Source organism: Scyliorhinus canicula, unplaced genomic scaffold (assembly GCF_902713615.1).
Source record: "Scyliorhinus canicula unplaced genomic scaffold, sScyCan1.1, whole genome shotgun sequence".
NCBI classification, from domain to species: Eukaryota; Metazoa; Chordata; class Chondrichthyes; order Carcharhiniformes; family Scyliorhinidae; genus Scyliorhinus; species Scyliorhinus canicula.
Window position 1 is genome coordinate 196391 of NW_024055820.1, and position 71680 is coordinate 268070.

General features: G+C 44.2%; 1 protein-coding gene and 17 non-coding genes across 18 annotated transcripts; 17 read left to right on the plus strand and 1 right to left on the minus strand.

The window, feature by feature from the left end:
• Positions 1-13725: 13725 nt before the first annotated feature.
• On the plus strand, positions 13726-27571 carry LOC119961131 (immunoglobulin gamma-1 heavy chain-like). Its single transcript, XM_038788626.1, has 7 exons — positions 13726-13771; positions 13900-14262; positions 20918-21217; positions 21430-21741; positions 24005-24290; positions 24758-24960; positions 27480-27571. Exons 1-7 carry the CDS (start codon positions 13726-13728, stop codon positions 27569-27571), a joined length of 1602 nt encoding a protein of 533 aa, XP_038644554.1.
• Positions 27572-31384: 3813 nt separating this feature from the next.
• Positions 31385-31457, plus strand: trnav-uac. The gene has a single exon. It is a non-coding gene; the product is annotated as a tRNA-Val (tRNA).
• A 466-nt stretch (positions 31458-31923) lies between these two features.
• Positions 31924-31996, plus strand: trnav-aac. The gene has a single exon. It is a non-coding gene; the product is annotated as a tRNA-Val (tRNA).
• A 1617-nt stretch (positions 31997-33613) lies between these two features.
• On the plus strand, positions 33614-33686 carry trnai-uau. Its single transcript has one exon. It is a non-coding gene; the product is annotated as a tRNA-Ile (tRNA).
• Positions 33687-33780: 94 nt separating this feature from the next.
• Positions 33781-33853, plus strand: trnar-acg. Its single transcript has one exon. It is a non-coding gene; the product is annotated as a tRNA-Arg (tRNA).
• Positions 33854-34182: 329 nt separating this feature from the next.
• On the plus strand, positions 34183-34255 carry trnav-aac. Its single transcript has one exon. It is a non-coding gene; the product is annotated as a tRNA-Val (tRNA).
• A 1626-nt stretch (positions 34256-35881) lies between these two features.
• On the plus strand, positions 35882-35954 carry trnav-uac. The gene has a single exon. It is a non-coding gene; the product is annotated as a tRNA-Val (tRNA).
• A 94-nt stretch (positions 35955-36048) lies between these two features.
• On the plus strand, positions 36049-36121 carry trnar-acg. Its single transcript has one exon. It is a non-coding gene; the product is annotated as a tRNA-Arg (tRNA).
• Positions 36122-36450: 329 nt separating this feature from the next.
• trnav-aac lies at positions 36451-36523 on the plus strand. Its single transcript has one exon. It is a non-coding gene; the product is annotated as a tRNA-Val (tRNA).
• A 2192-nt stretch (positions 36524-38715) lies between these two features.
• trnav-aac lies at positions 38716-38788 on the plus strand. The gene has a single exon. It is a non-coding gene; the product is annotated as a tRNA-Val (tRNA).
• Positions 38789-40405: 1617 nt separating this feature from the next.
• Positions 40406-40478, plus strand: trnai-uau. The gene has a single exon. It is a non-coding gene; the product is annotated as a tRNA-Ile (tRNA).
• Positions 40479-40572: 94 nt separating this feature from the next.
• trnar-acg lies at positions 40573-40645 on the plus strand. The gene has a single exon. It is a non-coding gene; the product is annotated as a tRNA-Arg (tRNA).
• Positions 40646-40974: 329 nt separating this feature from the next.
• trnav-aac lies at positions 40975-41047 on the plus strand. Its single transcript has one exon. It is a non-coding gene; the product is annotated as a tRNA-Val (tRNA).
• A 1617-nt stretch (positions 41048-42664) lies between these two features.
• On the plus strand, positions 42665-42737 carry trnai-uau. The gene has a single exon. It is a non-coding gene; the product is annotated as a tRNA-Ile (tRNA).
• Positions 42738-42831: 94 nt separating this feature from the next.
• Positions 42832-42904, plus strand: trnar-acg. The gene has a single exon. It is a non-coding gene; the product is annotated as a tRNA-Arg (tRNA).
• Positions 42905-43233: 329 nt separating this feature from the next.
• trnav-aac lies at positions 43234-43306 on the plus strand. The gene has a single exon. It is a non-coding gene; the product is annotated as a tRNA-Val (tRNA).
• A 1180-nt stretch (positions 43307-44486) lies between these two features.
• Positions 44487-44559, plus strand: trnav-gac. The gene has a single exon. It is a non-coding gene; the product is annotated as a tRNA-Val (tRNA).
• A 10094-nt stretch (positions 44560-54653) lies between these two features.
• Positions 54654-54726, minus strand: trnav-cac. Its single transcript has one exon. It is a non-coding gene; the product is annotated as a tRNA-Val (tRNA).
• Between the last annotated feature and the right edge of the window lie 16954 nt (positions 54727-71680).

Consider the following 71680-nt stretch of genomic DNA (forward strand, 5'->3'; position numbering starts at 1 on the left):
TCCGACCCGGGTGACACCACCCCCCCCCCCCCCCGACTCCACTCCTTTTCACATCCGTTTAACACTGCTTCGTTCCTTCATACACTGAGTGATTATTTGTTTGTTTCTTTATTGTATTTTTATTTGGTATTGCTCATTTTAAAAACAATTATATTTTATCAAGTTAGGATACAAATCTCAGGAAAGAAGTTGGAGATTTATTTATCTAATTAATTATAATTTTTAAGGGTCCTTCAGAGATTCACAGACCCCTTCTTGGCTCTCCGGGCCCTGGACCGATGAACCAAGACTACTGCTTGATATCCTTTGAAGTTGCCGACCATCTCAAATCACGAATTGTAACTTTATCTTTAAATTCACACACTCTTGCTGAAATCATGGAATTTCCTTAATTATGCCCGACCCGGTCCCCCTGTTCCATATCCTTCCACTACCTTCCCTGCTTTGTTCCTTTTCATGCACTGCTTATGTGTGTCCTGTTCTCTTTTTTTTTCTTATTCCTTTTTATTACTAAAACAGTTGTCTGTGTTTGTTTCTTTATTGCATTTTTATTTGATATAGGGGGCCCACTTCATCAGGGGCCCACTTGCCATCGACAAGTTGACACCCTGGCCAGTCCGCCACTGCTCATGCCCTCTACTATCTTGAAGGACAAGGGCAGCAGATATCTGGAGTTTCCCCTCCAAGCCACTCACCATCTGACTTGGAAATATATACCTGTCTTTCACTGTCATTGGGTCAAAATCTGGGAATTTCCTCCCTAAAACACTATGGATGTTCCTGCACCACATTGACTGCAGAGGTTCAAGACTGTAGCTGAGTACTATCACCTCGGCGGCAATTAGGGGTGGGCAACAAATGCTGGCCGGACGAGAGTCACCCACACGCTCGTAACTGATTGTTTTTTTAAATAGCAGATTCTGTGCACCAGTCCAAGAATCGTACTTCAGCTCAATCCCTTCATAGGCTCCTTTTTTCCGAGCGAACATCATCAGACTGGATTGAAAGCAGATCACTTTCCTTTTTAAAATAAATTGTCTCATTAACCGGCTCAGCCACTCTTCACCATCCTTTCATTATCCACCTCCGAAATAATAGGGTTTTTGGTTGATTATTTTGAGCAAAGGAAAGCGATAACCGCAGGATGTCAGTTGCACTTATCAGAAACAAATTCCACCAGGTGACATGTGATTTCAAACGAGTTTTACTGGCCGTTTGAAAATTGTTTCTACCAATTGCGTATTAAGAAATGGTGAAAGTGGCAGCATTAACACGATATTTTAGTTATTATTATTTTTCATAACCACGTGTGTGAGAGTTTCAAAAGAGATTTTGTAAAGTGGTGTGAACAATTAAAGAGAGGGTGAACAATGCTGTTAATTGGATTACATCCTAACGTCATTAATATGTAACCTTGGACAATCAAATTCGGAAAGTGACTAACACCGACAGGTTAACGTGGTCCAAACTGATTGATGTGACCAAGAGTACTTCCGGTTCGTTAATTGACTTACACATTTATTCAATGATCATCTGGCTGGATTTTCCGATACAATTTATGTTCAAGATGAGGCAAATAAAATAATTGCAAATTGATTTTATGAAATTTAGCCCTTCCGCGTCTAATTTGATTTATTGGTATCATTTCAATGGTCGTCGAGATACACCACTGACAGAACACATCGTTTGTCCACATGTTTCATCAATTAGCTTCAGATGGTAGTTTATTGGAAAGGAAATGTAACAGCAAGGAGCACATTGTCTTTTCTACTCACCTTTTCCCACCTCTTTAGTAATTGGGCCCATAGCTCCAGGTTGCCGTTTTCTCGTTGTTCTGCCTTCTTTCCTCTATGTTACCGGGGAGATTTGTGCTGTGGTTGGATCAGGTGTGCTTGGTTGTGTGGAATGTACTTCTGCTCTGACAGAGGAGTTCAGGAGCGGCAGGGTCAAGGATCATCATGCAGATCTGTCTCCCAACACTCCTTATCATTATATCACCTGTCGGTAATTATTTCCTTCGTGCTTAAAATATATCCACCTCCACAACTCTCCCCACCCAGCCCAAAATTCATAGTACAACCGCCTCCCCACCCAAACACTGCCCTGATCCGGGTGTCAGTACAGGCAATATAATAGTGGCAATGATGCCGGTGAATTCTTTGCGAACATTTAATTCAGATATGAGACATGGCGGTTCGGTCCCGTAAAAAGCTCATTTATTTGCCTTTTTATCCAGAGTATTATCCCTCACAATTAGACTGTGGCTTACAGACATTTGCAGAAACTGACCTCAAAGAGCATTCTGTTAAACACTTTATTTTAAATGTTACAAGCAAATGTTGTGAAGGGTTGGTTCTCAGTAAATAAAGATAAAGAAAGCTAGAAAGGGAGGAACGAAGGAAGGGAAGGGGAAAGGAACGACGGAAGGAACGAAGGAAAGAAGGACGGAAGGAGAAAAAGAAGGAAGGAAGAAAAAAACATAATAATAAAGAGCATTCTTATAGACAGCGTCTGTGACGTCCTCAGACTGGTAGCCAATTAGGAATTTTCATGTTGCAATGTAGTTTTCCATACAGTAAATTAGCGTCTCATCCAGGAAGGCAGCAACTCTGATAGTTGGTATTAATTCAGGCCGACAAGAGATATTCGGGACAGTAGTGTAGGCCTGACATATCTCAAATCCGGGAGCTATCACCAGGACAATCTGATTCTGGCGAGAGAGGGGGATTTGTGACTCCTGCCGAAGCCAATGGACTTTTGAATGGCTCTCCGCATCTTCTAGACTCATCGCACGGAGATGGAGCCATGAGATTGAGCATACTGTGTGCCGCACTGAACTATGCTGGTCGAAGTGAATTAACCAGAGGAGGTTACAAAGTGTATCTTTACCGTTTGAAGCAACCAGTGAAGGGCCATATCAGCACGTTTTTCAGCTCCTCTCGGAACTTGGTCTGGGCCACTGCATAGATGAAGACGTTGTTGCAGGAACTGACTAGCTGGAGCATGTTGCCTGTCTCCTGAAGGATGTACTGCGGGTCACTGAAATCCGAGCTGTTAAAATAGCCCTTGCCTTTAATCCGCACATAGAGGAAATGTACGACATACGTGGTCCAGAGAAGAAGGAAGCTGAGCGCAATGGCGAAGAGAAGGACAATGGACTTCTTTCTGTTGGCCATCTCTGAGTCTCCGTGACTGTCAGCGCCCCGAAGCCTCTTACGGGCTATGTTGGCTGCTAAGATGTGTCTTACAGTCAGGGCGTTGAGTAGCAGAATAAAGAAGAATGGGAAAAAGGGGGTTAAGATGCGGTCCAGCCAGTCGTAAGCCTTCCAGGCGGGCATAGTGAAATAGGTGGACCTGCGGTCACAGAACCAGGGGACCCCATCCAGGATGTACAATGGCCGGCAGACAAAGTACAAAGGGGCGTTCTTGACGCAGCTAATGGCACAGATCAATCCTATCACCAGCAATGCAGTTTTCTCAGTACAGTATCTGGTCTTCAGGCTCTGACAACAGATGGCTATAAAACGGTCGATGGTGAAGGCCACGGTCACCCAGACTGAGCAATCCCGTGTGGCAAAGCCCAGCATGATGCTTACTGCACACGCAGGGGTCGTGGACAAGACACTGTTAGGAAAGTAGATGCGGCCAATCCGGTTGAGGATGACGTTAGTGATGATGACCAGGAAATCGCTCACGGCTATCGCCACCAGGTAGTAGGTGATGCACCAGGAGAGCCCGCACCGTCCTCGGCATAAGGTTATCATTGCCAACAAGTTGGCTGTGAGAGATAAAACGAGCAAGATGTCAACGAGCGAACGCCAAACAACAACTACTATCCCTCCAATGAGTTGAAATATCCTTCCTGCTGAGTCACTTTGCCACCACGAGATTCCAAATCTTCCAAAGCTATTGGTCTTTGTTCAATATCCAAAGCTGACAAATGTGTCACTATAGACAACATTGCGAAAAGACCCAGCCACACATCCAATTCTCTGGTAACTGAATCAATTCCCATGGCTCACCTTTCTGCTGAAGCTCAACGGAAACATTTGGTGTCAGTGCCTTTATTCAGACCAAATTACGTCCATTCATTAGCCCTGTACCCACTGATCTACACTGACCCCCAATCCGGCAACGTTTTGGTTTTAATAATCCCATCTTCTAATTTTCAAACCTCTCCAGACTCCTAGCCCTGCCCGTGAGGGGGCGGCATGGTAGCACAGTGGTTAGCACTGTTGTTTCATAGCGCCAAGGTTCCAGGTTCGATTCCTGGCTTGGGTCACTGTCTGTGTGGAGTCTGCACGTTCTCCCCGTGTTTGCGTGGGTTTGCTCCGGGTGTTCCGGTTTCCTTCCACAAGTCCCGAAAGACGTGCTTGTTCGATGAATTGACATTTAGAATTCTCCCTCGGTCGAATGTGGCGACTAGGGGCTTTTTGCAGTACTTGCATTGCAGCGTTCATGTAAGCCTAGTTGTGACACTAATAAAGATTATTATTATTGATGTAACATCGTAGAACTATCCGAGGACTCAGCATATCTGCCATACGGACCTCGAGGACCATTGGCATTAGTCGGTCATTAGTAACTGTTCTGCCTTTCGCTCTGAGGAATTCAACTCTGGAATTCCCTCCCTCAACACCTCCATCTTACCATCCTTCTTTAGGAGGCTCGTTATAACCTAACGTTTGGCTGAGATTCAGGCTCAACTGTCTACTTCTGCCATTCAGTATCAAATGTGCATGTCAGAGTTCTCGTGAAGCATCCTCACCATACGCGCCTGAGTATCTGAAGGAACAAGTAAAACCCATCTTCTCAAGTAAAAATAGAACTGAACAATACCTGTTGACCTTGCAATGACACAAACATCCCGTTATGTATTGACAAATAATTATCCAAAATTTACAAAAACTGCTACCAGAACAAAAAATACATACTAAATTAAATATCTAGAATAATAACTGATCTCTTCCCAACGTTGCTTTAATTCGTTCCTGAAGCCACATTAATATATCGATGTTCCTTCACTATCACTGTGTCAAAATCCTGGAACACCCTTCCTCCCTCCATCAAGGCTTGCAGTTGTTCAAGCAGGCAGCTCATCACCAACTTCTTAAGGGCAACGTGGGTCGCACAATAAATTTTGGCCGAGCCCAGGCGGCCATATCCCCGAGAAGAATACAAAATTAATAAATGTAACTGTTGGGACACCCCACTGTACAGTAACTGTTACAATTTTCCAGAGATTGCACTGTAAATTCGTGCAAACACACTTTTATATTTCAATTAATCTCATATAACGAGTAGATTGTAATAAATCATCTTCTGAAGTTCCAATAATATCAAAATACATTATGTTACACCATGGTGCTCTGTTGTTCCACACAACGCTAAAACACTAGTTAGCATTTAACCACATCAGCATAAAAGCTGATGTTTAATCATATAAATAATACATAAGCCAGATCGGCCTTCTTGAAAGTGAACCCTGGGAAAGCAACGGGTCATGACGGAATGCCTGGTCGTGCACTCAGATCCTGCGTGGACAAACTGGCCCGGGTGATTTCCCCGGAATCTTCAACCCCCTCCTACACTATTCCAAGGTTCTCACCTGCTTCAAGAAGACCACCACCGTACCGGTACAAAGAAGAACCAGGCAATGTGCCTCAACGATTGCTGTCCGATGGCCTTGACAGATATCATTATTGAGTGCTTGTTCTTAAGTCACATCAACGCCATACTCACAGAATGCCTTGATCCACAGCAATTCGCACACTACATCACCCGGTCCACAGAAGACACCATCTTCCTGGCCCTACACTCACTCCTGAAACATCTCGAAAACATCGACTCCCACGTCAGACTCTTTACATTGACTACAGCTCCGCAATGAAGACCCAAAGCCTGTAGGGACCGGTTTAGCACAGTGGGCTAAACAGCTGGCTGGTAATGCAGAAAAAGACCAGCAGCTCGGGTTCAATTCCCGTTCCAGCCTCGCCGAACAGGCGCCGGTATGTGATGACTAGGGGCTTTTCACATTAACTTCATTGAAGCCTACTCGTGATAATAAGTGATTATTATTACAATCCCAGCCATGCTGATATCAAAACCTAGTACATGGCTCCTCACTCTGCAACTGGATCCTCGACTTCCTGACCTGTAGAGAACAATCAATAAGGATAAACAAACACATCTCCTCCACGATAGTGCTCAATACCAGCCCCGCAAGGCTGTGTACCTAACCCCAACTATATTCCCCATACACGCTCAACCGTGTAACCAAATTTGACGCCAACTCCATCTACAAGCTTGCTGATCGCACAGCCAGGGTGGGTCGCATCTCGAACAATGATGAGTCAGAGTACAGGAGGGAGATAGAGAACCTAGTGTAGTGGTGTAAGGACAACAATCTCTCCTTCAACGTCAGCAAACTTAAGGAGCTTTTCATTGACTTCAGGAAGTGAAGTATCGTACACACCTCTGTCTGCATCAGCGGGCTGAGGTAGAGATGGCTGACATCTTCAAATTCCTAGGTATGCACATCACCAACAATCTGTCCTGTTCCACCCACGTCGATGCTACGCCCATGAAAGCACCACAGCGCCTAAACATCCTCAGGAAACAATGGAAATTCGGCATGTCCACTTTGACTCTCACCAATTTTTACAGATGCACCATGGAAAGCATCCTATCTGGCTTCCTCATAGCCTGGTATGGCAATTGCTTGGCTCAAAACCGGAAGAACCGACAGACAGTCGTGAGCACAGTACAGTCCATCACGTGAACCTGCCTCCCATCGATCGACTCTGTCTATATCTCCCACTACCTTGGGAAAGCGGATAGCATGATCAAATATCCATTCCACCGGGTTATTCTCTGTCCCAACCTCTTCCATCGGGCAGGAGATACAGACCGCTGAGAATACTAACAGATTCAAATAAAGCTTCTTCCCCGCTTTCAACTGACTCCTGAGTGGCCCTCGTATAGTCTGAACTGATCTCTTCAAACATCTTCCCTACTGAGTAGTACTGCAATCTGGATGCTTGACCCGGTGTCTGTGTCGATGTATTTACATTGTGTATTTATCGTACGTCCCATGTTTTTTCATCTATGGAACTGTCTGACTGGACTGTACACAGAACAGTACTTTTCAGTGTGCCTCGGTACATGTGACAATAAATTAATTCCAAATTTAAATAACATTGTTTAGACAATGCCATACACAACAATTCATATCTCAGCGATAACAAATTATTTATATAACCCTGCAGCAAAATTATTTATTATAACCGTGCAGCAAAATAATGGCAATGATATCTTGTAGTGCCCCACAATAGAAGTGCAAGTAATACACTTTATTTTACCATTACCCGGTGTTATAAATACGTTACCTATAAATATAATTGCCTGTTTGAATTTCCTTTCACACAGAAAAATACTCTGCCCGATCTTAAAAGGGAAGATACATAACTTCTGAACATTTATAAAAAAATAACTTTTTGTATATCCAGTAGTTACCTGGGGCGCCAATAAGAGCAAGAATGGGATAGCAAACGGCAAAGACAAGGCCATTTGCTGGGCCATGCATCTTCTTTCGGAAACTAAACGAAACGCAAGAGCTATACACTGCAGCACTGCTTCTCATTCAAAACGTCCCTCATTTATTCCAAGTGAGAATCTCCAGAGGGACAATTAACTTACATGTTTGTTACGATTCTATGAACAAACAGATTATCTCATCGATTCTTCCATTTGTAACAATGGCAATGTGGATGATTCCAATCTGCTTACGGGCGAACAACAAGATGCAGAGTGTATGGTTTTTCCCACTCCACAAATCATGCCTTTTCCTTTCCAAATAATGTAGCCTCTTGTGGTGGATTCTGAACTGAGATCCACCCACTCGCTACAAAAAATCCTCAGCTTTTCCCATCTCTGACATGTCCCCAATTATAATGTGGAGATGCCGGTGTTGGACTGGGGTGAGCACAGTAAGAAGTCTTTCAACACCAAATTAAAGTCCAACAGGTTTGTTTCAAACACTAGCTTTCGGAGCACAGCTCCTTCCTCAGGTGAATCAGGTGACCTATGCTCTGAAAGGTAGAGATTCGAAACAAACCTGTTGGACTTTAAACTGGTGTTGTAAGATTTCTTACTATGTTCCCAATTACTTCGCCCTTTTCCTTGACATAATAGTTCATGCAATTTGTTAATTGGTAACCGTTGTAATGTTCATGACATATTTCAACACATTTTAATCTTTTAATGGTACAGCTTTTCCCTCACAGATAAGTAAATTCACAGAATATTTTTTTCTGTATTCGAACTATAATTTTCGTCTGTTGCACAAACGTGAAAACAATTACACTCCAGACACGAAAATCGACGGTGCGGTAAATAGCGAGGAGGGAAGACTTAGATTATAGGACTGGATAGACTGGCTGGTCAGATGGGCAGAACAGTGGGAAATGTTTATATAACCCGAAAAAGTGTGAGGCACCCCCTTTTTATCAGCTCAAACTTTATTCGTATTAGTTTTGTAGTTTCATATTAAAATCGCATGGACGAAAAAGAACAATTTTAGCATATGTAAAAGGAGACTTCTTGCTTTATTTGTTTTGAGTGGATTTTGGTCACCAGCTTCGTATCCGCATGTAAGAAAGTGGAGGAAGATTGATATCATCATTGATCAACAATAAAGCAGAGTGTTTGTGGTTGAACTGTTGAGGTAACGGGCTAAGGCAATAAACAGATCGCGGGAATGAATTTGTCAATATAGATACTCTATTCTGAAATCCCTCGGATTTCAGGAACTCGTCCGACAGCTGTCCTACCGCACATGCAACAGGGAAATAAAAGCTGAATCAGAAGAGTCATCCATTGAAACGTTAGCTCTTTTCTCCCTCCACAGGTGCTGCCAGACCGGTTGAGATTTTCCAGCATTTCCTGTTTATATTACATGAACGAGCAGTTTGTATTTAATAACCAATCTAAACAGACTCAAGCTCTTTTCTCGAGAAACAACAAGCCTGAGAGATGACCTGAGAGAAATGTGAGGCCTTGTCCCAGTTTCGTCAGGGACTCGAGATGAAATGTATTCATTCTGTTATGGGCCGGGGCTTAGAAACGCCAAAGTGTAATATGAAGCTCCCATGACCTATAACATGTGTGTTGAATTTGGCTAGGATGAGCACAAGAGCTTTCACTTCACACATCCTTCCTAGGCGCTTTTATCAAAACAAAGGTTATTATAAGAATGTAGTTAACATATATAAAACGCTTATCAAGAATGTGATATCAATTACAAACATGAAAGAACACACAGCAGCTACAGTAGTCTAAGTATATATCTCTTCACGAATTCCTCTTAGTAGCTGTTCCAATTCAATACAAAATCCAATACACCAAATCTCCGTTCAAGGGCAACACACTGTAATCTCACTTGAATGGAACTGCTCCTTTCCCTGAGATCCAACCTCCAACCAGCAGATTCAAAACTCCTTCCAGAAAGCAACTCTATCTTCAAAGTTACCAATGCAGTTTGCCACACCCAATGTGCTTTCAGCTCACTGGAACAGTTTTAAACTAAACACGGAAACACTGCTTCTCATCTTCTTCAGTCCAAAGCAACAAACCGAAACTCAAACCAAAAATTCTAAACCCCCTCTCACCGGACAGCCACAGCCTCCCAGGAAATCAAGATGGGATCTTCAGTTGAAAGGGATATTTTGTCTGTGTGTTTGAGCGAGCGATAGGGAGGGAGAGAGAATATTTGTCCGAGAGATCGTGTGTGTATATGTGTGTGTCTGTGTGTCTATGTGCGTGTGTGTGTTTCTGTGCACTTGTGTATGTGAGAGAGAATTTATGTGTGTGTTTGTTTGAAGCACATCATGTGCCCAACAGAGTTTCTCAAAAATTACAGGCATCCTTCTATTTACAATAGATTCACAGTAAACACATCCACTTCATATTGGTTTATTCATACGGAATCTTTGCTGATAACCGAGGAGGTCAGTTTTTGACAGTTAGGTTTTGACACCAATGCTGCAAATGAAGCTACCAGTTGTCATTGTGGGTTGTTATTTTCTATGTTTGTGTCGATTGCAAAGACGCCAAATCCACTGGTCGTGGTCGATCTCACCAAGCCATTGGAGGTGTAACGATTTTTCACAGCTGACAGCTGGTGTCTCCCAAGTACGGTCATCAATTTTTTTGGGGAGGGTCTTCATAACACACTTGATCTAATCCTTGAAGCGGAACACTGACCTCCCCACTCGATGTGTGGCGCCGGTTACATCACTATACAGAAATGCCTTGGGAATGTGACCACGTTCCACCCTTTGATCATATCAGAGCCGTACATACCCCCTCTGTTTAATTTGATTCTGAGAGTGTTGAAAGCTCTGCCTTTGAGAATACTGTTGCATTCTAATTTTGTCCTGCTGGTACATGAAATGACCTCATGATCCAAATATTACAACCGTCAATGTAATCCTCAATGTAATCATGTTCCTGCTTTCTGCCTTCGACATGAAGATTCGTCACGAGCAGTCAAGAATCACCAGCACCGCAGGAAGATCGTCACCCTCCTCTTTGCGATGTCTCGCTCGTTAGTCCCTGATAACCTTCGATGAAATTCATCCAGAACAACTCGAAGGACCGAATTTATCAGTCTGACGCATTTTAAAGGACCTGCTTCAATTTACGAAGCAGTCAAGAACAAAAATTAGAATGTGGAACAGCATATTTCAGGCCAATCTATAGCTCCATCTATCAATCCCATTTACTAATTCCTGAATCAAAATATTCAACTATTATTCAGCTCTGCATCGACGCAGTTACCCTTTTATATTTTGAGAAGATGGTGGTGCAGTATTAATGTCATTGAACTAGGAATCCAGAGGCCCAGGTTCATTCTGTGAGAATTCGGGTGCAAATTCCACTGTGGCCGGTGGTTGAATTGAAATATAATTTAAAAATCTAGAATACATATTACTGGTGACCATGAATCCACTCTGCTTCATCGATGAAGGAAATCTGAAATATCTCCCTTGTCTCAGCTATATGTGGCTCCAGTCGGACAGCAACATATCTGACTCTTCAGTTCCTTCTGAGCTGGCCGCGCAAATCATTCAGTTCAAAAGTAATTAGGGACAGGGATCACATGGTGGTCTTGCCAGTGAGTCGCACATTCCATGGATGAAAAAAGGTGAAAGCACAAAAACGTACATGTTTATCTATTGCAAAATGTACCCTCTGTCTGATAGTCTGATTGTATTTCTATCGATCATCACAACACTATGAGATGTTCGAGAGATCCTCCAGCTAGCTATTTCTGCTAAGAGTGGCCAGAGAAGCTGGATAACTCTCCTTTCCTTCGAGGTGGGGGCAGTTCAAACAGGGTCACAATTTAAAACAAAGAATGATCTCCAGTGCTGTTGCTGGGTATATTTGTTTATAAATAGTCCTCATTGACAATGTTAAGAGTTTGAAGTTGGCTTGCAGCCAAGCGGTCAGTACTGGGGAAACAGATCTTTTAAAAAATAAGTCCAGATGCTTCCTGTAAACAACTTTGAACATTCGAGCCTCCCTGACTGCAGGCGGCTGGATTGCTGCCAAATACTGTGTGAGGCAGATTAGCCTGAATATGAATGGATTAAATGGGATTGATCCATTCAAACAATAAATGTTTCAGTCTGACATAAAGTAAACGTTTTCAATTGTGATCCATCCAAATACATAGAACAGTACAGGCCCTTCGGCCCTCGATGTTGTGCCGAGCAATGATCACCCTACTCAAACCCACGTATCCACCCTGTACCCGTAACCCAAGAACCCCCCCTTAACCTTACTTTTTTAGGACACTACGGGCAATTTAGCATGGCCAATCCACCTAACCCGCACATCTTTGGACTGTGGGAGGAAACGAGAGCACCCGGAGGAAACCCACGCACACACGGGGAGGACGTGCAGACTCCGCACAGACAGTGACCCAGCCGGGAATCGAACCTGGGACCCTGGAGCTGTGAAGCATTTATGCTAACCACCATGCTACCGTGCTGCCCATATATTCAGTGAATATTCAGTTCATTCTGAGATTAAACCGAATCGGAAAATAGTAAACTGACCAGATGCAGCACGGTAGCATTGTGGATAGCACAATCGCTTCACAGCTACAGGGTCCCAGGATCGATTCCGGCTTGGGGGAATGTCTGTGCGGAGTCTGCACATCCTCCCCGTGTGTTCGTGGGTTTCCTCCGGGTGCTCTGGTTTCCTTCCACAGACGTGCAAGTTAGGTGGATTGGACATGATAAATTGCCCTTAGTGTCCAAAATTGCCTTAGTGTTGGACTGGGTTATGGGGATAGGGTGGAGGTGTTGACCTTGGGTAGAATGCTCTTTCCAAGAGCCGGTGCAGACTCGATGGGCCGAATGGCCTCCTTCTGCACTGTAAATTCTATGTAATTTATATTAGTCCTGAATAAAGGTCACTTTAGTTATTCAAGTCCGTTTGTTAAGAACCTAATGGAGTGGGAGTGAGTGGTGTTGATGGACCCAATTACCAACACCAATAGGATGAGGGGAATGGCACAAAAATTAAAAGAAAATCATAAAACGGCCTTGAATCCGCCGGAATTCCTGGAATATTCTCCGAGTTGTTGACCTCATTTAAACGGGGGCGTCTCTTATACCTGATCAGCACCGTGTTCTGTACAGTTTAATTTGTGCTGATTCCCATTAATTAGCAATCCCTCTCATTGCTGCCAATGAGTGGAGAAATGACCAGTTCATGACCTGCTTCAGTGGAAGATAAAACATTTATTCTTGTGATATTGTGTAATATGCCGCAAAGTCCTGATATCCTGTGTTCCCAACACCAGTGAATGTTAGACAGCCGGTGGTCAATACAATTAGTTACAATGATTTGGATGCTGAAGGACAACTTTACTGATCCCCGTGTCCGTTCTGATTCGTTAACTTCTGTCAAATGTTAATATCAATTTTATGTTTCTCTGTCAACTCACTGCTGAATTATCAGGCAAGTGGCTTCTTTCACCGCTAATGTTCGCAGGACTGTCTAAGGCTCAGGGGCAGTTCGAATAATGCCAAGAGAAGCATCGTATAATGTGAGGATTTTATTTCTGTCTACCGACCCACATTTTACAGTGATGGCCATCCACACTGTAAATAGAATAATTTTGTTCATGCCCCGTATTTCGTTGCATGAGTCGATAACAATTCGATTGGGCAGTTGATACTTTATTGGTGTAATGGGAAGAGATACTGGGTGTTGCAAATCAGACGGACAGATGATGTATTCCGCGATAATGTAACTTAACCTGTTTATGTTCACCCCTTAAATTAGAGTGTAGAAATAAACTGACTTGATTTACAATTGAATTTGCTTTTATTCAAATGTAATTTCGCCATTAGGATGACGAGACTTTGAAACGAATCCATTCATCCAAACAAATATCCCGTTACAGATAAATGTATATTTTAATAATAACCTATTGAAAATCTCTGAGTCCATTCTATTGGGGGTGTGGAAGGTGGGACGTGGATCCAGTCGCCGCCTCCACCAGGGAATCAACAGGCGGCGCCTGGAAAGCCGCCCCCTTCTGCCGGGTATTTAAATGCCGCTCACTGGGACCCGAATCCAACAGTCCGGGAGCTGGTTTGTTCACTGAGTTCCTGACACAACCATTTCCCCCAAATGGCCAGAAGGATGAGGTGGGCCATTTCTCTCAGTTTGTTGCTGACTTTCTTATCCCGTGAGTAGTTTTTATTGTCCAAGTCTCTCACTGTTACTGTCTCAGTGTTAGTCTCTCTCTGGAATGTTCCAGAGTCACCAATCATTTCTCCAGCATTAATCCTCGGGCTTTTTGATATATTTTTACAGGTGTCCAGTCCGATGTTGTGTTGACTCAGCCAGAGGCAGAGACTGGACATCCGGGATGTTCCCTGAGACTGTCCTGTAAAACAAGCGGGTTCGATCTCGGCATCTACTGGATGGGCTGGATCCGGCAGCTTCCGGGACAGGGACTGGACTGGCTGCTTTGGTACGATAGTACTTCGAACAACAACTACGCCCCAGGATTTCATAATCGATTTACTGCGTCCAAAGACCTTTCAAACAACATCTTCTCATTGGCCATTACACGTCTGAAGGCCGAAGACACGGCCATCTATTATTGTGTAAGATATACTACAATGGGTGGCTTCGATTTCTGGGGTCAGGGAACCATGGTGACGGTCATTTCAGGTAAGAACCATTTAATTGTGTACTAATTGTATTACTTTACTTGAGTAGTTATTTTATATGTTTCTGTATTTTAGCAATTCATTCTTTCATTGAAATGTGGGATTGTTCAATTCTGTATTGAGATATTTTGCAATGTTTCATGTGATTCTACCGGGAAAGAATTAGATAAATACTGTGCTTCTTGACAAAAGTTTCTGCTGAGGGTTTCAGTCCCTTGTTGTGGTGAGTTGGTGTTTATTTGTTGAGGACACTGTGTGGCCGAATTATTTTAAACACCTAACGTCTGTTAAACAGTTTGGCTGTTCTATAATGTACGCTAAATATCTTCAGTTTCTCCATTTACGTATTGAACATGTTCAGCTTATTCAAAATGCTGGTGATATTCTTCCATATTTCTGTTTGTTTTGATTATTCATCCGTTTGATGACAGGCGGATTTGTTTGTTTCAAGATTGCGATTTTCTTGAAATTTAATTCCTTTGCAAGTGTTTTAGAATGGAGCTGCTTCTCCATGAAACGAGTCTTGACCCCTCAGTGATGTGATTTGTTGTTTTTCTGCTGAGAAGATTGTGACTTTGAATTAGTAGAATTTGAGAAATGGTTTGGCGTTTCTACAAACCTGGCAGTCGGTGATACTGAGTTGCTCCATGACCTTTAATTGGATGAAATATTGGCGTTTGAAACTGCTTGACGCATGATTGTAGGCAGAAAACAGAAAAGATTTTCGAACGGGTTTTAAAAAGTGATAATTGAAGATTAAATTAAGCCACCGTATAAGACACTCTTTCCTATCATACATTACTATTGCAACCAGAGCTTGGTTATTCTGCAATGTTTCATCTCGGTGGCATCTGATGGTTGCAGCTTTTCCCAACTACTGCAAACATTAGTATGAAATAATAGTAATGAAATATGTTGAAATGTGGCCCAATACGAATGAAATGTGGTAACCATTCATGTTATTTTGGACCTATCCCACCTCCTCACAATGGTATTGCTATCATGGCATTTTTCTGATTAGTTTGAACATACAGTTGGTGTTGAGCTGGCTTGCTGGATTCGATATTGAGATGTTTTTTAAATGTTCAGTTTGGTTCTGATGAATGTAGAATTGAGCAGCTTCTCCACGAAACGGGGTTCAGTCCGTCAGTGATGGATTTTGGTGACTTCCCCCTGATGAGATTGTGTGTCTGGATGACTTTGAATAATTACATAAGTACAATTTGTGAAGCAGTTTAACGTTTCTGCTTGGTTAAACTCGGTGACATTGAGTGGCTACAGGTTTTCTGGTTAAATGCAAATAGTTAACGTCTGTGAAACAGCTTGAAACACGATTGCACGGAAACAAAGGAAGGTTTCGTAAATATAGAATAGACCTAAATGTATATTAGGGCTTTTTAAATAATTTAACTGATGATTATAGATTAAACTAAACCACGGCTTCATTAAGAACATAATTCCTTACCGCAATCTCAACCTACTTAATTAACAATTCTTCAAATTGGAAAGTAAAATTAATATAATTTAAACAATTATAAAGCGGTACTATAACTCCATATTATCCAAAGATGGTTCCATATAAATATCATTAATCATCAATCGCCTTTAACAATTCTGCTGTGCTCCCCAGACCATTAGCATGACCAGAAAGGTTTCTAGGCTGGAAATATTTTGTGATTTTACCTGAACTGTTTTAATGATAATATACTGAATCTACAGCAGTGTTCAGTTACCAAGAGATTTTGAATTTTTTTTTATATCCGTGATTACGTTTGTGGTTACTTAAGTAGGAGTTTTATATTGCAGTTTTGCAATTCATGTATCCAGTTAAATTCTTTCTGTGCATCCGCAACAGTATTATTCCTTCAATGTCATTTGTAGTTGGATAGTGAGATAATTGTCACTAATCTAATCATAAAGAGTTTTTCTGAGAGGTGGAGGTCGCTGGCAGTGAAGGAATTGTTCTCATATTTTTATGTGAAACTTAGGAATGCTCCGAATGCACAAGACTGAGGGTTCACAAGTAAAATATTGAAATACAGAGATTAATTACAAAAGGCGAATATTAATTTTGCAATAAATAACATCTTGTCTTCCATATAGGTACAGTACACAGTATAGAATCAAAAGAAAAAAGATGTAATAGAAGAATAGACCGTATCTGAGCCTCATATTTATTTCTTATCAAATATTAAATTGTATGAGAAACTATCTACTCCATTTGCTCATTAGTTGCTGGACTAGTAATCCAGAAACTGGGGGACCCTTGTTCGAATCCCACCAGGGCAGGTGGTTGAATTTTAAAGGGGCTGGTTTAGCTCACCAGGCTAAATTGCTGGCTTTTAAAGCAGACCAAGCAGGCCAGCAGCACGGTTCGATTCCCGTACCAGCCTCCCCGGACAGGCCCCGGAATGTGGCGACTAGGGGCTTTTCACAGTAACTTCATTGAAGCCTACTCGTGACAATAAGCGATTTTCATTTTCATTTTTCATTATGTTGCAGTGCTGTAGATGATCTGAATGAATTATTTTCACTATGTCTGACACGTATGAATTGGATCTACATTCATACAGTTCTATTTGTATTAATTACATTGCAGGGAATGTCTGAGTTATTAACTCTCAGAAGCACCTTTAATTATTATAAAATGCCAGCGACTGTATTTATTTATACATGCGGTTTCGTTTCGAGTTACATCGCTCTTTCACGCCACTCCACACAGTCATGTATATGCACACACACGGAGAGTTCTCTCGATGTCAGTGGATGGAAAGATTGACACATGAGGAGAGATTAAACAGTTTGGGCTAATTCTCGCTGGAGTTTACAAGGATGAAAGGGTATATGATCTAGGCGCATCAAATACTAAATGGGACTGATAAAGTAAACGTGGACCAAATGTTTCCCCTTGTGGGAAAAACTGGAACGAGAGGTCACAGGTATAGTTTGAGAGGCAGTGGATTTAGAACTGAGATGATGAGGAGCACCTTCTTGCAGAGGCTGGTGAATTTCTGGAACTCGCTGCCCCAGAATGCGGTGGATACTAAGTTATCACATGGTTTCTAGAAGGAGATATATATATTTCTGACGATAAACCGGTTAAAGGGATATGTCCAACAGGTAGGAAGGTAGATTTGTGACCAGGAAGAGAGCAGCCAGCATCTGATTGAATCACGGAGCAGACTAGAAGGGCTGAATTGCCTACATCTGCTCTTAATTCCTTTGTTCCTACATTGAATGTATTTGAAATGCTCACACATAGATTTATAATTTGAATTACCGTCTGAGAATAGATGAAATTTGAGCTTTATCAATACGTTCAGAAATATGCATATTTAACATTTCGTTGGTTAAAAAAGGGCAGTTGAATTAAAAGCAAACAGATAAAGTACTAATATTTGTACTATAAGTTTAAGTAAAAGTTAAGTATACATGTTGGAATGTTTCCATCCAGATTTGAGGGTAGTTGTTTAACATTGCTTAAGATTATAGAACAAAGTTCCAGGCAAGAACAAGTTTAGAATTGTAGAAAATTAATTTTTTATTATTTTTTATCAAAGAGTGCAAAGCACCTTACAAGCCAAATAATTGCAATAACAGTAACTTGCAATGCAATATTGATACTGACTAATTAACATAAATCGTGTGTGACAATTCAGTTGTATATTGGAGCGCAATATATCAAAGCTTTTGGAGAATTTTAAATTGTATCGAAAATGAATTTAGAAAACAATGCATTCCTTTATTCCGGTGATTCACCCCAATTTTCTTGTCGATTACATTTAATTGAGGCATTGGATAAATCAGGGGTAATCGGTTTTTAATGAATGTATTCGCTGGTCTGTTTAATTCTTCCCTGGTCACTGAATCTCTGTTAACTATGCTCAATCTGTTATATTTGATATGCTTATTTTCAGCGAAATTATATTTTGGACATTTTTCGCAACATTGATAACTAATATCAATTAATTTCAAATAAGTTATATAATAATTTGACTATTAATCAATTAGATTTAAAGAGTTTCAATGAAGTTGGTAGATTGGACAAATCTATCTGCTGCGAACTCGGTTGTTGCACCGTTTGTGTCTGTTCAGTTTCTGTGCGCAAGGTCATTGTGTTGGCACCAGGAATCTTCCTGATCGATGTAAACCTGCTGCTTCCTTCTCTTGTGTTTCAGAGTGGATTTTGATTTTTTTTCTTTAAAAGACTTGTATCTATGTGGAATGTGAAAATTTGGCTGGGTGCAGCGGAGATTTCTCTCACACATCCACGCACAAACACATTCTCAAATACACACAGGCTCGCTCTCTTTCCCTTTCAGACACGCACACCCACACACTCTTTGACGAAAAGTTTCCCACTCTCATACACTCGCATATACATACATGCTCTCGTTTTCCCACTCTCATACACTCGCATATACATACATGCTCTCGCTTTCCCATACACTCTCACACAGCCAGACAAACGCGCACCTCAAAAACTCTCTCTCACACACAACTTCACTCATTCACCTACCCTCATTCACTCAACTTCACTTAGTCCTGCACCCCTCTCTCACTCACTGATCCTTAATTACTCACTCAATCTCATTCACTTACCCGCACTCAATCAATTTAGCTCCCCACTCTGACTCACTCACCTACGCTCACTCAACATTACCCACCCACAGTAAACGCACCCGCACTAACTCACCCTCATTTACCCATCCTCGCTCATCCACGCTCACTCACTCATCCTTACATACCCACACTCACCCTATCACCCTCACTTGCGAACATTCTCTCAGTCATCCTCTTTCTCCCCAATCTCACATTTTCCCTCAATCGCCCACCCTAGATCACTCAGACTCACATACCTTACTCATACACGCTGACTTATTTGGGCATGCTCATTCGTCCACCCTAATTCACGCACCCTCACTCATTCTCCCACCCTTACACACCCAGCCCACTCGGGGACCGTCATTTGCTCTCACTCATTCATTCAACCTCACTCACACACGCACCCTTCCTACACTCACTGAGGCTTACTCATTCTCACTCATCCACAGTAAACCACACTCATTAACTCATCGACGATCACTCACTCACCCAACATAATTCACTCACCCACACGCACCAACCCTCACTCACTCACGTTCACTGACATCCTGTCGATTTCTCTTCGTCACGCATCCACCCTCACTCATGCACTTATCTTACTGGTCAAGCCTCACTCAACCACACACAGGCACCCTAACGCGCACCCACTCTCACAGCCCCAAGCCTCTCGCTCACTCACCCTTAATCACCCATCGTCACCTATACACCTCACCTTCAACTCACTCACCGATCCACCCTCACTCATCCACACTCAGTCACCCATTTTCACGCATACACATTCAGACCTACCCACTTCTTTATCACACACCGTCAATCACACCGCCTGCTCGCTCACCCTCACCAATTTACTCACTTGCCCTCTCGCACTCCCACTCACCAAATGGGCGGGAGGGGAGCTGCAACGTGAGTGGAAGAGAGAACCTGTGCAAAACCTGAGTACGAGTGGCACCAGGATCCGGGTGCCTGGAAAGGCAGTAGCGCCAGAGTCGCAGGCTGATGAAGCGGGGGAAAGTGTAGACAGGATGACCGAGAGCCATGCATATAATCCGTAGAACGGACAGAGAGCTTCGGGGAAGCACGGGAAGCCTCTATAAAGGAGAGATCTGAGAAACAGCAATGAACCTGGTAAAATGTGTAGAGAGCCGAGCGCAGAGAGTGGAGAGAAAGGGTAGGGAGCCTGAGGAAAACGCCGATTGCTGGGCAAGTGCCAAGAATCAGGGGAAAGTGCAAAGAGCCAGTGGAGAGTTCCGGGAGACGACACAAAGAGCAATGGACCGGTTGAAGTGCAGAGCAGCTATACAGATTACAGAGAGGCGATGGAAGGTTCAGAGAGCTCGGAAAAGCACAGAGAGCCAGGAAAAGGCCAGGATCCTCGTGGCAAGGATAGAGAGCTGATGGAATGTGGAAGCAACACCACAATCTGCTGCGCCATGATCTTATTGAATGGCACAGGAGAACTGAGGGACCGAATGCCCCAATCCTGCTCTTAACGTGCATGATCCCATGATTTGAAAATATTGGAGTTACTTGAACCTTTACTCAACTGTAGAGTTTTATGGTAATTCTGCCTTTGGGAGGTATTTCTAAAGCAAATTCCCCATTCTTTGTTTCGGGGACTGGGGTAGTGAGTTGGGGAGGGGAGGTGGCATCAGTTAGTTTGAACATAGGCAATTTCAAAATATGTAATTATATAAAAGGGAAATTTTGCTTTACCACAAAGTGCTGTTGATTGAGAAATAAATTGTAATAGAAATAATTGGGAGATCATCTTCCCTTCTATTTTAATGTAATGAATGGGGCACCATTGAGGTGACATCAAAATATTAATTTTCTCTAATGTGACAGCGATAGAACAAGAGCTGTGAGTTTTTAAAGAGGGAATAGACAGATGGTGACTCTCAAATGATAGAATTAATAGAAACTAAAATGTTGATGCAGGTTTTAATGGGGAAAATAGGATAACTTTTTAACTGTATCCAAATTATGACTTGTGAGATATCTTAAACACACATAATCGAGTCTAACTTGTTGAGTCGACCATTCTTTCCCAGGGACACCGTCTCCGCCCACTCTTTACAGCCTGGTCTCCTCCTGTCAGCAACAGAATACCGACGGCTCCGTGACCTACGGCTGTTTGGCGATGGACTACTCCCCAGAAATCACCAGTCTCACCTGGAAGAAAGATGGGCAGCCGATCACTACTGGAGTTAAGAAATACCCGTCAGTGAGAAACAATAAGGGAACCTACACCCTGAGCAGCCAGTTAACCATCACCGAGTCAGAGGGGGGATGCAGCAAAATCAGCTGTGAGGTTCGACACAGCGGCTCAGACAAGAGCATTGGCATGACATGTAAGTGTTGTAGAAACTGTGAGAAATAGAAAACCTGTAATTTCCTTGTATAGGCTGCTGGATATAACTCATTTGTAATACTCTGCATAGTCCTTACCCCTGGGAAATCCAGGTTTATGCCTATTGACCGCAAAATACCTGTTAAACTATGAGGTCCTTTCATGTATTCTCAATTTCTTCTGTAAGAAATGTTTAACACATGTTTCTTGAAGGCCCTCCACCTGTCAACACTCCAAATGTTCTCCTCACCGTTACTTCCAGTGAAGAAATCACAAGAAGGAAATTTGCAACTATGGTCTGTTCAATCGTCGATTTCCATCCAATATCAATGGCGGTGAAGTGGCTGAAGAATGGACAACCCATGACTTCAGGAATTATCACCTCTCCCGCCTGTGAACAGAATGGGAACTTCTCGGCGAGCAGTCGGCTGACAGTCTCCGCTGGGGAATGGTTCAGCAGAGCGATATATACCTGCCAGGTCACTCATCAAGAGGTCACCCAAAGTCAAAGGATCGCCGCGCCTGGTAAGAGACGCAAACAGAGGAAACAATAAATCATCCTGCACTATGATGTTAATCAAAATCAGGAATTACTGAAGTTAGTACAAAGCACAGAACAACTTCTAATTTACTGACATGTAGTTTGTGTTTCATTCTGATGTAAAAGCTGCATTAGGATTGATCACCATTCAGAATGTTATCAGAAATGCAAATAATATTTCCTCTACTTATGAGTAATTTTGTGAGTGAGGTGGACTTGATATAAGCTTTACCCTGAGACAGATGATTATATTTGAGAGGCAGTGGGTGTCTGGAACGTTTTACTGATAACAGCTCCGGGGAAAAGTGTTGGAAAGTACATCCACCCTCTTTAAAAATCACCCCTCATTACTAAATTTATGAGATCAGGAATGGAATATTTGCATTAGGAATGTGGCAATGCACAATTGTTAGAATGAGGCCGGGACTGAACGACTTTAACAATGAGAGTAATTTTCACTCACTCAGCAGGTTTTCCATTGTGTAGAGAAGATTAAAGGTGACCTTTAGAGGTTGATATTTCGAAGTTGATTTATTCCCATCTCGAAAGTAATCTGAATGCTGCTGCCGGAATTTTGAAGGTGAAACTTGGGATGATTTTCATTTATTCATTCATGTCTTGCAGAGATTACCCTGGCAGGGTTTTGTGGTGTTGTGGTTGCTGCAACCACAACACCACAACAGCAACCACAACACCACAAAACCCTGCCAGGGTAATCTCTGCAAGACATGCCAGATCATCGACATGGACACCACCATTACACGTGGAAACACCACCCACCAGGTACGCGGCGCATACTCGTGCGACTCGACCAATGTAGTCTACCTCATACGCTGCAGGAAAGGATGTCCCGAAGCGTGGTACATTGGCGAGACCATGCAGACACTGCGACAACGAATAAACGGGCATCGTGCGACTATCAACAGGCAGGACTGTTCCCTTCCAGTTGGGGAACACTTCAGCAGTCAAGGACATTCAGACTCTGATCTCCGGGTCAGCATTCTACAAGGAGGCCTTCAGGAGACGCGACAACGCAAAATTGCTGAGCAAAAACTTATAGCTAAGTTCCGCACGCATGAATGCGGACTCAACCGGGATCTGGGATTCATGTCGCATTACATTCGGCCCCCACCAACAAGCCTGGACTTGCAGAGGCCTACCGACTGAACTGGCTTGGGACAATTCACACCTCTTTAACCTGGAGTTACCTCTCTCTCTGCATCTTTGATGATTTGATTGCCTGCAGGTGCTCGCATTCCGGGGCATCTCTGACTGTGTCTATATAAACATTTCTGGAACAAGCCTTTCCATTCACCTGAAGAAGGAGCCGTGCTCCGAAAGCTCGTGTTTGAAACAAACCTGTTGGACTTTAACCTGGTGTAAGACTTCTTACTGTGCTCACCCCAGTCCAACGCCGGCATCTCCACATCATCGATATTAGAACAGATACAGACACGTATAAATATGTACAGATCACTGTTGGGAATGCTGTTCAAACGCATGGATCGGTTCCGTGCCTCTTATTTCATTTGTTGTTAACTTCACAGACAGAGTGTGGGAGGGATTGGGAAAGATGAAGCAAGGATGCAAAAAATCCATCAGTCAGCTTAAGGAAGAAGTGGATAAACATATGACCCGTAAATAGGAACTTTTAAATAATGAAATGTATGGAAACAAACAGTGGATATTTTTTTTCAGCGAGATAGTACGGAAGTAATGGACCGAATTCCCTCTCTTTGGACTGTGAAACACTATGATTTTAGATAAAAAATGGCCCTGTTCAGTTAGAAACACAACAGAGCACTGACTATATGAATCATGCCAACCTGCTGTTACACACAGGAAGCAGAGAGGTTGGGGATCAGTGACGGTTCAAGTGGTCTATGAATTGAGAAACAACCAATCGCTCAATGGCACCATGTGTAACGTCAAATAAAGACATCCAATAATAGTCCAATCGGTGAGGATCAGTCTCACATTCAGGGGGAGAATGTAAAGCTCTCTCCTCTCCTCACCCGCACAACATTGAATCCCGGACTCGGCAGCAAGTCCCAGCCTGGAAATCAGATCCGGATTGATCCGCCTTTTGCCCACTTTCATCATCATGACCAGAAACCCCAGGAAAGAGCTGTTTCCAGCTGGGGCGCTGATGCTGCTGATATTGGGTGAGTTTATTTTCTTATCTGATGCATTTTTTAAAACAAACTCATAGTACCGCGTGGTTATGATGATTTTATTTGTTCCCAGCTGTTCAGTGTGAGGATCAGAGCTCCCACCCTGAGCAGGTGGTGTCCCGGGAAGGGGATCGGGCTGAACTGAACTGTCGGATCTCCATTGGTACAGGCGATGCCGTAGCCTGGTACAGACAGGCACCGACAGAGGCTCCCACATTTATCGCCACCATTTACCAGGGGACTGAGACCAAAGGACGCTACACCCTGTCCTTTGAGAGAAAAAAGAAGTCCAATACCATCTGTATAGATGTCAGCGCGGTCCAGGACTCCGGAATGTATCTCTGTGCGAAGCAGACACAGTGAGACACAGAGCGGATTCGGCTGTAGAATATCTTGTTCACTGCCGGGTTTCCGTTGCCCCGTTTACATTTGCACAAACCAGAACCTTTAGAAATGCCGATGATTATCAGAATGATTACTTTCCCATATTTAAACCTCCACCTGGATAGAGTTACAATATCCATCTGCTTTATTACAGATGCAGAATGTCGTAACATTTTATTTGTTTTGTTAGTTCCACAGAGGCAGGCGGAACAATTAACTTTCTCAGATGCCAGGTAGACAGATATGGGAGAGAAAGTTAGATAAACAAATATGTAGCTAGACAGATTGTCAGTAGGTGGATAGATGGACGGACAGACAGGCGGGCAGGCGGATATATATGTAGATACACAGATAGATTAGTTTATTCTGCCTATGTACTCAAACACTTTAGTTAATTGACCCTGTATGTGTCATAACGTTAATGTTATTCTTGTTTTAACAGCTGTTCCTTGTCACTTGGGGATATTTCAGATATGGATGTATCGGGAACACAAAGACAGACCATCTCGCTTCATCACAATATTACTCTCACTACAAATGACTGTGTATTCTGGTACCGGCAGTTCTCCAATAAGGCTACCCAGAATCTGGTCTCCACATTCAGAGATGAAAGAATTGAGGGAAGGTTTAAAGTATCTGTGGACAGTGAGAAAAGTTCCATCACTCTCAGTGTTAACACGGTTGGGTTGTCAGACGCTGCAGTGTATTACAGTACAGTGTGGCGCTGTGAAACAAAGAGATGAGGAGCCTGTACAATAACTCACTCAACATGAGGACTGTGAAGACAACCAGCCCGTGTGCAGTGGAAATGAGAGTGAGCCAAACAAAATGTATAAACAAATGTTTTTCATCCGTGTGATTTATTGGAATTAAAAATCTGTGTTATTTCCAATGATATAACTAACAGATTAACCCACAGAACAATATCAATCACTTTTTGATACAATAGCTAATTTACATTATTTTGCATCTTTGTTTGATGTTTAGCGAGCTTTCAAGACTTCCATTCTTTCAAAATGAACGTCCAAACTTATCAATTGTTTTATGAATTTTTTCAGTTCATCTATTTATGCAAATGAACACGGGCTTTGTCAATAAGGAAGGCACGCCAGAAAACTGAGACAAGTGGTCTGGGTCAATATTAAATAAAAAATATAGCAAAAGAAAAACAACGAAAGAGGCATCAAATGCAGCAACTATAACACCGAAGCAGTAAAAGCACTTCTATGATAATAATCCACCAATATACTGCAGCAATATTCGGGGATACATTGAGAATCGATGTTTCACAGACAGAATTCCGCTAGTTAACGTTGCGAGATCTTCTCTTTGGTTTAAGCCTCACGAGCTGTCAGTTAGTTCACCGCTGTTACAGGTGGCAGCTGGGATTACAGGAAATATCTGTGACGCTTCACCACAACCACGTTTCGGGCAAGAATAAAAATGTGAATTACGGATTCTCAGGCACTGAAGCACGTCTTCTGGGCCGGAAGTTCTGCGTTTCAATACCACTCCAGGGCTTTATGGCTGCAGAAGGTGTGCTCTTTGCCTGGCCACACACGATGATTATCTGTTTGCGAGTTCTTCCAATATGACTAATGATAGGTGGTAAGAGCTGGAGAGTTTCCTGGTCAGCCATGCTGCAAGAGGCAATGGAATAATCATGGGCCAATCTGAGGGAGGTCCCGGGTCAACCAGCGCCACCTGAGGTCTGGTACCTGGAGGATGCTTAGGATGGCACAGGAAACTGGGAGTGAACTCTGTCCATCATTGTAGTCCAAAGTCACTGGGTAGTCTGAATGGGACGACACATGTTACTGACCAATATAGATCCTCAATTTATCGTAAAGAGAGAGATAAAGAGCGAGAAACAGGAAAAGGGCGTCCATCGTTCCATTACAAAATGTTCTGGTTGCTATTTGCCACGAGTTCAAATTATCGGGAAAATAAGGGGTTCACTTTGGCAATAAGGAAAGCCCTTTACGCAAGAATCGGAATGACAACTCTTACTGACATAGAATTAAACATTTCCACCGTCCTCTATGTTCAGCATGATTTCGAATCACAGCAGTGAATACACTGAAAATGCGCTTCCTGTGGTTGCAGGGTTCTACAGACATCCGGAGTCTATAAATTTTCCTTTTGTCTCTTTTCATTTGATATTTGGTTATTGTGGTTAAATTCATCGTCCACCTGTTTCTGCTGAGATCAGTAAAGTGTATTTTATAATTTCCTTTTCTTTAATTGAATCTATGTTTCCCGGATTGCTTTGATGGTTTGTGGCCTGCTCCTGCGATTTCCCGAATTCGCACAAACTCTGTTTTAAGATTCATTCCGCTTAACAGGAACCCGGCAGCCTGTCAGCAACAAGAATCCGGGATCTTACTGAGGAGCCCCTGATGGAAACCTGCCTGGTGTTCAGGGAGAGCGAGTGGCCGCACGCCCGGTGGGGCTGCCCACCTACCTGTCAGACATTAGTCGGACTCGATAAAAGCTTGTAATTAGCTAGCTGCACATCTCACGCTTCTCATTATAAAGATAAAGGTATCAAAGAATTACCAGCACATGTGCTTAGCTGCAAACTCCATTTGTCAGGCGACGCTCTGTCGTTAGCCCCCTCGTCTCTGAATCAAAAGCCGCAGGCCTCTGCTCCCTGTACAGAGACGTGAGCCCAATGATCTATGCTGGTGCCTTTGTGCAGTTTTCAGGTAGCGGTGCATCGCTCTCGGATTAGATGTTCAATCGAGGGTGCTGTCTTTCCTGACAGGAAGGAGGAAGGAGCAGTGCTCCGAACGATAGTGTTTGAAACAAACCTGTTGGACTTTAACCTGGTGTTGTAAGATTTCTTCCTGTGCTCACCCCAGTCCAACGCCGGCATCTCCACATCATGGCTTTCCTCTAAGATGAACGTGGTGGATCACAAGGCAATATTTTCCAAGAGCAAGGACGTTGTCCAGGTCAATCACGTCCCTGAAACAGGCAGCTCATTAAACCCCACTGTTTGAAATTATCTACTCGGCCATAATCGGCTGATGAGTTTTCTGAATTTCTTCGTCACAGTGACGGTATCGCATCTTGGGACGTAAATAAAAGCGCCATCCAAATATTACATTTCCACTCACTAAACTATCTGCATTAAAATGTTTTAATACTTTATGTGTTAGGAGCAAAGTTACATGTTCGAATTAGAAGCATGGATATCGCTAAGATTTCAGGAACCAATTCAGACTCACCGCTGATCTCAGTGTGTGCCTAACGCTGTTATGCGGAGTGACACTTTGATAGTTATTGTACTGGTTCAGCCCAGCTCTGTGTCTCTGTGGGGCTCAGCGCGCAGAAATACACCGCGGAGTCTGTCAGCTCTGTTTTAGACACATCCAGCGAGACGGTGTGGATTGATTCATCCAGATTCACTGAAAAACGGTCCCCTGGAAATCTATCTGTCTTATCGGTGTATCTGCTTCTCTTCATCAGAAACTCCAGGGATCCGCCGAGATACTGATGATACCAGTGCAGATAAAGAATATTGTTGCTTGTAGTGGTGTAATTACAGAACAACTGAACATTATCTCCTTCAATTACTGCTATTGCAGCCGGTGTCTGTGACACAGAATCTCCTCGACAATATCCTGCAAGAACCCAGAGCAATATTAAATGGAAGGCTGTCACTTCACTATGTTAATCCCCTAAATCGTAAACATGATTCTGAGTAATATATCGGCCAGTTAAATATGAGTGTTTGGATACGGTGAATAATGATGACATTTCTAATTGTGAATCCATTTATTCCTTATTTGTGTCGAGTGAACTATTCAATTAACTGTAATGCCCGCAGAAGATGTGAAACACAGAGTTTCGTACTTTATGAACCTACCTGTTAAAAGAGCCGCAGCTGTGAGGAATAAAAACAAAGTAGCAGATGACATGTTTGCAGAGAGCTGGCGGTGGATATTAGCAGAGTGGCTGAAGCTAACATTGTTTTGAAGAGGGGTAAAGTAACATCCGGGTCGCTGCTGATTGAGTCATTGTTGGCAGCATCATCAGATGGAATCCAATCAGCTTAAACTGTCTTTGTTTTCAATTCAACCAATCAGCTCACAGTTCGTTTTATTTCTGCTCAATGCAGATGGGGAGTAGGGCAGCGTTCAAATGCAACGTTTGGGCGGCACAGTGACTACTGATTAGTGCTGCTACCTGACCGCGCTGAGGTCCCAGGTTCGATCCCGGCCCTGGGTCTTTGTGCAGTTTGCACATTCTCCCCGTGTCTGCGTGGGTCACACAAGTCCAAAGATGTGTACGATCGGCGGATTGGCTACACTAAATTGCTCTTTAATTGGAAAAAAATTGAATACCCCACATTTTAAAGAAGCACAATGTTGCCAGGTTCATTCTGTCAGGCGGAAAACATGGATGTTGTTTGAGTTTCGGAACCGGGACCCCTAATTAAAAGAGGTACACTATGAAACTCTCCGCATCCAGGAGCCAGTGGCTCTTGAGGAGTTTGAATACAATAAAGATGAAAAGACGAATGCCGCATTTTAACCTGGAGCGGAACTGCCACAGCATCGAGCGTCACATCAAAGCATTAAGGGAAGTTTGTGATCAGTGGCAAGTTTGAGTTTCCCTCTTCCTACTTTTCTGGTATTTCTGTAGCTCGAGAAATGATAATTCCAATACAGGTCTATTCGTGTTGATAAAAGATGGCAATAGCGGTGGGAAAATCAGAGTCCATTTGCCTGCCAATCAGAACGCTCTTATCATGTCCCATTGATTTTTGGATTTCACTTAAATTATATTTTGTAAACATCCTGATCAGCGCACGACGAAAACTTCAATACAACATCTCTTGTCCAGCAATAACCACGATTTACTTCTAATTATGATTCATTTCAGCATAGCAGATTTCGGCTAATTGTTAGATTCAGACTGGCAATTATCCATCTGATTGCGCAGATGTTGAAGGAACACATTCCCTCCCGGGATGGACAGAGGATGGGCAGCTCGACTTCGCAAACTGACAAAATACGAGATTGACCTACAGAGCATATTTCTTTTGATGCACTATTCCATAGAGTGAGCTCAGAAGAAAAGTTGAAACGAGATTTCTGGAGGCATCGAACCGGAAACAAATCCGACATATTCACCCTCTGGTCAATTGTAGCCCTTATTTGTGATTACACTTTATTTCTTTGCGCAAGGAAGGTTAAAGGCAGCAAAGTATCTCGACGGAAAAATACCAATGCTACATACCCGGTTCCTAATTTCCTACTCCACTGTGTGCACTAAATCATCAATTATTCGACGATGATTTTTTTTCCAGGTCCCTTCTATAATGACCTTAAACACGTTCTTTGCGATTAGACTGCTCCGAAATATGTGGACGTTACATTTCCCGTGAATCACGGAGCATAGGAACCTTCATTAGAATATTTTAGATGTTGCTGCTCCGACAATAACCAGAGCAATTCCTCATGTTCTCTGATGATGATTGCCAGAACCGGATATGACGTTGGTGGTGTCACTTTCTTTGCTCTATCCGTTCCAAGCTGAGACATTTCAGTCTGCTGCGCTGGGCCTCACAGCTTCTTTCACAGTGCTGGAGACGCTGATGCTCACATGGTGACGAACTGACAGTGATTTATTTCCCTATAACGTTTGTTGGGTTGTTGGGTTACGGGTATAGGGTGGATACGTAAGGTGATCATTATCGAGTAGGGCACAACATCGAGGGCTGAAGGGCCTGTTCTGTGCTGTACTGTTCTATGTTCTCTTCCAGGCGTTGGCGCTGATTCTGCGCACCAGGACAATCCGATTGTGACGGTGAGGGAAGGGGGATTGGGAATACTGAATTGCAGTTTTACAACAGCTGATCAAAACCCTTACCTTTATTGGTATCGGAAACTTAAGTGCCGAATTTTTCCACACTCCATTTAAATGTAAAACTCTCAGATTAATCAGCGTCTAGTTGAGTATCACAAGGCTTAGCTCACAAGGCTAAATCGCTGGCTTTTAAAGCAGACTAAGCAGACCAGCAGCACAGTTCGATTCCCGTACCAGCCTCCCCAGACAGGTGCCGGAATGTGGCGACTACGGGCTTTTCACAGTAACTTCATTGAAGCCTACTCGTAACAATAAGCCATATCAATGGAAGCAATGAAAATAAGTTGATAGAAATAAACATGTGGTGAAGTGGGAAGAGTGATTTCACGGTGCGAAGTTGTTGACCGTACTGTAAAATCAGCAGTTCGGAGGATGGGGTGCTGCTCCTCGGCGTTGTGCTGAGCTACATGGGAACATAGCAGCAGGGCATGATCGGACATGTGGACATGAGAGCAGGACAGTGAGTTCAAATAGCAAGCGACAGGAGAGTCTACCACCAGCTTGTCGAGGGAACGAAGGTATTTTGCAAAGCGGTCACCCAGTCGGCATTTAGTCTCTCCAATGCAGAGTAGATGGCATTGGGATCAGCAAATGCAGCGGGCCAGATTGAAGGATGTCTGAAAGTAATGTGTACTCAAAAGGACAGACACAAACGATACTGTAACTGACTTAGAGGAAATGCCAGAGACTTAACTGAACCAGCTTTGGGAAAGAAAAAACGGTCTTCCTGATGGAGAAACAGGAAAAGCCAGTGTGGGAATCCAGGCTCAAAGTTGATTTACAATTACCCCTCCTTTCTTCTACATGAACGGTATTTAGGCTGCAGCATATTACACACCAAAACACAAAGAGGTCAAATATAAGAAACACATAATTGTCAATTCTTAAACTCAACTCAAGCATTGAATAACGGAACAAATATTGTGTAAAGTCGGTTGCTTTTTTCTGTAGGATTTCAGAATGCTGCATTAATAATAGAAGAGAGCATTTCGCCGTTAGAGATTTTCTGAACAAATTCTTCAGTTCAATATAAGTTCTTCTACTGGCTTGTAAGTTTAGACCTCTGTTTTAAAGAAATAGACGTGTTCTTGTAAGAAGTGACATGGCCTCTCAGCCGAACCATGCGAAGCTGCAACAAGGCAGTTGAGTTGAAGGTGACACAGGTCCGTTGGAGTGTGCGCTGCCAGCTGTTTCTGTAGTGTAGTGGTTATCACATTCGCTTTACACGCGAATGGTCCCCGGTTCGAAACCGGGCAGAAACATCTGGTGTTTCCAGTTTAGTCTGTCGCAAAATATTACCTCAATCTCGTAACTGGTCTTCATCATCGAGGAATAACAAAAGCCTATAACTGTCTGACTACGAATCAGGAGATTCCAGGTTCGACTCCTGGCTGGCTCGCAGTTCCTAGTTTTGGCGTCCCCTTTAGTTCAGTGGGTTGGACAGCTGGTTCCCGATGCAGAGCAAAGTGAGCAGGGCATCATCAATTCTCGTTTCAGCTGTGGTTACTTATGAAAGCCCTGCCCTCACAATTTAACTTCAAACAAAACATAACTTATCTCCAGTTCAGCAAAGTTCAATATATGATCCTTTGATGAGTTGAGACATCAGTTTCAAAGAAACGGCTTCTTCCAATAAGTTACATGGCCTCTCAGCGGAACCGTTGGAAGCTGCAACAATACATTGTAGTTCAACATTGCACAGGGCCACTGAGTGTGACACTCTCAGCGGTTTCTGTAGTGTAGTGGTTATCACATTCGCCTAACACGCGAAAGGTCCCGGGTTCGAAACCGGGCAGAAACATAGCGTGCTTCTGATTTTGTGTGACGAATGTTTGCACTAAATACGTTTCTTCCTCAATCTTGCACGTTCGAGGAACATGAGATTTGGTCTCGCATGAGATATTAAAATTCCTGCAACAAAGTCAGAAATACTGAATTTTCAAGACGCCGGGGAAAAAAAGCCACAATTCGGATATCAGCAGTTTGTTCATCCACCACAGAATCTATCGGATGCAGATGAACATATTTAATCACCATTTCAAACATGTCTAAATGTACGATAAAAGCAACTTACTGCGTATGCGTCAATGGGGAACAAAAACAGAAAACACAGGACAGTCTCAGCAGGTCTGACAGCCTCTGTGGAGAGAGATGGCAAGTATCGTATCGAGTCTGGGTGACTCTTTGTCGAAGCCGGACAACTGGATCTTTGGTTAGGTTTAGATTGGCGGTGCGTGGGGGGAGAGCGACAGACGGCCAGCGATGGGTGGAGAATAACAAGAATGTGTTGTGCTGAAAGAAAAAGGGAATGTAAATGTTTCTAATCAGTGTTAAGAACGGTGCTGATAGAGGCGATTAGAACATTAGAATGTGTTAATGGCAGAGGCCAATGAGGAACAAGGGGCGGATTTCCCAAGACGGATGCGATTGGCTAGGGGAATGGGGAGGGGGAGACAATGGGAGAGGAAGACATATCAATGGAAGCAATGAAAATAGGTTGATGGAAATAAACATGTGGTGAAGTGGGAAGAGTGATTTCACGGTGCGAAGTTGTTGACCGTACTGTAAAATCCGCAAGGCTGTACCGTGCCTATTCGGAGGATGGGGTGCTGCTCCTCGGCGTTGTGCTGAGCTACATGGGAACATAGCAGCAGGCCATGATCGGACATGTGGACATGAGAGCAGGACAGTGAGTTCAAATAGCAAGCGACAGGAGAGTCTACCACCAGCTTGTCGATGGAGCGAAGGTGTTTTGCAAAGCGGTCACCCAGTCGGCATTTAGTCTCTCCAATGCAGAGTAGATGGCATTGGGATCAGCAAATGCAGTGGGCCAGATTGAAGGATGTCTGAAAGTAATGTGTACTCAAAAGGACAGACACAAACGATACTGTAACTGACTTAGAGGAAATGCCAGAGACTTAACTGAACCAGCTTTGGGAAAGAAAAAACGGTCTTCCTGAGAGAGAAACAGGAAAAGCCAGTGTGGGAATCCAGGCTCAAAGTTGATTTACAATTACCCCTCCTTTCTTCTACATGAACGGTATTTAGGCTGCAGCATTTTACACACCAAAACACAAAGAGGTCAAATATAAGAAACACATAATTGTCAATTCTTAAACTCAACTCAAGCATTGAATAACGGAACAAATATTGTGTAAAGTCGGTTGCTTTTTTCTGTAGGATTTCAGAATGCTGCATTAATAATAGAAGAGAGCATTTCGCCGTTAGAGATTTTCTGAACAATTTCTTCAGTTCAATATAGGTTCTTCTACTGGCTTGTAAGTTTAGACATCTGTTTTAAAGAAATAGACGTGTTCTTGTAAGAAGTGACATGGCCTCTCAGCCGAACCATGCGAAGCTGCAACAAGGCAGTTGAGTTGAAGGTGACACAGGTCCGTTGGAGTGTGCGCTGCCAGCTGTTTCTGTAGTGTAGTGGTTATCACATTCGCTTTATGCGCGAATGGTCCCCGGTTCGAAACCGGGCAGAAACATCTGGTGTTTCCAGTTTAGTCTGTCGCAAAATATTACCTCAATCTCGTAACTGATCTTCATCATCGAGGAATAACAAAAGCCTATAACTGCTGTGGGCCAGTGGCGCAATGGATAACGCGTCTGACTACGAATCAGGAGATTCCAGGTTCGACTCCTGGCTGGCTCGCAGTTCCTAGTTTTGGCGTCCCCTTTAGTTCAGTGGGTTGGACAGCTGGTTCCCGATGCAGAGCAAAGTGAGCAGGGCATCATCAATTCTCGTTTCAGCTGTGGTTACTTATGAAAGCCCTGCCCTCTCAATTTAACTTCAAGCAAAACATAACTTATCTCCAGTTCAGCAAAGTTCAATATATGATCCTTTGATGAGTTGAGACATCAGTTTCATAGAAACGGCTTCTTCCAATAAGTTACATGGCCTCTCAGCGGAACCGTTGGAAGCTGCAACAATACATTGAAGTTCAACATTGCACAGGGCCACTGATTGTGATACTCTCAGCGGTTTCTGTAGTGTAGTGGTTATCACATTCGCCTAACACGCGAAAGGTCCCCGGTTCGAAACCGGGCAGAAACATAGCGTGCTTCTGATTTTGTGTGACGAATGTTTGCACTAAATACGTTTCTTCCTCAATCTTGCACGTTCGAGGAACATGAGATTTGGTCTCGCATGAGATATTAAAATTCCTGCAACAAAGTCAGAAATACTGAATTTTCAAGACGCCGGGGAAGAAAAATACTATTGCCACAATTCGGATATCAGCAGTTTGTTCATCCACCACAGAATCTATCGGATGCAGATGAACATATTTAATCACCATTTCAAACATGTCTAAATGTACGATAAAAGCAACTTACTGCGTATGCGTCAATGGGGAACAAAAACAGAAAACACAGGACAGTCTCAGCAGGTCTGACAGCCTCTGTGGAGAGAGATGGCAAGTGTCGTATCGAGTCTGGGTGACTCTTTGTCGAAGCCGGACAACTGGATCTTTGGTTAGGTTTAGATAGGCGGTGCGTGGGGGGAGAGCGACAGACGGCCAGCGATGGGTGGAGAATAACAAGAATGTGTTGTGCTGAAAGAAAAAGGGAATGTAAATGTTTCTAATCAGTGTTAAGAACGGTGCTGATAGAGGCGATTAGAAGATTAGAATGTGTTAATGGACAGGGGCCAATGAGGAACAAGGGGCGGATTTCCCAAGACGGATGCGATTGGCTAGGATAATGGGGAGGGGGAGACAATGGGAGAGGAAGACATATCAATGGAAGCAATGAAAATAGGTTGATGGAAATAAACATGTGGTGAAGTGGGAAGAGTGATTTCACGGTGCGAAGTTGTTGACCGTACTGTAAAATCCGCAAGGCTGTACCGTGCCTATTCGGAGGATGGGGTGCTGCTCCTCGGCGTTGTGCTGAGCTACATGGGAACATTGCAGCAGGCCATGATCGGACATGTGGACATGAGCGCAGGACAGTGAGTTCAAATAGCAAGCGACAGGAGAGTCTACCAGCAGCTTGTCGATGGAGCGAAGGTGTTTTGCAAAGTGGTCACCCAGTCGGCATTTAGTCTCTCCAATGCAGAGTAGATGGCATTGGGATCAGCAAATGCAGCGGGCCAGATTGAAGGATGTTTGAAAGTAATGTGTACTCAAAAGGACAGACACAAACGATACTGTAACTGACTCAGAGGAAATGCCAGAGACTTAACTGAACCAGCTTTGGGAAAGAAAAAACGGTCTTCCTGATGGAGAAACAGGAAAAGCCAGTGTGGGAATCCAGGCTCAAAGTTGATTTACAATTACCCCTCCTTTCTTCTACATGAACGGTATTTAGGCTGCAGCATTTTACACACCAAAACACAAAGAGGTCAAATATAAGAAACACATAATTGTCAATTCTTAAACTCGACTCAAGCATTGAATAACGGAACAAATATTGTGTAAAGTCGGTTGCTTTTTTCTGCAGGATTTCAGAATGCTGCATTAATAATAGAAGAGAGCATTTCGCCGTTAGAGATTTGCTGAACAAATTCTTCAGTTCAATATAGGTTCTTCTACTGGCTTGTAAGTTTAGACATCTGTTTTAAAGAAATAGACCTGTTCTTGTAAGAAGTGACATGGCCTCTCAGCCGAACCATGCGAAACTGCAACAAGGCAGTTGAGTTGAAGGTGACACAGGTCCGTTGGAGTGTGCGCTGCCAGCTGTTTCTGTAGTGTAGTGGTTATCACATTCGCTTTACACGCGAATGGTCCCCGGTTCGAAACCGGGCAGAAACATCTGGTGTTTCCAGTTTCGTCTGTCGCAAAATATTACCTCAATCTCGTAACTGATCTTCATCATCGAGGAATAACAAAAGCCTATAACTGCTGTGGGCCAGTGGCGCAATGGATAACGCGTCTGACTACGAATCAGGAGATTCCAGGTTCGACTCCTGGCCGGCTCGCAGTTCCTAGTTTTGGCGTCCCCTTTCGTTCAGTGGGTTGGACAGCTGGTTCCCGATGCAGAGCAAAGTGAGCAGGACATCATTAATTCTCGTTTCAGCTGTGGTTACTTATGAAAGCCCTGTCCTCTCAATTTAACTTCAAGCAAAACATAACTTATCTCCAGTTCAGCAAAGTTCAATATATGATCCTTTGATGAGTTGAGACATCAGTTTCAAAGAAACGGCTTCTTCCAATAAGTTACATGGCCTCTCAGCGGAACCGTTGGAAGCTGCAACAATACATTGAAGTTCAACATTGCACAGGGCCACTGATTGTGATACTCTCAGCGGTTTCTGTAGTGTAGTGGTTATCACATTCGCCTAACACGCGAAAGGTCCCCGGTTCGAAACCGGGCAGAAACATAGCGTGCTTCTGATTTTGTGTGACGAATGTTTGCACTAAATACGTTTCTTCCTCAATCTTGCACGTTCGAGGAACATAGATTTGGTCTCGCATGAGATATTAAAATTCCTGCAACAAAGTCAGAAATACTGAATTTTCAAGACGCCGGGGAAAAAGCAAAATTTGCCACAATTCGGATATCAGCAGTTTGTTCATCCACCACAGAATCTATCGGATGCAGATGAACATATTTAATCACCATTTCAAACATGTCTAAATGTACGATAAAAGCAACTTACTGCGTATGCGTCAATGGGGAACAAAAACAGAAAACACAGGACAGTCTCAGCAGGTCTGACAGCCTCTGTGGAGAGAGATGGCAAGTATCGTATCGAGTCTGGGTGACTCTTTGTCGAAGCCGGACAACTGGATCTTTGGTTAGGTTTAGATTGGCGGTGCGTGGGGGGAGAGCGACAGACGTCCAGCGATGGGTGGAGAATAACAAGAATGTGTTGTGCTGAAAGAAAAAGGGAATGTAAATGTTTCTAATCAGTGTTAAGAACGGTGCTGATAGAGGCGATTAGAACATTAGAATGTGTTAATGGCAGAGGCCAATGAGGAACAAGGGGCGGATTACCCAAGACGGATGCGATTGGCTAGGATAATGGGGAGGGGGAGACAATGGGAGAGGAAGACATATCAATGGAAGCAATGAAAATAGGTTGATGGAAATAAACATGTGGTGAAGTGGGAAGCGTGATTTAACGGTGCGAAGTTGTTGACCGTACTGTAAAATCCGCAAGGCTGTACCGTGCCTATTCGGAGGATGGGATGCTGCTCCTCGGCGTTGTGCTGAGCTACATGGGAACATAGCAGCAGGCCATGATCGGACATGTGGACATGAGAGCAGGACAGTGAGTTCAAATAGCAAGCGACAGGAGAGTCTACCACCAGCTTGTCGATGGAGCGAAGGTGTTTTGCAAAGCGGTCACCCAGTCGGCATTTAGTCTCTCCAATGCAGAGTAGATGGCATTGTGATCAGCAAAAGCAGTGGGCCAGATTGAAGGATGTCTGAAAGTAATGTGTACTCAAAAGGACAGACACAAACGATACTGTAACTGACTTAGAGGAAATGCCAGAGACTTAACTGAACCAGCTTTGGGAAAGAAAAAACGGTCTTCCTGATAGAGAAACAGGAAAAACCAGTGTGGGAATCCAGGCTCAAAGTTGATTTACAATTACCCCTCCTTTCTTCTACATGAACGGTATTTAGGCTGCAGCATTTTACACACCAAAACACAAAGAGGTCAAATATAAGAAACACATAATTGTCAATTCTTAAACTCAACTCAAGCATTGAATAACGGAACAAATATTGTGTAAAGTCGGTTGCTTTTTTCTGTAGGATTTCAGAATGCCGCATTAATAATAGAAGAGAGCATTTCGCCGTTAGAGATTTTCTGAACAATTTCTTCAGTTCAATATAGGTTCTTCTACTGGCTTGTAAGTTTAAACATCTGTTTTAAAGAAATAGACGTGTTCTTGTAAGAAGTGACATGGCCTCTCAGCCGAACCATGCGAAGCTGCAACAAGGCTGTTGAGTTGAAGGTGACACAGGTCCGTTGGAGTGTGCGCTGCCAGCTGTTTCTGTAGTGTAGTGGTTATCACATTCGCTTTATGCGCGAATGGTCCCCGGTTCTAAACCGCGCAGAAACATCTGGTGTTTCCAGTTTAGTCTGTCGCAAAATATTACCTCAATCTCGTAACTGATCTTCATCATCGAGGAATAACAAAATCCTATAACTGCTGTGGGCCAGTGGTGCAATAGATAACGCGTCTGACTACGAATCAGGAGATTCCAGGTTCGACTCCTGGCTGGCTCGCAGTTCCTAGTTTTGGCGTCCCCTTTAGTTCAGTGGGTTGGACAGCTGGTCCCCGATGCAGAGCAAAGTGAGCAGGGCATCATCAATTCTCGTTTCAGCTGTGGTTACTTATGAAAGCCCTGCCCTCTCAATTTAACTTCAAGCAAAACATAACTTATCTCCAGTTCAGCAAAGTTCAATATATGATCCTTTGATGAGTTGAGACATCAGTTTCAAAGAAACGGCTTCTTCCAATAAGTTACATGGCCTCTCAGCGGAACCGTTGGAAGCTGCAACAATACATTGAAGTTCAACATTGCACAGGGCCACTGATTGTGATACTCTCAGCGGTTTCTGTAGTGTAGTGGTTATCACATTCGCCTAACACGCGAAAGGTCCCCGGTTCGAAACCGGGCAGAAACATGGCGTGCTTCTGATTTTGTGTGACGAATGTTTGCACTAAATACGTTTCTTCCTCAATCTTGCACGTTCGAGGAACATGAGATTTGGTCTCGCATGAGATATTAAAATTCCTGCAACAAAGTCAGAAATACTGAATTTTCAAGACGCCGGGGAAAAAAAGCCACAATTCGGATATCAGCAGTTTGTTCATCCACCACAGAATCTATCGGATGCAGATGAACATATTTAATCACCATTTCAAACATGTCTAAATGTACGATAAAAGCAACTTACTGCGTATGCGTCAATGGGGAACAAAAACAGAAAACACAGGACAGTCTCAGCAGGTCTGACAGCCTCTGTGGAGAGAGATGGCAAGTATCGTATCGAGTCTGGGTGACTCTTTGTCGAAGCCGGACAACTGGATCTTTGGTTAGGTTTAGATTGGCGGTGCGTGGGGGGAGAGCGACAGACGGCCAGCGATGGGTGGAGAATAACAAGAATGTGTTGTGCTGAAAGAAAAAGGGAATGTAAATGTTTCTAATCAGTGTTAAGAACGGTGCTGATAGAGGCGATTAGAACATTAGAATGTGTTAATGGCAGAGGCCAATGAGGAACAAGGGGCGGATTTCCCAAGACGGATGCGATTGGCTAGGGGAATGGGGAGGGGGAGACAATGGGAGAGGAAGACATATCAATGGAAGCAATGAAAATAGGTTGATGGAAATAAACATGTGGTGAAGTGGGAAGAGTGATTTCACGGTGCGAAGTTGTTGACCGTACTTTAAAATCCGCAAGGCTGTACCGTGCCTATTCGGAGGATGGGGTGCTGCTCCTCGGCGTTGTGCTGAGCTGCATGGGAACATAGCAGCAGGCCATGATCGGACATGTGCACATGAGAGCAGGACAGTGAGTTCAAATCGCAAGCGACAGGAGAGTCTACCACCAGCTTGTCGATGGAGCGAAGGTGTTTTGCAAAGCGGTCACCCAGTCGGCATTTAGTCTCTCCAATGCAGAGTAGATGGCATTGTGATCAGCAAATGCAGTGGGCCAGATTGAAGGATGTCTGAAAGTAATGTGTACTCAAAAGGACAGACACAAACGATACTGTAACTGACTTAGAGGAAATGCCAGAGACTTAACTGAACCAGCTTTGGGAAAGATAAAACGGTCTTCCTGAGAGAGAAACAGGAAAAGCCAGTGTGGGAATCCAGGCTCAAAGTTGATTTACAATTACCCCTCCTTTCTTCTACATGAACGGTATTTAGGCTGCAGCATTTTACACACCAAAACACAAAGAGGTCAAATATAAGAAACACATAATTGTCAATTCTTAAACTCAACTCAAGCATTGAATAACGGAACAAATATTGTGTAAAGTCGGTTGCTTTTTTCTGTAGGATTTCAGAATGCTGCATTAATAATAGAAGAGAGCATTTCGCCGTTAGAGATTTTCTGAACAATTTCTTCAGTTCAATATAGGTTCTTCTACTGGCTTGTAAGTTTAGACATCTGTTTTAAAGAAATAGACGTGTTCTTGTAAGAAGTGACATGGCCTCTCAGCCGAACCATGCGAAGCTGCAACAAGGCAGTTGAGTTGAAGGTGACACAGATCCGTTGGAGTATGCGCTGCCAGCTGTTTCTGTAGTGTAGTGGTTATCACATTCGCTTTATGCGCGAATGGTCCCCGGTTCGAAACCGGGCAGAAACATCTGGTGTTTCCATTTTAGTCTGTCGCAAAATATTACCTCAATCTCGTAACTGATCTTCATCATCGAGGACTGACAAAAGCCTATAACTGCGGTGGGCCAGTGGTGCAATGGATAACGCGTCTGACTACGAATCAGGAGATTCCAGGTTCGACTCCTGGCTGGCTCGCAGTTCCTAATTTTGGCGTCCCCTTTAGTTCAGTGGGTTGGACAGCTGGTCCCCGATGCAGAGCAAAGTGAGCAGGGCATCATCAATTCTCGTTTCAGCTGTGGTTACTTATGAAAGCCCTGCCCTCTCAATTTAACTTCAAGCAAAACATAACTTATCTCCAGTTCAGCAAAGTTCAATATATGATCCTTTGATGAGTTGAGACATCAGTTTCAAAGAAACGGCTTCTTCCAATAAGTTACATGGCCTCTCAGCGGAACCGTTGGAAGCTGCAACAATACATTGAAGTTCAACATTGCACAGGGCCACTGATTGTGATACACTCAGCGGTTTCTGTAGTGTAGTGGTTATCACATTCGCCTAACACGCGAAAGGTCCCCGGTTCGAAACCGGGCAGAAACATAGCGTGCTTCTGATTTTGTGTGACGAATGTTTGCACTAAATACGTTTCTTCCTCAATCTTGCACGTTCGAGGAACATGAGATTTGGTCTCGCATGAGATATTAAAATTCCTGCAACAAAGTCAGAAATACTGAATTTTCAAGACGCCGGGGAAAAAAAGCCACAATTCGGATATCAGCAGTTTGTTCATCCACCACAGAATCTATCGGATGCAGATGAACATATTTAATCACCATTTCAAACATGTCTAAATGTACGATAAAAGCAACTTACTGCGTATGCGTCAATGGGGAACAAAAACAGAAAACACAGGACAGTCTCAGCAGGTCTGACAGCCTCTGTGGAGAGAGATGGCAAGTGTCGTATCGAGTCTGGGTGACTCGTTGTCGAAGCCGGACAACTGGATCTTTGGTTAGGTTTAGATAGGCGGTGCGTGGGGGGAGAGCGACAGACGGCCAGCGATGGGTGGAGAATATCAAGAATGTGTTGTGCTGAAAGAAAAAGGGAATGTAAATGTTTCTAATCAGTGTTAAGAACGGTGCTGATAGAGGCGATTAGAAGATTAGAATGTGTTAAGGACAGGGGCCAATGAGGAACAAGGGGCGGATTTCCCAAGACGGATGCGATTGGCTAGGATAATGGGGAGGGGGAGACAATGGGAGAGGAAGACATATCAATGGAAGCAATGAAAATAGGTTGATGGAAATAAACATGTGGTGAAGTGGGAAGAGTGATTTCACGGTGCGAAGTTGTTGACCGTACTGTAAAATCCGCAAGGCTGTACCGTGCCTATTCGGAGGATGGGGTGCTGCTCCTCGGCGTTGTGCTGAGCTACATGGGAACATAGCAGCAGGCCATGATCGGACATGTGCACATGAGAGCAGGACAGTGAGTTCAAATCGCAAGCGACAGGAGAGTCTACCACCAGCTTGTCGATGGAGCGAAGGTGTTTTGCAAAGCGGTCACCCAGTCGGCATTTAGTCTCTCCAATGCAGAGTAGATGGCATTGGGATCAGCAAATGCAGCGGGCCAGATTGAAGGATGTCTGAAAGTAATGTGTACTCAAAAGGAGAGACACAAACGATACTGTAACTGACTTAGAGGAAATGCCAGAGACTTAACTGAACCAGCTTTGGGAATGAAAAAACGGTCTTCCTGATAGAGAAACAGGAAAAGCCAGCGTGGGAATCCAGGCTCAAAGTTGATTTACAATTACCCCTCCTTTCTTCTACATGAACGGTATTTAGGCTGCAGCATTTTACACACCAAAACACAAAGAGGTCAAATATAAGAAACACATAATTGTCAATTCTTAAACTCAACTCAAGCATTGAATAACGGAACAAATATTGTGTAAAGTCGGTTGCTTTTTTCTGTAGGATTTCAGAATGCTGCATTAATAATAGAAGAGAGCATTTCGCCGTTAGAGATTTGCTGAACAATTTCTTCAGTTCAATATAGGTTCTTCTACTGGCTAGTAAGTTTAGACATCTGTTTTAAAGAAATAGACGTGTTCTTGTAAGAAGTGACATGGCCTCTCAGCCGAACCATGCGAAGCTGCAACAAGGCAGTTGAGTTGAAGGTGACACAGGTCCGTTGGAGTGTGCGCTGCCAGCTGTTTCTGTAGTGTAGTGGTTATCACATTCGCTTTATGCGCGAATGGTCCCCGGTTCGAAACCGGGCAGAAACATCTGGTGTTTCCAGTTTAGTCTGTCGCAAAATATTACCTCAATCTCGTAACTGATCTTCATCATCGAGGAATAACAAAAGCCTATAACTGCTGTGGGCCAGTGGCGCAATGGATAACGCGTCTGACTACGAATCAGGAGTTTCCAGGTTCGACTCCTGGCTGGCTCGCAGTTCCTAGTTTTGGCGTCCCCTTTAGTTCAGTGGGTTGGACAGCTGGTTCCCGATGCAGAGCAATGTGAGCAGGGCATCATCAATTCTCGTTTCAGCTGTGGTTACTTATGAAAGCCCTGCCCTCTCAATTTAACTTCAAGCAAAACATAACTTATCTCCAGTTCAGCAAAGTTCAATATATGATCCTTTGATGAGTTGAGACATCAGTTTCAAAGAAACGGCTTCTTCCAATAAGTTACATGGCCTCTCAGCGGAACCGTTGGAAGCTGCAACAATACATTGAAGTTCAACATTGCACAGGGCCACTGATTGTGATACTCTCAGCGGTTTCTGTAGTGTAGTGGTTATCACATTCGCCTAACACGCGAAAGGTCCCCGGTTCGAAACCGGGCAGAAACATAACGTGCTTCTGATTTTGTGTGACGAATTTTTGCACTAAATACGTTTCTTCCTCAATCTTGCACGTTCGAGGAACATGAGATTTGGTCTCGCATGAGATATTAAAATTCCTGCAACAAAGTCAGAAATACTGAATTTTCAAGACGCCGGGGAAGAAAAATTATTTTGCCACAATTCGGATATCAGCAGTTTGTTCATCCACCACAGAATCTATCGGATGCAGATGAACATATTTAATCACCATTTCAAACATGTCTAAATGTACGATAAAAGCAACTTACTGCGTATGCGTCAATGGGGAACAAAAACAGAAAACACAGGACAGTCTCAGCAGGTCTGACAGCCTCTGTGGAGAGAGATGGCAAGTGTCGTATCGAGTCTGGGTGACTCTTTGTCGAAGCCGGACAACTGGATCTTTGGTTAGGTTTAGATTGGCGGTGCGTGGGGGGAGAGCGACAGACGGCCAGCGATGGGTGGAGAATAACAAGAATGTGTTGTGCTGAAAGAAAAAGATAATGTAAATGTTTCTAATCAGTGTTAAGAACGGTGCTGATAGAGGCGATTAGAAGATTAGAATGTGTTAATGGCAGAGGCCAATGAGGAACAAGGGGCGGATTTCCCAAGACGGATGCGATTGGCTAGGGGAATGGGGAGGGGGAGACAATGGGAGAGGAAGACATATCAATGGAAGCAATGAAAATAGGTTGATGGAAATAAACATGTGGTGAAGTGGGAAGAGTGATTTCACGGTGCGAAGTTGTTGACCGTACTGTAAAATCCGCAAGGCTGTACCGTGCCTATTCGGAGGATGGGGTGCTGCTCCTCGGCGTTGTGCTGAGCTACATGGGAACATTGCAGCATGCCAAGATCGGACATGTGGACATGAGAGCAGGACAGTGAGTTCAAATAGCAAGCGACAGGAGAGTCTACCACCAGCTTGTCGATGGAGCGAAGGTGTTTTGCAAAGCGGTCACCCAGTCGGCATTTAGTCTCTCCAATGCAGAGTAGATGGCATTGGGATCAGCAAGTGCAGTGGACCAGATTGATGGATGTCTGAAAGTAATGTGTACTCAAAAGGACAGACACAAACGATACTGTAACTGACTTAGAGGAAATGCCAGAGACTTAACTGAACCAGCTTTGGGAAAGAAAAAACGGTCTTCCTGATGGAGAAACAGATGTTTCTGTAGTGTGGTGATTATCACATTCGCTTGACACGCGAATGGTCCCCGGTTCAAAACCGGGCAGAAACATCTGGTGTTTCCAGTTTAGTCTGTTGCAAAATGTGACCTCAATCTCGTAACTGGTCTTCATCATCGACGAATTGCAAAAGCCTATAACTGCTGTGGGCCAGTGGCGCAATGGATAACGCCTCTGACTACGAATCTGGATATTCCACGTTCGACTCATGGCTGGCTCGCAGTTCCTAGTTTTTCACGTCCCCTTTAGTTCAGTGGGTTGGACAGCTGGTTCCCGATGCAGAGCAAAGTGAGCAGGACATCATCAATTCTCGTTTCAGCTGTGGTTACTTATGAAAGCCCTGCCCTCTCAATTTAACTTCAAGCAAAACACAACTTATCTCCAGTTCAGCAAAGTTCAATATCTGATCCTTTGATGAGTTGAGACATCAGTTTTAAAGAAACGGCTTCTTCCAGTAAGTTACATGGCCTCTCAGCGGAACCGTTGGAAGCTGCAACAGTACATTGAGGTTCAACATTGCACAGGGCCACTGATTGTGCTGCTCCCAGCAGTTTCTGTAGCGCAGTGGTTATCACATTCGCCTAACACGCGAATAGTCCCCGGTTCGAAACCGTGCAGAAACATTGCGTGCTTCTCATTTTGTGTGACGAATGTTTGCACAAAATACCTTTCTTCCTCAATCTCGCACGTTCGAGGAACATGAGATTTGGTCTTGCATGAGATATTAAAATTCCTGCAACAAAGTCAGAAATGCGGAATATTCAAAACGCCAGGGGAAGAAAGTCGATCTAACATCTGGATTGGATTGGATTGGATTTGTTTATTGTCACATGTACCGAGGTACAGTGTAAAGTATTTTTCTGCAAGCAGCTCAACAGATCATTCAGTACATGGAAAGAAAAGGGAATTAAACAGAATTCAAGAAAATACATGAGAATACATAATAGGGCAACACAAGGTACACAATGTAACTACATAAGCACCGGCATCGGATGAAGCATACAGGGTGTAGTGTTAATGAGGTCAGTCAATAAGAGGGTCATTTAGGAGTCGGGTGACAGTGGGGAAGAAGCTGTTTTTGAGTCTGTTCGTGCGCGTTCTCAGACTTCTGAATCTCCTGCCCGATGGAAGAAGTTGAAAAAGTGAGTATGCCGGGTGGGAGGGATCCTTGATTATGCTGCCCGCTTTCCCCCGGCAGCGGGAGGTGTAGATGGAGTCCATGGATGGGAGGCAGGTTTGTGTGATGGACTGGGCGGTATTCACGACTCTCTGAAGTTCCTTGCGGTCCTGGGCCGAGCAGTTGCCATACCAGGCTGTGATGCAGCCCGATAGGATGCTCTCTATAGTCCATCTGTAAAAGTTGGTACGGGTTAATGTGGACATGCCGAATTTCTTTAGTTTCCTGAGGAAGTATAGGTGCTGTTGTGCTTTCTTGGTGATAGCGTCGACGTGAGTGGACCAGGATAGATTTTTGGTGATGTGCACCCCTAGGAATTTGAAACTGCTCACCATCTCCACCTCGGTTCCGTTGATGCTGACTGGGGTTTGTACAGTACTTTGCTTCCTGAAGTCGATGACCAGCTCTTTAGTTTTGCTGGCATTGAGGGAGAGATTGTTGTCGTTACACCACTCCACTAGGTTCTCAATCTCCCTCCTGTATTCGGACTCGTCGTTATTCGAGATCCGGCCCACTATGGTCGTATCGTCATCAAACTTGGAGATGGAGTTGGAACCAAGTTTTGCCACGCAGTCGTGTGTGTACAGGGAGTAGAGTAGGGGGCTAAGCACGCAGCCTTGCGGGGCACTGGTATTGAGGACTATTGGAGGAGGTGTTGGTGTTCATTCTTACTGACTGTGGTCTGTTGGTGAGAAAGTCAAGAATCAGAGTGGAGAGCCAAGTCCTAGGTTTTGGAGCTTTGATATGAGCTCGGCTGGGATTATGGTATTGAAGGCGGAGCTGTAGTCAATAAATAGGAGTCTGATGTAGGAGTCCTTGTTTTCGAGATGCTCTAGGGATGTGTGTAGGGCCAGGGAAATGGCGTCTGATGTGGACTGGTTGCGACGGTATGCGAATTGAAGTGGGTCAAGGCGTTCCGGGAGTATGGGGGTGATGCACTTCATGATCAGCCTCTCGAAGCACTTCATTACAACTGACGTCAGGGCCACCGGGCGGTAGTCATTGAGGCATGTTGCCTGGTTCTTCTTTGGTACCGGTATGATGGTGGTCTTCGTGATGCAGGTGGGGACCTCGGACTGGAGTAGGGATAGGTTAAAGATGTCTGTGAATACCTCTGCCAGCTGGTATGCGCAGGCTCTGAGTGCACGACCAGGGATCCTGTCCGGGCCCATCGCCTTCCGTGGGTTCACTTTCAGGAAGGCCGATCTGACTTCGGAAACTTGATGGTGGATATGGGTGAATTATGTGCTGCTGGGGCACTCGACCGTGGATTGCTGGTTACCTGCTCAAACCGAGCATAGAATGCATTAAGTTCATCGGGGAGGGGTGCGCTGCTGCCAGAGATACTGCTCGGCTTCGCTTTGTAGCCCGTTATGTTGTTTAGTCCTTGCCACAACCGCCGAGAGTCTGTCTGTGACTCTAGCATCTGCGGAGAAAGCGGAAAATACTGGAACAACTCAGGGAGTCAGGCGGCATTTGTCGAAAGGACAATAAAGCTCGTCTTTCACCATCACCTTTCATTAAAACCGGGACAGGTTAGAAATGTAGGGCGTCTTAACCAAGTGAAATCCCGGAGGGAGCAAACAGAACAACAGGAAAGGGCTCTAATTGGGGGCAAGACAAGAGAGATTAAATGAGAAGAGGCCTTGGGTTCCTGGCCACAAGGGGAGGTTCACATCAAATCAGAGAATGATTACACCACAGATTGAGGCCATTCCGCCCACCGTGTCTGTGCCAGCTCTCTGTCAGATCAATGGAAGCAACAAATGTCTGTTGAGCTTCTTTGGAACAATTCAAAGTCCGACGTCCGGGAGGTCAGCGTTAAGATCCAGTTCTCCAGTCAGTTCAATTCTCCACTTGGGCTCTGTGGATTAGAAGGACCACGTCCCTGTGGTTAACACAGGAAAAAAAGACAGTTTAGTGGCTCATGTGAGACGAAATCTCATAGTCCTGGAACACACGAGATTCCGGCAACATTCACGAAACTGAATTATTTTGTGCCCAATAATTGTGCAAACTTTTCTCACACGAAATGCTCAATATTTCTGCCCGGTTTCGAACCGGAAATCCTCACTCGCACACACAGAGGGGAAGATGTCATTTAAACCTGCACTTTCGCGTGTGAAGCGAATGTGATAAGCACTACACTACAGAAACCGCTGACAATCAATGGACGGGCGGAATGTACAACCTCACTGTGTTGCTGCAGATTCTGACGGTCTGTTTGAGAGGCCAGGTCCCTTGTTGCAGACGACAGCTGTTTCTTAAATTAACAGATGTCTCAACATATAAAGCCGTGAGATGTAGAAATTGTATCGAAATTAACATAAGTTATATTTTGCTTAATGTCGGTCTTAAATTTGTGCTCTTTGGTCTCGTTCAGGGATTTTCAATCAATGCCGATGGGAGTGGTCGTGGGTTTAAATCCAGGACTCCAGGTCAGGGATTATGAATTGTTTGCGATGCTGACGGCGGGGTTGATTTACATTGGCCCACTCTGAAAAAGATTTCTCAGGACTCGGGATGTTTAAGTCGTTTCTCTCCCCACAGATGATGCTCGAGAAAGACAGTGTCTGAGCCGGAGTGCGTTTGGATAAAATTGATGCTCCAGATCTGTGTTAACCACAGGGGCGTGACCCATCTAATCCACGGAGCCAAAGTGGAGAATTGAATTGACTGGAATAAGTACAATACATCGTCAGTATAAGTGCAGGTTAAAATGACATCTTCCCCTCTGTGTGTGCGAGTGAGGATTCCCGCTGAGTAACAGAATCTCCATTGCTTAGAGCTGGAACACACGGGTATTGAATGCGGAAATCATTGCTTAAAATTCAACTGACCTGACAGTAAAAACTCGCAGACTGTGTTCTATAAAATGAAATGGAATTTATACCCCTGAAAAGAACATCTGACTCAGTACCTAGATGCTCACACTTTCTACCAATATCCTCTAACCAGCTTCATCCAACTCGAGCATATCCTTCCAACCCCTCCTGCCTCCTTGGCCCCTTGAATGCATCAATTCGCCTCTGTCACTACCTGTAATGGACATTTCCATATTCTAACCTCTACTAGGTGAAGACATTTCTCGTGAATTCCCGGATCTGCAATTGATCCGAGAGGCAGTTTGATTTCTATTTGAGTGTCTCAGAGTTCCGGTGAATATATTTTGTCTGATACTTCTACTCCCTCCTTCCTGGAACACATTGTTTGGTTAAGTTGTTGACATGGCAGACTGGGAGAAAATGAATGGTCCACATTCTGCACTTTCCTTTGTTTTAATAAATTTCAAGTACACAATTCATTTTGATTTCAATCCAGGGGTAATGTAGCGTGGCCAATCCATCTACCCTGCACATCTTTGTGTTCGTGGGGGTGAGATCCACACAGACACGGGGAGAACGCTCAAACTGCACATGGACTGTGACCGAGACCGAGGATCAAACGCGGCTCCTCAGCACCGTGAGGTAGCAGTGCTAACCACTGCGCCACCGTGTCGTTCCCATTCTGCGCTTTCCTGACACATGGTAGAAGGAGAGAGAGGTTCCGAGATACAGATGAAAGAGATTGGCACACAGACATACTTAACGATCGAAAGAGCCAGACAAACATCGAGAAGAACAAAGGACGCAGAAAAAGACAGACAGTGCGATATAGAGAAATATTTAGTTCGAGTCACTGAGCTGACACTAATACTGAGTGTTAGCCAATTGCTGACAGGGAGCACATGTGTTCACTTGCGTGATCAGCAGCAATGAGAAGCCAGCCAATCCTACCATTGGGCTACGCCGCTTAGTTATCCAATGAATTAAATCTGCCTTTGAATTTCCTTTTTCAAGTCAGGCTATAAGAGTTAACATGTTTTACCAATTCTGTGACTTCTGTGAAATTCAAAAGCAGCAACCATGTTCTCCCAATGTGTTTTTCTAATACTGTTGGTCTTGCTGCCCGGTGAGTCTATGTTCAAATGGTCACTGTGTGTTCCCAGCGTTCGCTCCCAGGTATTTAATAGATTCTGTAATTTGTTGCAGGAACAAATGGCAAAGATGAAGTGTTCCAGGATCCCCCTGAATTAACAGCTCTGGAAGGACGGGCAATAACACTGGCCTGCAGCTACTCGACAACTGGTACTCCAACTCTGTTCTGGTACATCCAGTCTCCCGGAGAAGCTCCGAAATATTTATTCAAGATATATAGCTCAGGAGCTAAGTCTCAAGATTTGCCAACCAGGTTCTCGGCTATTTTAAACAAAGAAAACAAAACGGTTCCTTTAAATATCGCCGCGGCGATTCTCTCCGACACCGCCGTGTATTTCTGTGCCATGGAGCCCACACTGATGCAGAGAAATAGTGGAGCCTGTACAAAAACCCCAGCGTGAGAGTTCCAGTTATTGTCAGCAGAGGGCGCGCTCGCACTGAAAACATAAACAATAACTGAGCCTGTGAGGGTCATGATTAAGATATGAGAACAAAACACAACACCCAACAACAACGTAAGCAGCAGCTGAGGAATGTTATTAGTTAGTTTTTTTAACTTGCAGCTATACTGTAAATTAATTTCAAAAATCAATTTGTGGTGCGTTCACACACTTTCTGCCTTTTTGTGATCTTGTCCTGTCTTTCGGAATCAATGTGAAATCCTTTCCCCATTCACGCTCTCAGTTTCTGGGTCTCTTCGACCACAGCCGGCACATAGTGTCTATTTGGCTCGAGTAATTTGCTGGTAACAAGCCAAAAGCTCAGAATTACCTCAATGTTTATTTACAAATGTTTATTTGAATGTTTTCTGACACAATTCACAGCCTAATTCTGGTTACGGGAATCGAACCGTGCTGCTAACCTGCTTGAAAAGCCAGCGATTTAGCTCAGTGAGCTAAACCAGCCCTATTGCTGTGGTGATATAACTCGGATCATAGAATATAGAACAGTACAGCCCCTTCGGCCCTCGATGTTGTGCCGAGCCATGATCACCCTACTCAAACCCACGATTCCACCCTACACCCGTAACCCAACAACGGACTTTCGCAGTTAGAGGCATCAAAAACACTCAGCCGAGAAGAAAGGAGGTCTTTGTACGACTTATTGTCTTGTATCAGACACTGTGCCTCACTGAACAGTAATAAACCCCGTCTCCAGATTCAGGGCGCTTATGTTCAGGTAACCAGACTTTGTGGACTAATCATCAGTCGCCAGATATCGTCCTGAGATTTTATCTTTCTTCAGTACTGCTACTTTGTAAATTATGCAAATTGGAGGATCTGCCGATACCACTGTGGTGTTTATACCCTGATCTGTATACTCGCAAATTAACTGCGCCGAACGCTCTTCTAACACAGTTAATGTCACTGGAGACTGAGTCAATGCACAAAATCCCCCTGTGAAAGTCGATGAACAAAAGAGCCCGAGATTAAATAGAGTCAAGCGAAACGTGTGTCTATCGAGACGTAAGTGTGTAAACTCTCATTTGCCAAGCTACACATAACATAGAACAGTACAGAACAGGCCCTTCGGCCCTGTTGTGCCGAGCAATGATCACCCTACTTAAACCCACGGAACCCGTATACCCGTAACCCAACCCAACAATCCCCCCATTAACCTTACACTACGGGCAATTTAGCATGGCCAATCCACCTAACCCGCACATCTTTGGACTGTGGGTGGAAACCGGAGCACCCGGGGAAACCCACGCACACACGGGGAGGACGTGCAGACGCCACACAGACAGTGACCCAGCCGGGAATCGAACCTGGGACCCTGGAGCTGTGAAGCATTGATGCTAACCACCATGCTACCTTGAGGCCCCTGACACATATGTACACATCTTATCGTTAACGATATTAATGTTGAGTGCAAACTCTTTGCAATCAATATGCTAAACTGTCACGATGAACCTAATCGTATACTGACCGTCCCAGAGCGTCGCCAGTATTATTAGAAACATGTCTGATTAAATTTCTCAGTGAATGGGAATGAAATCAGTCAGAGAATGAGAAAGAGAGAGGGATCCCGGGCTCTGTTCAACACATTGTTCCAGCCACAGGGGGTCAGGCCTATTGTGACATCACTCAGGACACCATCACGATTGGACTTTAACCAGGTGTTGTCAGACTTCTTACTGCTCGCCCAGGCCGACGCCGGCATCTCCACGTCACTATTGGCTTTGGCATTGATCTCACGTGACTTTCTAATTAGCATACTGCTGCCTGCCTCCCTCTGCTGACGGATTCTCTTCAATCCAATGTATAACTACTGAGTGGGTTTATTGAAATACACATCAAAACACAAATGTCAAATATTGTCTCCCAAAAACCTAAATAGATGACGAAACGCAATCTTCATTTTTCTGCACAAAGAATCAGCTGTCCCACCCACTGAGTTAAAGCGCACGCAAAAGCTCTGAACTGTAAACCAACCAGGAGTGGAACCTGGAATTCGTAGTCAGAAGCGTTATTCATTGGGCCACTGGGCCACAGCGATGCACGTCATTGGCTATTCCTCGTTGATTGAGACCAATTACGAGATTGAGGTAATATTCAGCAAAATGCAAACTTGGAAGCACGAGATGTTTCTGCCTGGTTTTGAAAAGGGGACCTTTTCAAGGCGAATGTGATAAGCACTACACTACAGAAACAGCTGGCAGGCAACGGAAGTGTACAATGTACAACGTCACTGTGTTGCTGCAGATTGTAACAGTGAGGCTGAGAGGCCACGTCACTCATTCCAAGACGACAGCTGTTTCTTTAAAAAAACAGATGTTTCAACATATAAAACCACGAGTTGCAGAAATTATATCGAAATTAACATAAGTTATATTTTGCTTAATGTCGGTCTTAAATTTGTGCTCTTTGGTCTCGAGGTCTGGTTCTCGTTTAGGGATTTTCAATAAATGCCTATGGGAGCGGTCGTGGGTTTAAATCCAGGACAAGCCCTTTAGTCCAGGTCAGAGATTATGAATTGTTTGCCATGCTGACGGCGGGGTTGATTTACATTGCCGCACTCTGAAAAAGATTTCTCAGGACTCGGAATGTTTACGTCGTTTCTCTCCCCACAGATGATGCTCGAGAAAGAGAGACAGTGTCTGAGTTGGAGTGCGTTTGGATAAAATTGATGCTCCAGATCTGTGTTAACCACAGGGACGTGACCCATCTAATCCACAGAGCCAAAGTGGAGAATTGAACTGACTGGGGAGCTGGATCTTAACGCTGACCTCCCGGACCTCGGCGTCGTGAAATGTTCCAAAGAAGCTCAACTGCCACTCGAGGAACAGCAGCGCATCTTTCCCCTGGGCTCAATACAGCTTTCACACTCAGTGTGTGTTCAGCAGTTTCACACTGTAAATGCTGCACCCATTGTGTGTGTCCTTACACCGCAGATTTGGGTTTCAATCTTGTTCCACTTGTTCTTTGTGTCCGGGCGGTAGTTGTTGATCAATATGCCATCGATAGCTCCTCCAGACATATCTTTTGTTTCTTTGTTTCTTCCATTGCGCTAACAGAGAGCTGGCACAGACACGGCGGCCGGAATGGCCTCATACTGTGGTGTCATTATTCTCTGATATGATGCTAACCTAACTCGGTGGCCAGGGTCCCAAGGCCTCTTCTCATTTAATCTCTCCTGACTTGCCCCCTATTAGAGCCCTTTCCTGTTCTGTTTCCTCCCCCGGTCATTCACTTGGTTAAGACGTCCTACATTTCTAACCTGTCCCGGTTTTAATGAAAGGTGATGGTGAAAGGCGAACTTTGTTGTCCTGTCGACAAATGCCGCCTGACTACCTGAGATGTTGCAGTACTTTTGGCGTTCTCCGCAGATGTTAGATTGATTTTCGATGGCAATGACAGTATGGTTTGACTCTTTCCGCAGGGCTCGTTGGTCGAGGGGTATGACTCTCGCTTTGGGTGTGTCGTTGTCAGAATTTGCGAAAGGTCCCGGGTTCAAATCCCAGACGAGCCCTTCGATGAGGTTTTCCGTTGGTCAAGCCGCATGATTTCTTTGCGGCGGAGACGGCAGGATTCATTCACATTGGGTTTGCTTTGAGAAGCTCAGCTCAAACTGCATGGAATAAATACATTCCCGAGAAGCTTGTCTATGTGTGGGCATTCACATTTCTATTGACTAATTCTGGTGGACTCAGACAGCTCTCTGTCCCTTTCATTTTATCAGTTCAACAACTTCAGACTGTGAACTCTCACTTCCCCCTCCACCACATGTTTTTTCCATCAATTTATCATCCCTCAGTATTGCCCCCCTCCCCCCAGCCCATACCATCCTACTTCAGCAATCTGATCCCTGTTTGTAATTGTTCTCTGACGCACTGCTTACCTTTGTTCTGCCATTAACACATTCTGACCGCTTGATGCAACATCAGCACCTTTCATAGCCTTGAATAGCCTCATTTACATTCCCTTTTTCTTTCTGCCCGAGACACTTTCGTCATTTCCCACCTATTGCTAGCCCTCTATCGAGGCCCAATACAGCACTCCACCACCCCCACCCCCCACCCACAATCGTCTGAATCCCCAGTTCCAGTTCTCCAGCTTTGACAAAGAGTCCACTTGACTGGAAACGACAGCTGCCATTTCGCTCCCCAGAGGCTGTCAGACCTGCTGAGATTATCCAGTATTTTCTGTTTTTGTTTCCGTTTGAAGCATCCGCAGTAAGTTGCATTTGTCATACATTTAGACATGTTTGAGATGGTGATTAAATATGTTCATTTGTAAATCGCTGAAACTCTGTTGTGGATGAACTAGCTGCTAATATCCGAGCTGTGCCAAGATATGAAAATTCTTCACCTCTCATTGCCTGCCGAAAATTCAGTGCTTGGGCCTTAATGTTCAATTCAGTGTAGTGGCTCGTGTGAGACGAAATTTCATAGTCCTGGAACACACGAGATTCCGGCAACGTTCAGGAAACAGAATTATTTTGTGCCCAATAATTGTGCAAACTTTTCTCACACGAAATGCTAAATGTTCGATGTTTCTGCCCGGTTTCGAACCGGGGACTTTCCGCGTGTGAGGCGAATGTGATAACCACTACACTACAGAAACCGCTGGCAATCAGTGGACGTGCGGAATGTACAACCTCACTGTGTTGCTGCAGATTCTGATGGTCTGTTTGAGAGGCCAGGTCCCTTGTTGCAAGCGACAGCTGTTTCTTAAATTAACAGATGTCTCAACATATAAAGCCGTGAGATGTAGAAATTATATCGAAATTAACATAAGTTATATTTTGCTGAATGTCGGTCTCAAATTTGTGCTCTTTGGTCTCGAGGTCTGGTTCTCGTTTAAGGATTTTCAAGCAATGCCTATGGGAGTGGTCGTGGGTTTAAATCCAGGACAGGCTCTTTACTCCAGGTCAGGGATTACGAATTGTTTGCGATGCTGACGGCGGGGTTGATTTACATTGGCCCACTCTGAAAAAGATTTCTCAGGACTCGGAATGTTTACGTCGTTTCTCTCCCCACAGATGATGCTCGAGAGAGAGAGAGAGAGAGAGAGAGAGAGAGAGACAGTGTCTGAGCTGGAGTGCGTTTGGATAAAATTGATGCTCCAGATCTGTGTTAACCACAGGGACGTGACCCATCTAATCCACAGAGCCAAAGTGGAGAATTGAACTGACTGGGGAGCTGGATCTTAACGCTGACCTCCCGGACCTCGGCGTCGTGAAATGTTCCAAAGAAGCTCAACAGCCACTCGAGGAACAGCAGCGCATCTTTCCACTGTGCTCAATACAGCTTTCACACTCAGTGTGTGTTCAGTAGTTTCACACTGTAAATGCTGCACGCATTTTGTGTGTCCTTCCATCGCAGTTTGGGTTTCAATCTTGTTTCCACTTGTTCTTTGTGTCCGGGCGGTAGTTGTTGATCAATATGCCATCGATAGCTCGTCCAGACATATCTTTTGTTTCTTTGTTTCTTCCATTACGCTGACAGAGAGCTGGCACAGACACGGCGGCCGGAATGGCCTCATACTGTGGTGTCATTATTCTCTGATTTGATGCCATCCTAACTCTGTGGCCAGGGTCCCAATGCCTCTTCTCATTTAATCTCTCCTGACTTGCCCCCCATTAGAGCCCTTTCCTGTTGTTCTGTTTCCTCCCTCCGGGAGTTCACTTGGTTAAGACGTACCACATTTCTAACCTGTCCCGGTTTTAATGAAAGGTGATGGTGAAAGACGAACTTTGCTGTCCTGTCGAAAAATGCCGCCTGAGTCCCTGAGATGTTGCAGTACTTTTGGCGTTCTCCGCAGATGTTAGATTGATTTTCGATGGCAATGACAGTATGCTTTGACTCTTTTTGCGGGGCTCGTTGGTCTAGGGGTATGATTCTCGCTTTGGTTGTGTCGCTGTTGGAATTTGCGAGAGGTCCCGGGTTCAAATGCCGGACAAGCCCTTCGATGAGGTTTTCCGTTGGTCAAACCGCATGTTTTCTTCATTTCTTTGCGGCGCAGACAACGGGATTCATTCACATTGGGTTTGCTTTGAGAAGCTGAGCTCAAACTGCATGGAACCAATACGTTCCCGAGAAGTTTGTCTATGTGTGGGCGATCACATTTCTATTGACTAATTCTGGTGGACTCAGACAGCTCTTTGTCCCTTTCATTTTATCAGTTCAACAACTTCAGACTGTGAACTCTCACTTCCCCCTCCACCACATGTTTTTTCCATCAATTTATCATCCCTTCCATTGATATGTTTTACCCTCAGCATTGCCCCCCTCCCCCCCTCCCCATACCATCCTACTTCAGCAATCTGATCCCTGTTTGTAATTGTTCTCTGACGCACTGCTTACCTTTGTTCTGCCATTAACACATTCTGACCGCTTGATGCGCCATCAGCACCTTTCATAGCCTTGATTAGCCTCATTTACATTCCCTTTTTCTTTCTGCCCGAGACACTTTCGTCATTTCCCACCTATTGCTAGCCCTCTATCGAGGCCCAATACAGCACTCCACCACCCCCACCCCCCACCCCCAATCGTCTGAATCTCCAATTCCAGTTCTCCAGCTTTGACAAAGAGTCCACTTGACTGGAAACGACAGCTGCCATTTCGCTCCCCAGAGGCTGTCAGACCTGCTGAGATTGTCCAGTATTTTCTGTTTTTGTTTCCGTTTGAAGCATCCGCAGTCAGTTGCATTTGTCACACATTTAGACAGGATTGAGATGGTGATTAAATATGTTCATTTGTAAATCGCTGAAACTCTGTTGTGGATGAACTAGCTGCTAATATCCGAGGTGTGCCACGATATGAAAATTCTTCACCACTCATTGCCTGCCGAAAATTCAGTGCTTGGGCCTTAATGTTCAATTCAGTGTAGTGGCTAATGTGAGACGAAATTTCATAGTCCTGGAACACACGAGATTCCGGCAACGTTCAGGAAAGAGAATTATTTTGTGCCCAATAATTGTGCAAACTTTTCTCACACGAAATGCTAAATGTTCGATGTTTCTGCCCGGTTTCGAACCGGGGACTTTCCGCGTGCGAATGTGATAACCACTACACTACAGAAACCGCTGGCAATCAATGGACGTGCGGAATGTACAACCTCACTGTGTTGCTGCAGATTCTGATGGTCTGTTTGAGAGGCCAGGTCCCTTGTTGCAAGCGACAGCTGTTTCTTAAATTAACAGATGTCTCAACATATAAAGCCGTGAGATGTAGAAATTATATCGAAATTAACATAAATTATATTTTGCTGAATGTCGGTCTCAAATTTGTGCTCCTTGGTCTCGAGGTCTGGTTCTCGTTTAGGGATTTTCAATCAATGCCTATGGGAGTGGTCGTGGGTTTAAATCCAGGACAAGCTCTTTACTCCAGGTCAGAGATTATGAATTGTTTGCGATGCTGACGGCGGGGTTGATTTACATTGGCCCACTCTGAAAAAGATTTCTCAGGACTCGGAATGTTTACGTCGTTTGTCTCCCCACAGATGATGCTCGAGAGAGAGAGACAGTGTCTGAGCTGGAGTGCGTTTGGATAAAATTGATGCTCCAGATCTGTGTTAACCACAGGGACGTGACCCATCTAATCCACAGAGCCAAAGTGGAGAATTGAACTGACTGGGGAGCTGGATCTTAACGCTGACCTCCCGGACCTCGGCGTCGTGAAATGTTCCAAAGAAGCTCAACAGCCACTCGAGGAACAGCAGCGCATATTTCCACTGGGCTCAATACAGCTTTCACACTCAGTGTGTGTTCAGTCGTTTCACACTGTAAATGCTGCACCCATTTTGTGTGTCCTTCCATCGCAGATTTGGGTTTCAATCTTGTTTCCACTTGTTCTTTGTGTCCGGGCGGTAGTTGTTGATCAATATGCCATCGATAGCTCGTCCAGACATATCTTTTGTTTCTTTGTTTCTTCCATTACGCTGACAGAGAGCTGGCACAGACACGGCGGTCGGAATGGCCTCATACTGTGGTGTCATTATTCTCTGATTTGATGCCATCCTAACTCTGTGGCCAGGGTCCCAAGGCCTCTTCTCATTTAATCTCTCCTGACTTGCCCCCCATTAGAGCCCTTTCCTGTTGTTCTGTTTCCTCCCTCCGGGAGTTCACTTGGTTAAGACGTACCACATTTCTAACCTGTCCCGGTTTTAATGAAAGGTGATGGTGAAAGACGAACTTTGCTGTCCTGTCGACAAATGCCGCCTGACTACCTGAGATGTTGCAGTACTTTTGGCGTTCTCCGCAGATGTTAGATTGATTTTCGATGGCAATGACAGTATGCTTTGACTCTTTTTGCGGGGCTCGTTGGTCTAGGGGTATGATTCTCGCTTTGGGTGTGTCACTGTTGGAATTTGCGAGAGGTCGCAGGTTCAAATCCCGGACCAGCCCTTCGATGAGGTTTTCCGTTGGTCAAACCGCTGTTTTCTTCATTTCTTTGCGGCGCAGACAACGGGATTCATTCACATTGGGTTTGCTTTGAGAAGCTGAGCTCAAACTGCATGGAACCAATACGTTCCCCAGAAGCTTGTCTATGTGTGGGCGATCACATTTCTATTGACTAATTCTGGTGGACTCAGACAGCTCTTTGTCCCTTTCATTTTATTCATCGACAAATTCAGACTGTGAACTCTCACTTCCCCCTCCACCACATGTTTTTTCCATCAACTTATTTCATTTCTTCCATTGGTATGTTTTACCCTCAGCACTGCCCACCTCCCCCAGCCTATCCCATCCTACTTCAGCAATCTGATCCCTGTTGCCAATTGTTCTCTGACACACTGCTTACCTTTGTTCTGCCATTAACACATTCTGACCTCTTAATACGCCACCACCAGCACCTTTAGCCTTGATTAGCCTCATTTACATTTCCTTTTTCATACTGTCCGAGATATTTCCGTCATTTTCGCGTGTGTGGCGTATGTGATAATCACTGCACTACAGCAATCAGCGGACGTGTGAAATGTGCAACCTGACTGTGTTGCTGCAGATTCTAATGGTCTGGTTGAGAGGCCAGGTCACTTATTACAAGACAGCAGCTGTTCCTTGAAAATTAACTGTAAGAAGTCTGTCAACACCAGGTTAAAGTCCAACATGTTTGTTTCAAACACTAGCTTTCGGAGCACTGCTCCTTCCTCAGGTGAATTTAAAAAACAGATGTCTCAACATAAAAAAACGTGAGCTGTAGAACTGATATCGAAGTTAACATAAGTTATATTTTGCTTCGGCTCGATCTTAAAATTGGGCTTCTTGGTCCGGAGGTATTGTTCACGCTTGGTGCCCAACTGTCAACAGTTTCAACAGTTTAGCCAATCATGTCTCTGGGAAATGCCCTTTCTTTTCCCAGTAACTGAAGCATTCATTAATCTGAATTTTCGCTTTAATACCAGAACATATTCAAAATCTGATTGATTCCTGTCGGACTCTAATCCAGACACCATGTATTTCCCATGTTGGTGACTGATAATGAGGTTAAGTTGCCTGGTGAGTCGATGTTCTAATGTTCACTGTGTGCTATCTTCACTCCCAGATATTGAAAACATTTTGTGTTTCGTTCCAGGAAGAAATGGTGAAGACTCAGTGTCCCAGGATCGATCTGAGATAACGGTTCTGGAAGGACAGAGTATTAAGCTGGACTGTAGATACACAGCTGTTTTGGAAACTATTTTCTGGTACATTCAGTATCACGGGAATCCTCCGAGGAATGTAATGAGAATCTATATTTAGGGTAGTCCGGGTAAGTCTCCAGATTTCCAGGCCAGGTTCTTCGGCTGCTTTGCACAAAGAAAACCAAACGATTCCTTTAAATATCGCCGTGGCTGATCTCTCCGACAGTGCCGTGTATTTCTGCGCCATGGAGCCCACACTGCTGCAGAGTTATGAGGGTCCCGTACAAACACTCACACTGGGAGTTCCAGTCGTTTCTCGGCAGAGGGCGCTCTCACATTGATAGACAGACACAATTAGGCTTGTTCCTGATATGAATTTACTCTTTAATATCAGAAGAGAAGGGCCACAATCCATTTAAGTTCAATTATTTTCTGTAGAAGTCTCAACGGGACAGTATGTCTCCATGGTGCTTTGAGATAATAATCATCATGTTGTTCAGTGAGTCAATATACAAAAAGCCTACAGGCAGAAGGATACCATTCGGTCCATCGAGTCGCCGCTGACCCTCTGAAAGAGCACTCCTATTTTAATCACTCACCATCGCTGGCCGTGCCTTCAGCTGCCTGGACACAAAGCTCTGTAATTTCCTCCCTAGACCTCTTCACCCTCCCACTTAGAGTCATAGAACTATATCGCTTTACAGTTCAAAAGAGGCCCTTCAGCCCAGCGCGCATGGGCTGGCCATCAAAAACTCATCGATTCTAATTGAATTTTCCATCAGTTGGCCCATAGCCTTGTGTTCAATGCCGTTTGAAGTGCTTATCTAAATGCTTTATAAATGGTGTGAGGGCTACAGCCTTTATCACCCTTTCACGCAGTGAGTTCCAGGTTCGCATCACCCTCTGGGTAAAAGTGGTTTCCTCAAATCCCCTCTAACCTCCTGCCCCTTAAGTTACGTGTATTCCCACTGGTTATTAGCCCATCTACTCAGCGGAAAAGTTCCTTCCTGCTACCCTATCTATGCCCCTCATCGTTTTCTGACATAAACATCAAGAATAACGAAGACAATGTCTAAACCGCTGCAATTTAGATTTCTGGGACGCATTTGTGGCTTGGTATGTATTTCGGTAAACCCTTAATCAACTCAACATCCACATTCTCAGCTTTGACAAAGGGCCGTCCACAATCGAAACGTGAGCTCTCTTTTCGCTTCACAGATGCTGTCAGACCTGCTGAGATTGTCCAGTTATTCCTGGTTTTGTTTCACATTCCAGCGTCCACAGTAATTAATTTGCTTTTATTTGCACTTAAAACATTATCGATCAATAAATCGATTTTCTATTCTACGCTAAACCCGGCATCATGTACTTCCCACGGCATAGGCTGATAATATTAGTCGTCTTGTTTGGCGAGTCTCTGTGGCAGTTATTTTACATTTCATGTATTAAGTTCCGCAACAATTGATTTTCTTTTAGAATTTGCTCATGCTTTTATTGCCAATCATTGCCCTTGCGGGCAATTAAGGTTCAACCACATTGCTTTTATCTGAGATAGGTTTTCAAATCTCCCAGTTACACATCATAAGGATATTTCCGATCGTTAATTATATTGCCATCAATGTGTATTAATCTCTTTTATTTTCACATCAAGTATTATCGATCGAGAAGTCGATTTTCTATTTAAGCCGAGCGCCCGGGGTTTGAGAGCCCTCACCGTGATCCATGCTGTTCGGGAGCACGTCCCTTATCGGAGGAACCTAGCAGCAGGCAAGAGATGCGTTTTCGATCGAAAATTCGATTTTCTACTGCAGCCTAAAGTAGACACAATGACCCTGCATGATATTAGCAATCGTGTTAGACCGTGAGGCTCTGTTGAAATTCTTATTCTCAAATTCATGTCTTAAATACAACAGGAAAGTTTGACACACTCTCTGTTTTGTTACAGGAACGTACGGGACAGACTCAGCGGCCTTGGGCTCACCTGAGTTAACGGTTCTGGAAGAGCAAACTATAATTTCTGGCAACATTATCTCCACATCTGAGAGTTTTCATTACCCTTGCTAGTACGCGGGTATTCCAAGTTTTAATTTACCATGTACATCACGTCATGGAGATGATTCTCGTGATTTCCCAAATTGCTCCTCTGTTCACCCGCAGAAGAGCGGAGACACCAATATAACTGTCTGATAAATAGACCTGACTGTGCTGGTGAATCCAGGATCAAACAATTCCCGCGGACAAGGGCAGGGAAGCAGACTTAATGGAGCTGTGAATACTCGCTGAGGTTTTTGTACGGTGCTCTATCTGCTTTCTAACGCTGTGCCTCACTGCACAGTAATAGACCGCCCCGTCATTCACACTGAGAGCGCTTATATTGAGGTAACCGTTCTGTTTAGACTTGTCAGCAGCCGCCAGGTATCGTCCTGAAACTTTCTCTTCCTTCAGAGCTAATGCATTGCTAATAATCCGGATTGGTGGTTGTGCCGTTTTCTGCTGATACCATTGCATGTAGTCCATATTGGGGTCTGTGTATTCACAATCTAACCGCGCTGATTCCCCTTCTGACGCAGTTTCTGTCACCGGTGACTGAGTGACTGGATTTGCACTTTGACCGCCTGTGAAGGTAGAGAAATGAAGCATGAAGAGTTTAATCTTAATTGATCTAAATGTGTTTGTATATGTGTAATGTGTGGAAACTCAACTGTACTTATCATTTCTGATCGTAAATTACATTGTATGTTATTGCAATCTATAACCTGCTAATCTGGCATGGTGAGTAGTGATAATTACTTACCGCACAATAGCGTCGCCAGTATTAACATAAACATGTCTGACTGCATCTCTCTGAGTGAATGGGAATGGAATGAGGCAGAGATTGAGAGGAGAGAGGGAACCTGGTCTCTGTAAAGCTGATTGGTCCTTCGGCATATTGCAGCGGCCCAGGCCCTTTGTGACCTCACTGAGACTACGACGCTTATTGGCTACAACGGTCCGTCGCAGAACTTCATCATCCCCATGAAAGAATAAAGAAAAGTACAGCACAGGAACAGGCCTGTCGGCCCTCCAATCCTGCGCCGACCATGCTGCCTGTCTAAACTAAAATCTTCTACACTTCCGGGGTCCGTATCCCTCTATTCCCATCCTATTCATGAAAAGTAATCGCATATTGTCACAAGTAAGCTTAAATGAAGTTACTGTGAAAAGCCCCGAGTCGCCACATTTCGGCGCCTGTTCGGGGAGACCGGTCCGGGAATTGAACCCTCGCTGCTGCCTTGTTCTGCATTACAAGCCAGCTGTTTAGCCCAGTGTGCTAAACCAGGGAAGTCGACGCAATGATGTTTGAACGTGGCCCCTCTGGTGCCGGATTGGTTTGATTCCTGTCAGAACCACAGAATCATAGAATGCGACCAATTTAACTGATTTAGGGTGTATTGAAATACACAAGACGACACGAATGCTCCGAGAAATCTACACTGGATCTGCTTAGAAATAGTTTTTGCTATTGTTGATGTTTATGTCAAAAAGTGATGCTAAATCGATTAAATCTTTGCTAGCCGTCACTATCCAAATCATGTGCACGGCAAAGGAGATATAGTGTTTGGGCTTTCGAGGGGCGTTTATGCAAAATATCAGAGAACTTTGCTTGTAAAAATGGAGGTAGAAGGAAGACTCAAATGTTGTGCCGAATAACATACCTTTTCGAGAGAGTAGACCATCTGTAATTGTTTCCATTAACAGCAGAAGCAATAAACAAATCATCCCGATTTAATAGAAAACGTGATAGAGAATGATGTATTTATTAATAATATGCTATCTGCTAATATATAGAGTACGACACACAAAATGATGAAAGAAGATTCAATAGCCAATTTCAAAAGATAATTTCATAATCTGAAAAGGGAAGGCAGTATGGAATTTGTGGGGTGTGAAAGACGATTTGGATAGCATTTTCAAGTAGTCACAGATACGGCAAGCCGAATTCTCATTCCATTCCATAATGCTCCCTGATTTTTGGACCTTCATGCCTCTCTCACTATTCGTTCTCAGTCACTTGAGTAGTGAAAAGGTGCAGGATAGACGCAAAGTTCTGGAGATTCGACCGTTGTTATTTCCGCTCCAACAGTTGCAACTGCAGCTGACAACAGCCGCACAGTTTGACTAGTTTTGAGTCTGCGGTGTTCTCTTCCGTTTGCTGCTCTCGCTCTGAAATGATTGTGCTGTTGGAGATATTGCTGTACACGGCCCAGGAACTGGCATTGGATAGATCAGCAACGGAGTGGTCTGGCAATCTGTATTTCTGCTCTAGCTGATCACTGCCTCCATTGAAGAGGGGCTGATTCAGGAACGGTTATGAGGATACAATGGTTCCGATCCTCATCGTTACCTTAATTCTCAGAAAATAGCTCCTTCACTTTAAAGCTCAATTCTCCCTTCTGTTCTGTTCTCCCAAATATCACTCATTCTACTTGTTTGCCCAACAATAATTTTCTCAAACCTTTTGGGCAGTCCCCATTTCATTTCTATTTGTGTAATTTACCATATTGTTCTGTTCAGGTCCCTCATCTGCCTGCCTATTACGCTTCCTATTTAGGCTGTAGACAGTTAGCGTGTCCAATCAGAAGGTCTGAAGAAACTCTGGAATTGGCACCACAACAACATTGTTTTTTTTTCATCACCCCTTCCACGTCATAGACTGACCCCACAAACATAATTTCTATCGCTTTGGCTTGAAAACACATCAACGGTCCTGTTAATAGCAGGGGAAGGAGCAACCGACTATTTGGTCTCAAGTCACGGCACTTAGATTTAAAAGCTGGACCTCATGTCTCAGATGCAACAGCGTTCCAACTATGCCAAACAAGAACAGTTACTCTCGACCTGCTGCTGCTAATCACAATGCCCATCTACCATTAATTGTAATATTTCCATGTTACCCATGGAAGAATGCAGCTGAATGCCATAAATTCCGTTAGAGAGGTACGCTTCTGATGAGGCAGAGACTGATGGACAGGGGCTGTCTGGGCCCTGCGCAGGAAGATGTTTTTAAGTTTACTTTGCTCACTGTCACCATCAGAACGAGGTCATTGGCGCGGGGTGAAATCGAATTTTCTGCCACTCACGAGGGAAAAATATTAAATTGGTCTCTATGGAAACCTTCTCTGAGAATTGTTCTGGTCTTTTACGGTAGATGATTCCTAAGGATTAAGAACGGGAAGAAATCCACAGCAGAGTATGGACACTTTAAAAGCAAACATGAAACTTACAGTAGAATTTTATTAACATTGACGGTGAGCCGTCACACACGAAAATTTAAAAAATGAAATGAAAATCGCTTATTGTCACAAGTAGGCTTCAAATGAAGTTACTGTGAGAAGTCTCTAGTCGCTACACTCCGGCGCCTGTTCGGGGAGGCTGGCTCATTGAGAGTCCGTTTCTTCAATCGGACACTTTATACCTTGGCCATCAGTATCTCTGGTCAAAGCCGCTTCGTAAGGGAATGATCAAGCCCCGCTCAGAGCCTCCCTTTCTTGCTCTCATTCTCACCCACCTTTCCAGCCCTGTGTTAGTGGGGACATTGCTGCAGCTGCTACGGAATGGTAACCAGGCGTGAGGTTTTTGTACAGTGACTGCGCCTTTCCTCTCAGTGTGGGCTCTATCGCACAGTAATACACAGCGGCGTCCGCGCTCTCCGTGTCTTCAATCACCAATTGGCCCCGTTTATCCACAGTGGAAAGTTCCAATTCGAATCGGTTCTTTCTCTCTTTACCAGCCGTGAATCTGCTTATTATCCACTCCGGTCCCTGACCGGTTTTCTGTCTGTACCAATACATTCCGTTAAATCTGGACATGTCATAGCTGCAGTTTATTTGCACTGGATCTCCGCTCTGGGTTGTTGTCGCAATGGGAGATTGGGACACTTGGTCCGAGCCACACCGGCCTATAAATTAAAGAGAAATTGGAGCAAGGTGAATATAAATACATTATAGATGTTCGTGTGGAGTTTGCACATTCTCTCGGTGTTTGCGTGGGTTTCGCCCCCACTACCCAAAGATGTGCAGGGTAGATGGATTAGCCACGCTAAATTGCCCCTGAATTGGAAAAAATAAATTGGATACGCTAAATTTATTTTTAAAATAATAAATACACGATATCCACATATTATTGAGTAAGTCCTCTGTACTTACAGGTCAGCAGTACGAGAACGACAGGGATCAGCTGAATTTGCACCGTGTAATATATCATTTTTATTAAAATGTGAAAAGGAGAGGAGCAGAGCTCACATCAGAAGAACTCAGAGCGTCTGCGCACAGCCGCCAGTCGGTTCGTGTTGCCGTCAGTAGTGAAGATTTCTGTCACGTGGTTTTGCCGCTATTTGATTGGCTGCAATTGGACTTTGTTCGCTCCACAAAACGACCTGGGCTGTTGATCGACCGCTGTCTTCTGCAGCTGGTCACATCTGAACTTATGAATTGTCTATAAAGCTGAAATTCTCTTTACTCCTGGTGGCGAGAAGTGTGGAGAAGGCAATATCGTTGTGAAAATGTTCCCGAAAGAGACACACTTGGGGTTTGGTGTTGTAACCAATTCAAACGCTGCATAGAGATTGTCTTAATCATTAAGACATTAATACTTAATGAATATAGTTCATATCTGACGTTAATATTCTATCTTTTTTAAAATCCTGTTGCAAAGATATATTTAAACATCTGGAACCATAAGATGTATTATAAATAGGCACAGTGTGAAACGGCTTCACCTGATGAAGGATCAGCACATTGGCACCTTGCAGCGCAAGTTGTCACACTGCTGTGTATTATAGTTCTCCGGAAGGAGGCTGGCGAAGCTGCTTCAAAGCCCATGGGTAACAGGGACTGAACAAAACTGTGCATGAAAATCTGCCCACATCGGTATTACTCACATTAGAAAAGGATGTGATCCCTGGAAATAAAGCAAATACTGGGAGGGGTCAGTTTGTCGTTTGCCCAGTTACCTCTTAAAGCATGCTCACTTTCATCGGCTGGTGCATTGAGTATAAGAATTGGCAAGTCATGTTGAAGCTGTATAAAACCTTAGTTATGCCCCACTTGGAATAAAGTGAAAAAATTCTATTCTGGACGCCACACTATCTGAAGGATGTGGGGGCTTTGGAGAGTATAGAAAAGTGGTTTACTGGGATGTTGCCTGGTATGGAGGGTATTCGTTATGAGCAGAGGTTGGATAAACTCTGTTTGTTCTCACTGGACCAATCAACAAAGAACAAAGAAAAGTACAGCACAAGAAACTCCAAGCCTGCGCCGACTATGCTGCCCGTCTAAACTAAAATCTTCTACACTTCCGGGAACGATATCCATTCATTCCAATCCTACTCATGTATTTGTCAAGATTCCCCTTAAATGTTACTATCGTCCCTGCTTCCACCACCTCCACCAGCAGCGAGTTCCAGGCACCCACTACCCTCTGTCTAAAAAACTTGTCTCGTACATCTCCTCTAAACATTGCCCCTCGCACCTTAAACCAAAGCCCCCTAGTAATTGACCCCTCTTACCTGGTAAAAGGCCTCTGAATATACACTCTGTCTATGCCCCTCATAACTAGTGTGGTGACCAGAATTGAACACTATCCTCCAAGTGTGGAATCAGGGAATCAGATGGAGCCATGAAGCATGGAAATCCAATGGACAGAAATAAGATGAGCTAAGAGGCCAGAGATGAACTTGTGAATAGAATTTATCTCTGAACAGGAGATGAAATTATGAAGGAATGTTTTTGTCTCAGTAAACAAGGCTTGTTCTGGTCGAGTACTCTGTTTTATGGCCCAAATAAGGAGGATCCTGTGACTCTAACTTTAGAGGCTGAATAGAAAGTAGCCCTCTTTATCATTGTGAAAACTAACCGGCACACTCATTTTTTAGAAATTCATTTACGGCAGTGGTTCTCAAACGGGGTCCACATGGACCCTGGGGGTCCATGTAACATTACTGGGGGTCCACACAAAAGAAATGCCGAATCGGAGTCCACGGTGATATTTTAGTGGTCCATAGAGCAATTCTACTTCAGAACAATTGTTATTACTGAGAAGTAAATTTTTACAGTAATCTACGCCATATTAAAATACTAAAAGTAGAAATATTCATGTAGCTATGAATTTTTTATGGCAATCAAGTAGAAGAAAAAAACTTTACATTTGACAGTGTCGTAAATTTAAAGTTACCTAGAACAAACGGAGGTGAAAATCACCCATCTTTTCTCAGGTAGCAGGCAGCGACCTTAGATGTTTGTTTTCATGATGAATATTCACCTTTCTCTCTAGTGACCTACTCATGATGGATATACCAACTTGGGTGGCAATTCCTTTTGAAGTTAATGCTGCCGATGTAGACATATCTTTACAGGAGACCCTCATTGAATTACAAAGTGATGAAATATTGCACGCAAAATTCAAAGATGGGAAGCATAATATATGGAAAACAAATGACACTGCTAAAAAGTACCCACTACTCTGGGATAAAGCACAGCTCTACGTTATAGCTTTTCCATCATCTTACCTTGTTGAATCAGAATTTAGTCGTGTTTTTCACTTATTAGCAAAAGCTCGTAAAAATATAAGAAGCTTTTTTTTCTGTGGAATGGCTATGGGGGTCCACAAAAAAAAAATTAAGAGGAAAAGGGATCCATGGGTTAAAAAAGGTTGAGGATCCTTGATTTACGGGATGTGGGCGTCGCTGATTAGACCAGCATTTATTGCCCATCCGTAGTTGCCTCTGAGAAGGTGGTGGTGAGCTACCTACTTGACAGGGAGCGAGTTCCAGGCTGTTGCCCCAGCGGCCGTGAGCGTGGCGAGTGACTTGGAGGGAAACCTCCATGTGTTGGGGTACCCAGGTATCTGCTGACCTTGTCCTTCTAGGTAGCAGTGGTCGTAGGTTTGGAAGGTGTTTCCTGAGGCAACCTAGCGGATTCCTGCAGTGCATCTTGTAGATTGTACACATGACTGCCACTGTTAATCGGTGATGGGGGAATTTAATGTTTGTGGACAGGGGTAACAATGAAGCGGGCTTCTTTGTACTGAACAGTGTCGAGCTTCTTGAGTGTTGTTAGAGCTGCACTTATCCAGGGAAGTGTGGAGTATTCCATTACACTCCTGACTTACATACTGTGCATGGTAGACAAACGTTGGGCAGTCAGGGGGTGAGTTACTCGCCTTAAAACGCCTGACCTTTGACCCGTTCTGCTAGCCACAGTATTAATATGACTGATCCAGTTCAATGTCTGATCAATGTAACCACCAAAATGTTAATTGTGGGAATTGAGCGTTGGTAATACCATTGGATGTCATGGGACGATGGTTAAATCCTCTCTTGTAGGAGATGGTCATTGCCTGACATTTGTCTGGCGCGACTGTAATTCGCCATTGTCAGCCTCAAGTCTGGATATTGTCCAGGTCTTGCTGCATTTGGACATGGACTGCTTTATTATCTGTGGTTTTGCGAATGGTGCTGAACATTATGCAGTCATCTTCGAACAACCCCTAATTCTGACTTTACCATGGTAGGGAGGTCATTGATGAAGCAGCTGAAGATGGTTGGGCCGAGGACACTACACTGAGGAACTCCTGCTATGATGTTCAGGACCTGAGATGATTGACCTCCAACGCCACATCTAACTTCATTTGTTCAAGGCATGACTCCATCCAGTGGAGAGTTTCCTCCCTGATTTCGCTCAGGCTCCTGGATGCCATCCTCGGTAAAATGTTGCCTTGACTTCAAGGGAAGTCACTCTCACGTCACCTATGGCATTTAGGTTTTTTGTCCATATTTTAATCAAGGTCAGGAGCTGAGTGACCCTGACGGACCCCAAGCTGAGCATCCGTGAACAGGTTATTGCTGATTAAGTGCCGCTTGATAGCATTGTTGATTATTCCTTACACCACTTTGCTGATGATGGAGGGTAGATTGATAGGGTGGTGATTGGCTGGCTTGGATTTGTCCTGTTTCTTGTGCACAGGACACTCCTGGGCAATTTTCCACATTGTCAGGTAGATGCCAGTGTTATAACTGCATCAGACAGCTTGGCTAGGGGCGTGGAACGTTTTGGAGCACAGTTTCATGATACCAAGTGGAGGGAATCGTATTGGCTGAAGACTTACATCTGTGATGCTGGGGACCTCCGGAGGAGACCGAGATGGATCACCCACTCGGCACTTCTGGCTGAAGATTATTGTGAATCCCTCAGCCTTGTCTTTTGCACATATGTGCTGGGCCCCTCCATCATTGAGGATGGGGATATTTGTGGAGCCTCCTCCTCCAGAGAGTTGTTTAACTGTCCACGACCATTCACGGCTGGATGTGGCAGGACAGCAGAGTTTAGATCTGATGCGTCTGTTGTGGAATCGCTGAGCTCTGTCTATTACTTGCTGCTTATGCTGTTTGGCACACAAGTAGTCCTGTGTTGTAGCTTCAACAGTTTGACACCTGATATCTGGTGTTGCTCTGGCATTCTTTCCTATACCCTTCATTGAACAGTGCTGATCTCCTGGCTTGATGGTAATGGTAGAGTGGGAGATATAGAATTAGTATAGAACAGTACAGCACAAAACAGGCCCTTCGGCCCTCGATGTTGTGCCGAACAATGATCACCCTACTCAAACCCACGTATCCACCCTATACCCGTAACCCAACAACCCCCCCTTAACCTTACTTTTTAGGACACTACGGGCAAGTTATCATCGCCAATCCACCTAACCCGCACATCTTTGGACTGTGGGAGGAAACCGGAGCACCCGGAGGAAACCCACGCACACACGGGGAGGACGTGCAGACTCCGCACAGACAGTGACCCAGCCGTGAACCGAACCTGGGACCCTGGAGCTGTGAAGCATTTATGCTAACCACCATGCTACCGTGCTGCCCCGTGCTGTAGGGCAATGAGGTTGCAGATTGTGGTTGAATACAATTCTGCTGCTGCTGATGGCTCACAGAGTCTCATGGATTCCCAGTCTTGGGTTGCGACATCTGTTCGAAGCCGATCCCATTTAACACGTGGTAGTGCCACAGAACACGATGGAGGGTATCCTAAATGTGAAGACGGTTATTTATCCCCACAATGACTGTGCATTCATCAATGTTACCATATTGGACGGATGCATGTGCAGCAGGCAGGGTGGTGAGGATTATGTCAAGTATGTTTTCCCTCTTGTTGGTTCCCTCAACACCTGCTGCAGTCCTGTCTAGCAGCTGTGTCCTTCAGGACCCGGCCAGTTCGGTCTTTGGTGGTACTATCGAGCCACTCTTGGTGATAGCCATTGAAGTCCCGCCCCTCCCCAGAGTATATTCTGTGCCCTTGCCACCCTCAGTGCTTCCTCCAAGTGATGATCAACATGGAGGCGTCCTGGTTCGTCAGCTGATGATCTACGGTACATGTAAATCAACATGAGGTGTCCTTTCCCATGTTTAAACTGAAACCATAAGACTCCATGACATCCAGAGTCGATGTTCAGGACTTCCATAACAACTCCCTCGCTGTATACCACTATACGCCAGATCTACAGGATTCCCGTTATCCAAGTGGCTTGGTACATCTCCGAAGACATCTAGCAAATTAGTCAAATACGCTTTACCCTTCATAAAACCATGCTGACTCTGATATATTGCGTTTTGACTCTTCAAATGTCTTGTTTTTACTCCCTTAACAATGTATTCTAACAATTTCCCAACGACAGATATTAAGCTAACTTGTCTATAGTTTTCTCCTTTCTGTAACCCACCTTTTTGAATATCTACGTTATATCAGCATTTTTACAATCCACCAGAACCATTCCTGCATCCAGGGACTTTCGGTACATCATAAAAGTCCGAAGTGGGCATGGTCGCTGATGATTGCATTATTTTCAGACCATTCGAGACTCCTTCGACACTGAAAACGTCACGTGCAAATACAGAAAGACATAGACAATATCC

Bases quoted from the DNA above. Each gene is read 5' to 3' on its own strand.
- LOC119961131 (XM_038788626.1), top strand. From the start codon at position 13,726: ATGAGGTGGGCCATTTCTCTCAGTTTGTTGCTGACTTTCTTATCCC. The intron at 13,772-13,899 runs GTGAGTAGTTTT...ATATTTTTACAG, and splicing joins GTTGCTGACTTTCTTATCCC to GTGTCCAGTCCGATGTTGTG. The intron at 14,263-20,917 runs GTAAGAACCATT...ATTCTTTCCCAG, and splicing joins CATGGTGACGGTCATTTCAG to GGACACCGTCTCCGCCCACT.